This window comes from Phaseolus vulgaris, chromosome 4 (genome assembly GCF_051622355.1).
Source record: "Phaseolus vulgaris cultivar YP4 chromosome 4, ASM5162235v1, whole genome shotgun sequence".
Classification (NCBI taxonomy): Eukaryota; Viridiplantae; Streptophyta; class Magnoliopsida; order Fabales; family Fabaceae; genus Phaseolus; species Phaseolus vulgaris.
In genome coordinates this window covers 39,698,268-39,770,356 of record NC_143501.1, presented here as the reverse complement: position 1 = coordinate 39,770,356, position 72,089 = coordinate 39,698,268, and the positions used below count along the sequence as shown (strand labels likewise).

Sequence of the window (72,089 nt, the reverse complement as noted above, 5' to 3'; positions counted from 1 at the left end):
CCCACCGACTCTGTCCCTGCCGCCTCCGATCACTGCCGAAACACCGCTGGGCTCATCTCCACCGTCCCCACATAGCCCTGAGGCACTTCAGACTTCTGACTCTCCCTTGCCCATTGCCATCGTTCCCCTAGCCGCGGCCTCATCTCCGGCTCCAACACCCCTTGACAAAGGGAAACGGGTCTTGGAAATTTTATCGGATGATGAGGACTCGGAAGGCGTGGCACCCTTCAAGAGGAGAAAATCTGCGCGGGTTCCTCTTCTGGTAGAGGCGTCGCCCCAGGGAGGGAACTCCTTCATGGACAACCCCCCAAGTGCGACCTCACTTCCCCCCACGACACTCCAAGAGGAAGGGGGCAAAGGCGCCGAATCTGCCCCGCCTCCGCCGCCGGCAGAAGTCACTGCTTCCCCTGCTCCCGTCGCTGCCGCCCCCGATTTCATCGCCATCCCTCCTCCAATCATGCATCTGATGAGGGGCTTCAGTGGCGGAACTATGCTAGAGGGTACCGACAGGAAGGAAGGCATGCCTTTCTACTTGGGGGCCTTCTTGGCGGTGGCCCTCGAATGGCGCGCCCAGGCCAAAAACGCGGTCCTGCAAGCTCAAACTCTCCAGGCCTTGGAAACAAAGGTGACTACTCTGGAGGAGGAGAAGAGAACCCTGGGACGCCAGAACGGAGCTTACCAAACTTCCTTGAAGCAGGCGCAAGAGTCCAAAGCAGAAGCTGAGAGGCAACTGGCAGAGGCATTGAAGCTCCAGGCTGACTTTTATACTCGGGAAGTCGCCCTCCAAGTTCAGTTAACGGGCCTTCAAGAATTGGTCAAAGCTGATGCAGAAGTCCAAAAGGACTTGAAAGACCGTTGCTGTGAGCAGGCTGACAAGCTGGAGCGGATGGAGAGGGAAATAGCCACCCAGGCTAAGGCTATGGGCCTTCTCCAGGCTGACCACGACAAACTACAGGTCGAGGTCAGTCGGCTTCGCGTGGAGAAGGAGGCTTTGGAGAAGCAGGTAGCCTCTGGGGACGCCGCCATTGAGGAGCTGGAGAAGGACAAAAAGGCCCTCATCCAAGACATGGCGGGCACTTTCGAGGAGGGGTTCCAAGAAGCTTTGGCTCAAGCAGTCTGCACGAATCCGGGATCGACATTTCCAGCTGCGATTCCACTCACGACATTGTTGATGGAAAGGTCGTGCCTTTGGAGATAGACGATTGAGTCGTCCCCTCGATCATCTGCCCCTTCCTTTGTACTTGTTTTAACCTCTGCCAAATTTGTAATTCTTCGAATCATCTGTACTCTGGTTACAACTCTGGGTGTTTGTATGATTACTCCTGTGCCTTCGCGATATAAAATCCTGCCTGTGCGCTTTTACTCTCATTCTTTGCCTTCGCGCGCTTCGGTTATTTTGTTTGTGTTTTACCCGTTTCTTTCACCTCGTTGGACGACCTTGTATGCCCGGGAAAGGTCACGTGCCAACCCTCACGCCCGTGGAGAGGCTCACCTAGTGACGTCGTATCGTCCACGGGGTGTCTCTAACACCGAAACGGTTCTTTCCTTGATCCTTAGCACCCAGCGCCCACGCCTAAGGAGAGGCCTGCTACAACAGCGCCGTATCGTCCCCGGGTGTCTAAAACGTCGAGTGCTCTGGGGAGGGGTCGTTCCCTCTATGGTCTTTCCTTCCCATAGGTATCGGGGAACACCCTGCCAGCGATTCGCTGGCGTTTGGTGGTCTTATCTCCCTCCACAGTCTTTCCTACACGTGGGTATCGGGGAGGTGACGCCAGTAACTAACTCCGCCCTCTTCAATTTCGTCTCCCTCCACAGTCTTTCCTACCTGTGGGTATCGGGGAGGCGACCCTGCTGATATTTGGGTTGGCGACGCCCGCGAGGTCTCACGCTGGCGTCGCCCTTCACGTCCTTCCGGGCGACGCCTCGGGCATTATCTTTACTTTGACATTGACTTTGATCTTTGCCTTGGTCGACGCTTGATGACAGCGAAGAGCTCAAGGTTTTGTCCGTGCCATCCACGTGGCGCTTCTTGTATGGCTGATGGGACGTCCAGTCATTCGACTCGATCCACGTGGCGCTTCTTGTATGGCTGATGGGACATTCAGTCATTCCACTGAGTCCTGACTCCTACTGTGCCCCTGACCCACTTTCGACGGCGCATCGTACCACTGGATATTCTGTTGATACGACGTTCTCTGAGTTTAACCAGCGGTGCCAGGGTCACCCTTTCATCTTCTGCCACGTGGCTTGATCGTGCGGTGCATCCATTCGCGTTGTTTAATGCCCTAACTGCAATACTTCCACTTGCATCGTTTGGCGCTCTAACCGCTTTATTTAACTCTTCAAACTCTGAAACCATTCTCATCATTTCTGCATTCTTCGTAACCTACTTGCACTCTCTCTTCTTGCACCCTTTCTCTTCTCACGAAGGGTTCTTCCAACGTTTGCTCCCCTCGCTCGACTCTTGCACTTCCGGCGGGCCATACACCCTCGACACTCCCTGATCTTGTTAAAGAATGTCTTCTCATGCTGCTTCCCCCAGGGTCAATCCCAAGGACTTGTACCCTTGGGCTTCGAATGAACTTCTTGACGAATGCTCATGCTTGCTCGCTACCCGGGCCATAAGGGAACACAAAGGGGATTCATGCTCCTATGATCACCGGGCCTTCGCGAGGAGGCATGACGACGACATCGCTGTGCTCCCTTGCACTCTAGGGGAGCCAGTATGTGGAGACGAACGTGCCAACGAAGGGGTCCCTTTCTTTTACCTTTACCAGGTGGTTTTCAAGACCATCGGAGTGCGCCTACCCTTCTCCTGGTTCGAGAAGGAACTGCTGACGGAGATCAATGACGCTCCGGCCCAGTTATACCCCAACAGCTGGGCCTTTGTCAAAGCCTTCGATATCCTCTTCGGGTTTCTGGGTTGTGCACCTTCGGTTGACCTCTTTCTTCACTTCTTTGAGGTGAAGAGGCAAAGACACAACCTCTGGGTAACTCTCAGTAATGTTCCCGGGAGAGTTCTCCTCACACCCTTCCAGAACTCGTTCACCGGGTGGAAAGGCCGGTTCTTCAAGATCTGCTGCACTGACCTTGTTCCTGACGCTCTGGATGTGTTTCCGCTGTACTGGGTGAGAGAGGCAAGGACCCTCAAAACCAAACCCTTCAAGAAGCTGGCTCCAAGTGATCAAATAGCTTGCCGGATTCTTGCTGAGGCAGGAGGTTTTGACTCTGCCACTTTGATCAGCTTGGAGTTCAACGCTGGAACTCCCGAAAAGTACATATGTAAGAGTCGCTGCCCTAGAAACTTCGGCCTTTGTTGCTTTCTAACCGTGTCTGTCTTGCTTCATGGTGTCTCTGACACATTTATCTCCCTTGGTGCAGGCTCGAAAATAAACCAAGAGAGGAGGACACGACTTACTCGAGCTCTGCGGGCTAGGAATGGGGTTTCGCCTTCCTCCAGTGTTGATTCCGATGGCCACTGAGAAATGGCTTGTTCGTGTTTTTGCATGATCTGTAGTATTTGCTCCATTTGTGCAACTCCCATTGTATCGAACATTGCTTGTAACAACAACTTTTCTATATCATACTTGATTTTTTGCAACGCCACTTTACTTTGCATATGTTTCGCATACCACGCGGTTTTCTTTCGTCCTGTTCTTCCAACGGCGCTTGCCTTCATCCAGGCGACGCCTTTATCCAGGCGACGCCCTTTCCCTAGGCGACGCCTTCTTTCCTGGCGCCGCCTTCACCTAGGCGACATCTTCTTTTTTGGCGACGCCTCACATTACTTCAAACGGAGAAAGATAAAGGATAAAAACCAAGGCACTTCTTTTTCTCAAACTGGTTTCCCTTTTATTTGGGTGACCTCATTAAAAAACCCCGAGAGGAAAAAAAGAGTGTCCCCTTCAACTAAACTGTTACATGGCTGCTTACATAAATGAACTAAAATAAAATTTTAAGTTGGCTGCATTCCAGCTGCGCGGGATGGGACCCCCATCCAAGGTCTCTAGGTTATACGACCCGTTACCCTTAGCCTCGGTGATCCTGAAGGGTCCGGTCCACTTGGGAGACAGCTTATTCTCCAGCTCGTATGGATGAGCCTTCCTCATAACTAGGTCGCCAACATGGAACTGCCGCGAATTTACCTTAGAGCTGTAGTGTCGCTCTACTCTTCTCTTCATTGCTTCAGCCTTTATTCTGGCTTCCTCCCTGGCTTCGTCCAGTACGTCCAGGTTCACCCACCTTTCTTCGTTGGATTCTTCTGCCACGAAGTTTTGGAAACGTGGTGAACTTTCGTGAATCTCAACTGGGATCATCGCGTCCGACCCATACACCAGGCTAAAAGGTGTCTCCATGGTGGAAGATTGGGGCGGGTGTCGCCTCAATCATCGTCGTGTCCGCGCATGGCGGACGTTCATATACCATGAAAACGCTTCTCTTCGTTTTCAGGCTGTTCTCATAGCATTTCCTCGCCTCCTCTTGGTCTGACCTGATGACTATCACCTTACCACTGAGGTCCAGCAGCTTCATCTTCATGCGGCGTGTGGAGGACACCGCGTTTAAACGGTTTATCGCCGGCCTGCCCAACAAAATATTGTAGGCGGAGTTGGCGTTCACGACCAGGTACCGGATGTGTTCGGTACGCGAGGCCTCTCCATCCGTGAACGTAGTCCTCAGTTCCAGGTAACCTCGGACTTCCACCTGGTTATCACCAAACCCATACAGGCACCCCGTGTAGGGCCTCAACAGGTCGGGGGACAACCGTAACTTGTTAAATGTCGACAGGAACATGACGTCCGCCGAGCTTCCCTGGTCGACAAGAACTCGATGCACCTTTCTTCCCGCTGTGACTACCGAAATGACAACGGGGTCATTGTCGTGCGGCACCACGTCTCGGAGGTCCCCTCTTGTGAATACGAGGTCCGACTCCCACGGCTCACCCGAGAGTCTCTCTTCGATTGAGTTAACCCCCCTCGCGTATTTATTCCGCTGGGAGGCTGTGGGACCACCGCCGGAAAAACCTCCAGCTATGGTATGAACCTCGCCGAGAACCGGCGTCTCGTGTGCTGGCTCTTCCGCCGGTGGCGACAAGGCGGCGGTCGTTGTAGGCTCCGTGACATAATCTTTCAAAAATCCAGTTCTCACCAGCTCATCTAGCTGGTAACCCAACGACAGGCAGTTATCAATGTGGTGCCCGAAAGCCTCGTGGAATTCGCACCAAGAGTCTTTGCGAGGCCCTAACACCTTGTCAGTCTTCGCCGGTCGCCTCAGCCTCTCAGCTATGATAGGCACGGCGATCAAATCCTTCAGCTCCACCACAAAGTTATACCTTGCTGGTCTCGCTCTTTCTCTGGCCGGGCGATCGCCCCCCGCTGGACCCCGGGGCTGGGGCTTTCTGGCCTCGTAGGGGCGTCTCGCATCGGGCTTCTTTCTTCCCGTCGTGGTCTCATTGACTCTGACGGGCTGAGTTCGTGCCGGTCCTCTCGGGCGTGAGGGTACGACGCTGGTGCGTTTCACGCACACCTCCCCTTCAGAAGCAATATGTTCTACCGCCCGACGCCGTAACTCAGCGAAAGTCCTGGGGCGGTTGCGAATGATAGACTCTCCAAAAGGACCGGGGCATACGCCTTTCATGAATGCGTACACGATCATAGGCTCCTCTGTCGTGCCAACCTTCACAACCTGGGCCCCGAAGCGAGTAATGTACTCCTTCAGGGTCTCCCCCTGATACTGCTTCACATCGAACAAATCGTAGGAGACCGGCGGCGGGGCTTTGTTTGCCAAGTATTGTTCCCTGAACAATCGCGACAATTGGCGGAAAGATGTGATATGGCCATCCGGGAGGCTGATGAACCAGTCCATAGCCATCCCAGTCAGGGTGCTCATAAAGAGCTTGCACTTGACAGCGTCAGAACCGCCTACCAGGACCATCTGTGTGTGAAATGCAGCAAGGTGCGTCTCTGGATCCTCCATCCCGGTGAAGATCACCTTGGGCCCCGCGAATGTGTTCGGGATCACTGCATCTAGAATCTCCTGCGAGAAGGGAGTAGAAAATTCCCCTGGTTACCCGAATGTGTTCGGGATCACTGCCAAATGTTCCGTCCGGTTGACCGGGGCGTCTTCGTGCGCGACCTCAACCGTCAGCTAGGGACTCCTTCCCACGGGTTACCTGTGGATTCCTGCAAAAAGAGGACAAAAGGGCGCCCTAGCGGCCGTTTGCACTCCGACGCTCAAGTCAGCTAGCAAGAAACACCAAAACTGGGCACCTCCGTATTTGAGCACCGCGTATGGCACTCTGAAGGTGGTATAAAGAACTGTGTGTTGTGTGTATGTTTCCTCCCTCAGGCAAAGATCTTTCCCCAGTCCCTTGTACGTAACCTCAAGGGACGAGCAAGCAACTAGAGAGTTCTCTGGTAAATTTGCCAAAAGTTCGAACCCCGTTCCCAACATTCTCCGCGCTATTTAAACTACCCAAGCATTTAAAGCGCCTTAAAGCGCTTTTAATCACAAACGTAACGCACTCATTAAAGCGTTTAATTAGAAAACGTAGCGCATTTAAGACGTTGAAACGCTTGGGAGCCATCATAGTACTTGAACGCTCGAAACGGAAACTGTATTGAATGACTTGATTACCTGGCACCTGACTAAAGGTGTTTCTATTCTGACCTGGCTGTCGTACACGTGGAGGGCCTCACGAAGCCATGACCCCATCTGGGGGCGTTTCTGTCCATCTGGGGACGTTTCTACGTGTGAGTCCTCCTACCTGGGAGTGCTACTGCGCTAGGGGTGACTTTTTGGGTGCCAACTCATGCCCCCAATCATCTAGTCACTCACTTTGAGAGCGTATCTGCCTTCCTCTTGTACCCTGCACCCGGCTGCCCTGGGCGTGACCTTCCTCTTGAGTCGTATCTGTCCCAAAGGCGTCTCTGGGGCGGCAGGGGTACTTCTCGAGTCAGGCTGCCCTACACTGGTGTTGTTGCTATGGCCTTGAAGCCACCTTTCTCACCTCTTTATTGTTGTTCCCTGGTTATCCAGGGTTTGGGGCCTTCCCACGGCGTCGCCCCTCCATGGTTTTTCCTACCCATGGGTATCGGGGAGCAACGCTGTGGTCACCTTGTCCTTGTGCGATTCCATCTGGCAACGCCCTGGTTGGGCGACGCCTTCATCTAGGCGACGCCTTGTGTTGACTTTGGCTCCAGGTGTTGACTTTGACCTTGACTTAGTCAACGCCCGGATACGGGACGGTACAAAAGGAAAGATAACACCTGAAAGAAGATGCAAGAACTCAAAACCAGTAGTTCAGTTGCTGCAAAACCGCACCAACACCTTCACCAAGTTAAAGGTTCTCCAAGAACAAGAACACTTGAAGATCACTTTGGAAAACCTTTCAAAAACTCTTTTCAATCCTTCCTCTCACACAGAAAGTGTTTAATCTCTGTTCAAACCGTGATTGCTCAACCCTTTCATGTGAGAAATACCTTCCAATTTATAGAAAACAGTTTCTAACAACTTTTCAAAAAAAAGTTAAAAAGTGGTTATGAAAACAACAGGTTGATTTTAAAAAAGAACAGATTGTTTCACAGGAAAACTGCCAACTCAGCTTTAACTGTAATAACTAACTAAACTGCATTTTTGGTGCCCTAACCAACTTTCGAATACCTTTCGGCAGAACAAAATCAAACCTATTATTTTACAAAGAAACAAATTTATTTTTGTGCAGTATCCTGAATTTTTAGAAAACTCTAAAAGGCTTTTTGAAAAACCTTCAATCACTTCATGTGCTTGATCTTTCCACCTTGATAAGACATCTAGGATAGGTCATGTAGCAAAAGGAAACCATAAACACATACTAGCCTACATACAAGATCAACTAAATATATTACAATCTTCAAAGCAAACTATCTATTTTCTACATCAAACACACATAAGACTAGGTAGGGAAGAAGCTTCATCCATCTTCAACAAATGGAATTGCTTATTTTCTGCCATCGAATATGTTTATTTTGAACCATCGATTTTCTTTCGGTCGCTAAATATAATTGCTTATTTTCTGTCACCAAATTAGTCACCGAATATGTTTATTTTTTAGTCACCGATTTTATTTTGGTCACTAAATGCAATTGTTTATTTCTGCCACTGAATCAGCCACTAAATACGTTTATTTTTTAGCTATCGATTTTCTTTTGGTCGGTAAATGTAATTGTTTATTTCTGCCACCAAATCAACCACCAAATATGTTTATTTTTTAGCCACCGATTTTCTTTTGGTCGCTAAATATAATTGTTTATTTTACTAATAATAATAGTAATAATAATAATAATAACAACAATAACAACAACAAAAACAACAATAATAATAATAATAACAACAACAAAAACAACAACAATAATAATAATAACAACAACAACAATAACAATCCATTATGTTCCGTTCCAATTACGGAAACCTCTGCTCTATGCTTTTTCACATTCAGATTTTCTTTCGTTCTGCTCTCCTTCCAAGACCTTTAACTACTCCTTCCTTTTCTCTCTTCCTTCTGCTCCTCATCCTTGCCTTCTCCATTTCGCTCCCAAAGCCTGCCCCGCCAATAACTTCTCCGGCGACGATTCCTTTGCTTTTTTTTCCAGGTTCGATTTCGTTACGACAGGCTCATCCTTTAACATCGCTAATTCTGAATTTCAAAATTTGAGGTTCCTTTTTTATGTTTTCAAATTAAGCATGTCAATTGGAATTGATTATGTCTTCAAAAAGTCAAAGAAAAAAGATTTATCCTTTTATAAATCTTTATAATTGAAGATTTTTGTAAGTGTGGATTCATTTCACTTGTGATTTTATCACAATGTTTGCATTTTAAAGCAATTAGTTGAGGTGATGAATTCCAGATTCAAGAATTATTCAATCCTTCCTCCTGTGACTTATATATGTATTAATTAATTGATAAGTTGTTTTCCTTTATGTTTGCGACTTCTCATAAATTCAATGGGCTCCAGAGGAGAGAATTACGTTGTTCACTACTGATGGATTGATCCAGATTGGTGATTACATGGTTCCTTGCTGTGTCCACTCTTCTTATGTATGAATTTGTCATCGCCTAGGCAGAATTTGCCAAACACCTCTTTAATGATGACAAGGTTTCAATCACCTTTTGTAGAAGTTAATCCGCCTTCAAATGTTACTACAAATGTTATTGATCAGGCTATTGCTTCCAAATCTATTGATGATGTTGTTGCCAACTGATGAAAACCCATCCAGCCTGGAAACATCTGGCAAAGAAGATTGGAAGCAGAAAAAGGAGCTCAAAAAACTCTCATCACAAGGAGAATTAATTATTGTCTGCTCCTCAATTTTTCTCTGGTTTTATAAACATTATATAGAGTAATATAGGTTTTGTTTTGGGCTTGTATTTGGACCATTTCATTGGGCTATGTTTTGGGCTAATTTTCATGGGCCATGTATTGAGCCAATTAGAGTAGGGTGTAAATAGGAAAAAAAAGAGTCTAGTTAGAGTTACAATTAGGCCCTTGAACCCAATGCAACTCTAAACCATCTAGGGTGAACAAATAAATTCCTAGAGTGCAAATAGAAAGCATGGAGTGGCAAGGAAGGCATGAAGGTCTACATGTCATCTCCTTAATGCAGAGGATTCCCACTAATGCCAAAAGGACATTTGTCTTCATAGAAATGGAGAGGATTCTCTCCAATTAGAGGAGGACACTTGTCAACCTCTAATTTGAGAGGATTTGCTCCAATTGGAAAGAGTCACTTGTCTTTCTATGAGTGGATAGTTTTTAGAGTTAAAGCTTGCACCATGGCTGTCCATAGCACTATAAATACAAGTGTTAGCCCCCTTGAAAATTAGCTTTGAATGGACTATTGAATTGCTGCCAAAATTTCAGCCTCAACTAGTCTTTTAGCTCACTCTTTTCTAGCCTTATTTCTAAGTGTTTTAGTAAGGAACCTCTTAGGAGTTGACCTAACCTCTCTTAAGCTTCATTATCATTCTCCATAAACCAATACTTCATAATTTCTTTCGCTCATTTTAGCCACCCAATCCCACCAAAATCTGCACCCAAAAATACAAAACAAAAGACTCATATAAATGCAAGTTGTAGGATTGCATCAACTGGTATCTATAGCATTAGGTTCACGATTCTTCAAGAGATAAGTTCTCAAAAAATTTGATCTTCAGTTTTCCATATTTTTTACATGTTGTTTTCTGTTTTCGTTTTAGTTCTACCATTCTATTTGTTGTTTGTTTGGTTTAATCATTTCAAATAACTTGTTCTTTCTTGAACCATTTGTATTGGTGTTTAAAATTTCTTTTTGAGTTTATCTTGCGTACTTTTGAATTTTGTTGAGTCTTCTTTCATTTTCTTTTGGTAAAACCAGTTTATGTTGGTTTCATTTTTATTTTATGATCCACTTCTAGTTGTCTAAAGTCATGTTCTTTCCATATATGTCATAAAATCAAGTAGTCTTTTGTTTAATTTTTTGTTTCTTGTTTTTATAATGAATATCCATGTGGTTTGAGTCATTTTATGCCTTTTCTGTGCTCTTATTTTTATGTTTTTGAGTCTCTTATCTTGTTATTAGATCATTAACAAGTTCATTAGAATTAGGTTTCTATTATGTCCCGAGTTTCAATTCTTTATTTCAAATCCCTTAGGTTTCTTATTTTCCAGTTTTTGTAAAAATTTGTCTCTATTTTGAGAATTTATTGTGAGTTTTTATTTCGGTAAAAAAATCTGAAAAAATTCACAGAACTATATTGAGATGTTCTTGGTATCAATTTAAAAAATAACGTCCAAAAAAATAGAAAAAATGTTATAAACCGTAAAATTCAGGACTTTTTCAATAAAAAAAAACATTTTCAGTGTGGTGCTCCACTCAGTATAAAATTTACTGCACCTTATTCCATGGGCCTTTAGACCTGAAATTTTTACAACACCTTACTTTATGTGTTGTGGAGTTGGGATAAAATTTTGGGATTTGAATTCATTATAATATTTCCCCAATAAAGTTTTGAATCATCTTTGTCAGTGCTGAAAAACAATTTTAATTTCTTAATTTTGGTGCTGCAATGTTTGATTTATTTCTCTCGTAATACACATTATTTGACCTAAATTTTTTTTCTGTTTGATCAAATATTGAATTTAGATTTTCACATAAAATATCATACACAAAATGTTTCTGGATGAAGTTCTAGAATTATTATTTTTTTGTTTGAAATCTATTCTAGTGCTATTCTTAGGTTTCCTATTTGAGTGCTCACTGTTTTTGTTAGCTTTAATTGTTTATTTGTGTCTTAAAATACTCATTGCAGTTGTCATAATAACTCCATTTGAGTTTAGCAATTTTAATTGAGCTTTTCTTGATTTTTTACTTCAGTACAAGAAAATCATTAAATAGAAACCAATTTTATAGACCAAAAGTAATTAGTTGCTATATTGACTAAATTAGAGACCATTTTAGAGACTAAAATTGTTCCTGTCGGTTGACCAGAAAGTGCTTCATGCGTTGCTATGACTCGCGTAACAAGGACTCCTTCGTCTTGGTTCCAGATCTTCACCCTACACCGCCGTGAGTACCTGAAACGGAGAGAACAAAGGGTGCCCTCGCGGCCGTTTGCACTCCGACGATAAAGTCAGTAGGCAGAAAACACCAAACACCTCCGTATCGGAGCACCGTAACTGGGATGCTCTGAAGGCGTGTAACTGAATTGTAACTAACTTCTCTCTGGTGCTCAAATCACTCGTGCGTGCAGTGTGTAAGCGTGCAAATGATTAGAACGTACCTTGCTAAGCTTTCAGAAAAGATTATATACCTTGGGTTTCAGTGCTTACTGCCACGTGACTTCTCTGACTTAAGCGCAATTCCACGTGGAAGGCCTTACGATGCTGTAACCCAACTTAGGGAAATCCCAGCGTGTAAGTCTTCTCTCATCGAAGTGCATCCGACGCAAGGGGTGACTACCTGGGTGCCAACTCATGCGCCCCAGCCTCTAGTCACTCGCCTTGGGAGTGTATCAGCCTTCCTCTCGTACCATGCACATGGTTTACCCCTGGGCGTGGCCCTCTCCTGGGTCATATCTGTTCCAGGGATTCTCTAGAGGTGGCGTGGGTACTTCACGAGTCAGGTTACTCCCTACTGGTACTGGGGATATAGCCTTGAAGCCACCTTTCTCTTCTCTTTATTACTGTTCTGAGGTACCGGGGCCCAAGGCCTCTCGCGGTGGCACCCCCTCCACGGTCTTCCCTACCCGTGGGTATCGGAGGGTGTCACCATCTGGGCCGAAGCACGCCCTTAGGACAACGAGCCGCGCCTCTAAGGTTGGAGACGCCTAAACCTGGCGACGCCCACACCTGGCGACGCCCATGCCTGGCGACGCCCAAAGCGGTCAACCCATTGACTTTCTTCCTTGGGGCCCCTTGGTGGGTCCCATCATATGTTTGACTTTGGTCAACGCCCGAGGACAGGTAGGTACAAAAATAATTTTTGGTTTCTAAATTAGTTTCTATTATTGTTAAATAGTTTCTAAATTGGTATCTAATTAGTACTGATGGCAATGCGGGCTGGCCCGCCCCACACTAGGAGTGTGGGCTCATTTTATTGGCTCGCCCCGCATAAGAAGTAACCCGCGGATCTGCGGGCTAGCCCGTATAAGATTTTTAATTTTTTTTTTTTAAGTTTCATTAATTATAAAAAAACTTATTCCTACTACTGAAAACTTATAATTTTATTCATTTTTCAATTCATTTAATTAAGATAAAATATAAATTCAAGTATGAGGGTTGTTAGAAGGCTTGATTAAAAGTAATTGAAGTTTTATTTTGCATATATTTTTTCCTATATGTGTATGTTAATGTATAAAAGTATCTTATCAAAGTTTTGCTACAAAATATTTTAATCAAGATAACTAATTTTTTAACTATTGTATTGAAATCTCTTCTTTATATTACTTTTTTATTAACAAAATTTAAATATAAGACTTTACTTAAAGCTAAATCCACTCTCACTCTTAGTACTAAATCCTTTAGATGATTAAAATAAAACATTTATATTTTAGTGAATTCAACATTTATATTAAATTCAACTTTTTTAAAATAAAATAAAATAAAGGCCACACTGCAATAATGGGTGAATGGGATATGATATTTTTACAAAATAAAACAATTAAATAATTATTTTTTTATTTACGCGTGGAGTGGGCCCACCCCACACTTTTTGGTAACGGGTCACGGGTCGGCTCGTATGGCCCATCCCATATTGTCACTCCTACTAATTAGCTACCAAGGTTTTAACTACAAATTATTTAGATTCTAACTTTGGTAGCAAAAATCTTGGTAGCTAATTAGATATCAATTTAGAAACTATTTAACAATAATATAAACTAATTTACAAACCAAAAAAAAAATAGTCTCTAAAATGGTCTCTAATTTACTCAATATAGAAACTAATTATTTTTAGTCTCTAAAATTAGTTTCTATTTAATGATTTTCTTGTAATGTTTGTTGACCTCTTAAGATGAAATTCATATTGAGTGGAAGTTTGGTTTGAAATAGTGAAGCTAATTTCTACTTGATGATTCATAACTAAAGGCTAAAGTAGTGATATTTGGAGAGGGAAGCAATTGAAGACAAGAATCAAGTTCATATAAAGAGAAGGAAGAATTGACAACTAAAAGAAAAGAAATTCATAAAAAAAAATTGTCGTATTTTTTTAGCTTTGTATCACGGAACCTTTGTGTACAAGTTTAAATTTTTATTTTATTTTCTTGTTTATATTAGTTGGTGGGGAAATGCTTTCAAAGCAATCCCATTAAAAACATTGTAATAATCAAATTCGTTTGTTAGTAGGTGAAAGTGTGTCAAGGGGCTCAAAGTGTTAGTTCCATTTTCACATAGGACACGTCTAGTTTACTTTCTTCATCCTTTTTTTTTCATTAATTCCTTCTTGTTTAATTTCTTGCTTTCCTTTATTTTTTTTCTAAGTCTCCATGATACCTAGGTGATTGCTCACCGTTTGTAGTTGATCTTCTTTTGATCTTTAGGAAGTCTTGCACACACATAAAGGGAAAATTGTTTTGAAGTTCTTTGAGAGAACTTGTTTTAAAGAACTATCTTACATAAGATTTGGCTAGGAAAGTCTGGGTACTTAAGCAGTCCATTATGACTCACCTCACTTTCTTGGAGTGAACTTGGAGAAATTTCATAGTTGAACTCTTGATTTACTTCACCAAAAAAATATAAAAATATTTTCGAATTTTTTTAACCACTCCTTGTTAAATCAAAACTCTTGTTAATTTATTTATTTATTGCATTTTTTTCAAAATGAGTGATCATTTACATGCATCAAGTGTACAATGAAGTAATAGGGAACAAGAAGATGCCTATGGATGGAGAAAGGAGAAAAGAATTTTGAGAAAAGATAAAGATAGAAAATGGGATTATATAAAAGAAATGTTTGGCAAAATGGTTCTCAACCAAAATAAAGACAAAAGGTTTGAAGAAGAAAGACCTATTCATAAAAGAAAGATTTATAACTCCCATAATCAAAGAAAGGAAGAAGTGTGTTTTGAGCCTAGAAGTTTATATTATTCTACAGGGCCTGAAGTATACATTCCCTACTTTGATGGAAACAAAAATGTTGAAGAATATTTAGAATGGGAGAGAAAGCTTGATTAAACTTTTAAAAAATACAAAGTGGACGAATATACTACATTTTTCTTAGTTTCCCTATGTCTTCAAGAATATGCTAGTTCTTGGTGGCAACAAAGGCAACTTGATGTTAGAATTGGTAGAACTTCAAAAGTAGAGTATTGGAGTGATTTAAAGGCATGTATGAGAAGAAATTTTTTTCCACCTTCATATGATAGGAAAAGAAAGCTTAGAGAAGAAATGAAAAATCTTGTTAGAATGCGAAGAAAATTTGTAGGCGAAGAAAAAGAATATGCTAGAAGAGAAAAAGAGTTTAAAGAAAAAAATGCAAGCTCTTGTCAGAAAGAAAAAAGAGAAAGAGAGGAGAACGAAAGGAAAGATAAAGAAGAGAAAGAAAAGAGAGAAAAAGTGATGATAGAAAAAGAAAGTACAAAAACTATTTTTCTGAAGTTGAATCAGATATCGATAACCTTTTATCTTCTCTAGAAAACCCTTGTGAGAATGTGCTTGAAGAAAAATCTATGTCTGAAGCTGAACCAAATATAGATATAAATGTTTCCTCCACAGAAAAGATAAATGAAGGTTTGATTGAAAAAGAAGAGGAAATCTGTTAGAATGTATGGCTTTAAACTAGAGGGGGGGTGAATGGTTTAAAGAGGGTTTTCACAAACTTTTAAGTCAAGAATGAAATTACTTTGAGAAACAGTTGATAAGGAAATCAGTTTGCCAAAATACAAAGCAAAAAGCACAGCACCAGAAAAACAATCGGTTGTTTCGCATAAACAATCGGTTGTTTATACCAGTTCACAAATATCAAAACTAAATTTAAAGAGATTAAAGATAGAGAGAATGCACACAGAGGTTTATACTGGTTCACTCTAAACCCAGAGCTACATCCTGGATGCCTTCGCATGGTCCGCCTCGGACATGCCTGGCGTAGACCCAAACTTCCTGTGCCACCGCCTTACCATGGACCCCAAGGTTCGACCTGTCCGCCAGAGATGAAGGAATGTGCGTCGACTCCACGGACCTCAACAAGGCATCCCCGAAGGACTCTCATGCTCTGCCAAGCATCGACGCGTTGGTAGACAGCATGATGGAAGAGGCCCCGACACCAATCCATTGAAAGGCCACCAAAATGTCAAATTGAGACAACCACTAGAGTTATGGTCAAAGAGGGGTCAAGAGGACGCATTCTACATGTCATAAACTCTAGTGTACAATAGTTTTTACATTTTTGTCAAAAGTATCATAGTTTAATTCTTTTGTATTTTTGTTGAAACATGCAAAGTGGTACCTAAAATGCTAACCTAAGTTTAATTAGAGTTTCCTACTCCTAATTAAACTTAGGTCCAGCCAACATTTAGCCTAAGTGGAGCGTAAGGTTCTAGAACTCCTAGCACATGGAACAATTCTAGAACCTACCTCACATATGCTGAATTTAGGAGCCACCTTCCCATGTGCCAACATTTGAATTTCCCTCCAATTCTCTTTTCATATTCAGCTCAATCTTGTCATATATAGAGTTTCTTGGGTCATGTAAATTCAAGATTAATACATGAGTGAATTGCTGCCAAAATTGTGTCAATTTCACTCCTTGCCCAAAACCTCCTAGGTTAGGCTCTTAATCTTCATAAACTTTCCCTTTCCAAGTAGAGTTGGCCTCACCACTCTCAAATCCTACCTATCATGCACCTTCAAGGTCACCACTACTCTTAGGAGGACCTTGTTCCATCTTCAAACCGTGAAGCTTTCGCAACTCATCAACAAATATGAAAATATGAAAGCACAAATCCATCATTTGGTATCATGAGCTATGGTTCTTCAAGAGCTAAGTGTGCCTTCTTCTTTTCATTTTAATTTTTGTGTTTGATTCTGGATTCCTTGTTGTTCATCACCTCCATATTGTCTTCCTTTTTTTGAATTTTCGTTTTGAGTTGGTGTGTTGTTTGGAAATTCCAATCGGTGCATCTTGTTCAATTGTTCTTGAGTAATCCTTGTGCAATTTTGTGTAGGATTCCATATAGTTTGTGTTGTTGTTCTGTTTTTGGTTTATTTGAGTCTTTATTGCAATTTTAATTGGTTCATATTGTGTTCATTTGATTCATTTTGATTTTTCAATCCAATTGTGTTTTGTCTAGTCATGTTTCTCCTAAATTGTCTTCAATTCCATGTAGTGCTGTTTTTTTATAATTTTAGTTTCTTGATTTGATTTGAACCCAGATTTATAATTCTGTGTTTGATCCTTTGGTGCATTTTTCTTTTTAGATTTGAGTTCATATTTGTGTGTTTGATCCATACAAATTCATATACATCCACTCCATTGTGTTTTTGAAGTTTCTTCAATCTGTTTTTAATTCCAAAATTAGGAATACTCTGTTTTTTCAAATTTTGTGTTGCCTGTTTTTGTGATGAAATTAAAAGAAGTTGAAGAAAAATTATGAAAATCTGGATCTATACAGATTGATGTATTAGAAAAGGATGAAAAAAAGAATCAGATCAAAAGAAAAAACAGAGAAAAAATGATAAATCAAACAAAACAAGTGTGCATCCTGGCACCAAAAGAAACGGTAATTGGACAAGAATTTTTAAAATTTTATCACAATTATTTGGTACATAATTTTGGTGTGATTCCAGCGCCAAAAGTTTTGTAAGACCTTTAATTGTTTGTGGTTAAAGTTTCAGAATCAAATTTCAAATAGCCAGCTCAGCATAAATTTTATAAGTCACGCTTTTTGGACCTAAAATTTCCAGTAGTACTGTTTTGGTTTTTCTAATCAATTCTAGTGTCATTCTATAGGTTCAATTTGTGTACCACCTTTTGTTGAGTGCCTATTTCTATTGCTTGTCCAATATTATTCAATACTCCTTCTAGTTGTGTCCTATAAATCAAATCCATTTGCTGTTGTCCTATTTTTAAATTTGAATTGTTCTTTGCTTTCATTTCTTGACTTCTAAATTGTTGGTGAACAAAATTCAAATTGGTGCCTGTTAAGTGGAAATTAACCTTGTGGTGAGTCCATCCCTACTTAGTAGGTACTGTTTTGAAGATTTTAATTGGCTAACCATAAGAGTTTAAGGCAAGAAGCTACAACAAATACAAATACAAATACATACACTTTGTAGAACACATCAAGGAAGACCAACCACAAGCCAAGGAGTGCATAGTTTAGGAAATCTGAATTTTATTTTGTGTAATTCAATTTCTTTGTATTTCTTTGAGTTGTAATTACATTCAACCTTGATTAATTAGTGGATTAATTACGTGTAGACGGTGAGTGTGTCTTCCATGGCTCCAAGTGTCTAGAAGCCTCACCTTATGAATCGTCTAGTTTAAAGCTTTCTAAGCAATCTTTAATTTATGCTTAGTAAATGTTTTTGCTTTAAATATTTGCCTTGTATTTTTAATTGCTTTGCATTTTTTTCTTTGCATAAAATTGTGTTTTCATTCTACTTGTGACTCACGTAGTTTACTTAAAAAAAGGTGTGAGACAAGTTTTGAGGGATAGTTTTTGGCAAGGAAAGACTTGGTACTTAAGAAGTCCTAGTGACTCACCTCTCTTTCCTGGAAAGCTACCTTCACTACTATCTTTATCTTTTTTTAGGTAAAATACTTAAGACACAAGTCTTTAACCATGTCTTTTCCATCTCGCAATTCTAGTGAAAGTGAATTAACACTTCTTAAAACCCTTTTGGAAAAAGTTGCCCAAGATGTTCAAACACTTTCATATAGACAATTGCAATATGAGACCCAACTCAAAGAAGGGGATGCTCAATTTGCTTTGATACAAGATGAGTGGAAAATGGTTAAAGAAAGAGATGAATCCAACAAATCAAAAAGAATTGATGGAGAGTTGTTTAGACACGGGTTCACCCACCCAATCTTGGTATGTGTAAGAGAAGACCAATGCGCACGTATAATGGCGGAGCTCTACAAAGGGACATGTGGGAGTCACATCGGTGGACGATCTCTAGCATCAAAGGCCATTCGTGCGGGATACTATTGGCCAACTGTAAGGGAAGATTGCACGAGCTACGCACAACAATGCAAACAGTGTCGGCAACATGCTGACTGGCATAAGGCGCCGCCAGCGGAGCTCAGGTCGATCTACAGCCCTTGGTCATTCCATACATGGGGGATCGATATCCTAGGACCCTTCCCTTTGGCGGTGTTTTCGCCGGTTGACTTCAACGGCTTCTTTGGCCTTCCTATCCTTGCCTGAAAACTGTGCCTTCTCCGTTAAGAAACTTCACACCTGCAAAGACAAAGGGGCGCACTAGCAGCCGTTTGCACTCCGACACTCAAGTCAGTACTAGGGCAAAGAACACCAAGTGTATAAAATAGCTTTAGACTCAAAAGTTGCGTACCTTACTAGGGCTCTTAACACCCTTTATATAGGTTGAAACTAGGGTTTACCTTTGTTCTGTTACCATTGTCTAGGGTTCCTTGGGAAGTGTCCCTGTGCCGCTATTGTGAAATCTTAGCGTATCTGGCACATGAACTTCCTTTAACTGGAGTGCAACGAATAATCAGAGTGGCCGCCTAGGTCCCAACTTGGTGCACCTAATATCCAGTGCCATTTGTTTCGTGGGTGCACTAAGTATCCACGTTCCATGCATGCAGCTTCGTTGGAAACCCTAATTCTACTGAACCCTTGCGCCCCTTAAGGTTGTCCATGACGTTGCGCCTTCATGTGTCATGCACCCCACATGCATGGGTCTCTCGTGCCTTAGGCTTCCCATTTATCTTTTATCTTTGATAGTTATCTTAACGAGATTCTAGGGCCCACCTTACGGGCTTTCACTTCATCCTGACGACCGATGTCCGATCTTATCCCTCTACTGGTAAGGTGCGATATCGGTCTCTGACATCAGGCCTAGGGTAACAATCTAATAGACTGACCGACTTCCGGGTATGCGTCTGGGTCCCACTTCGCATGGCCCCCTTCTATTGCCAAGTACCGGAGCGCGATGTCTGAGGTCAGCCTCGGAGTCAATGACCGAGGACTGGTCGGGACAGGCGGTAAGGCAGATGAAGTACCTCGCGGTCGCCCTAGAGTACATCACGAAGTGGATAAAGGCTGAGCCAGTGGCGCAGATCACGACTCACAAGATCACACACTTCGTGTGGAAGAACATAGTGTGCCGCTTCGGGGTGCCGAAGCGCTTGGTGTTTGACAATGGCACACAGTTTGCAAGCCATCAGTTAGGTAAGCTATGCTCAGAGGTTGGAGTAAAGTCGGTGTTCGCATCATTCGAGCACCCCAGACGAATGGGCAGGTCAAGTTTGCCAATAGAGTCCAGCTCAGAGGCCTGAAGAGGAGGCTCGAGAAAGCCAAAGGAACCTGGGCAGAGGAGGTCTCTAGAATTGTGTGGGCTTACCATACCACTCCCCAGTCCACCACCAGAGAGACACCCTTCAGCTTGGTGTATGGGTCGAACGTGATGATTCCAGTGGAGATCTAGGAGAGCTCGCCGCGTTTCCTAAACTTCGTGGCTGAAGAGTCCAACGAAGAAAGAAAGGTGAACCTGGACCTACTGGATGAAGTCAGGGAGGAAACAAGAATCAAAGCTGAAGCATTGAAGAGAAGGGTGGAGTATAAGCACAACTCGAAGTTGAAGCCTCGCCACTTCCAGGTCGTCGACCTGGTAATGCGGAAGGCCCACCCATATCAGATAGAGAACAAGCTCTCCCCCAAGTGGACTGGTCCTTTCAGAGTGACAGAGGCCCTTGGGAATGGAGCATACAGGCTTGAGACATTGAAGGGAGGCGCGATTCCTCGCACATGGAATGCGGCCAACCTCAAGTTTTATTTCAGTTAAACAATAACATTGTACATTGTCTTAGGGGACGCTCTTTTTCCCTTATAACGGTTTTCTAATGAGGTCATCCAATAAATTTCGATAGAAATATTTTCTCGAATTTTGTACAATGTAGTTACGAACTTGTTTCCCTTGCGTTAGAGGTCTCGAGAGGGGAAAGGTAGGTTCGTAGAAAACACCTACCCCCTCGAGTGAGAACGCCAAGGTTGAACAAAGTAGTTCACCAGTTAAATCCTCCTCACCCTTGAGCGAAGATGAGGTCAGTTAAAAACTTGTTCCCCTTGCGTTAGAGGTCTCTAGAATGGAAAGGTAGGTTCGTAGAGAACACCTCCCCCCTCGAGTGAGAACGCCAAAGTTGAACAAAATAGTTCACCAGATAAATCCTTCTCGCCTTTGAGCGAGAATGAGGTCAATTGCGGACCGTTCGCTTGGGTTAAAAGTCTCGGGTGTGGGAAGGTAGGCTCGTAGAGAACACCCCCCCCCCTCGAGTGAGAACACAAAGAACAAACAAAACATTACACCAGATAAATCCTCCTCGCCCTTGGGCGAGAATGAGGTCAATTGTAAGCTATCCCTTGGGTTAGAAGTCTCGATAGTGGGAAGGTAGGTTCGCAGAGAACACCTCCCTCCCTCAAGTGACAACGCCAAGGCTGAACAGCCCAGTTCACAGTTAAACCCCCTCCTTAGCTTTATACAGCAAGGGCAGGGTCAGTTCAGGTTAGTAGTTGAACCCCCCTACTTAATGGAGTATACGGTAGGATGGGGCGGGGAAGCGCGCTACCTAAGGCTCTAGCATTGTCGAAAGTGCTGTTAGAAGCATCATGGCGCGAGGTACAACAATTAATAATTGAGCAAAATAGAAAAGCAATTTCAGACAAATCAAGATCAAGGAGATTAAAGCAGCTAAGGGTCTAAGGCATCCGAACAAGTAAGTTACAAGCGAATAATAAGAAGAAACTGTTCGTTTGGTAACCAAGTACAAGCTAAGAGGGAGGAGCCCTTGGCACGATCTGCTCATCTACAACGCAGTTCGATGTTGCAAAGGGCAAGGCGTCCATCTCAGGGTGTGTGCAGGCAACCTGAGGAAGGGCATCCTTGAACCCCACGACGTAAGCATCAACAGCGTCCTTGGTCAGCTTAGCCTCAACTCTCTTGAATTTTCCAGCCTGTTGAAGGAGTTCGGCCTCCGCAGACCCAGCTGCACTTCTTGATTGGTGGATCTTTCTTCATGCCTCGCCATCTTGGCCTTAGTTGCTTCAGCCGCCTCTTCCAACTCGATGGCGCGGGTTCGCAGGGGCACGATTTTGGCCTCCAGCTCGACAGCCTCTTGACTCTTGTCATGAAGCCGTTTGGAGAGGTCCTTTTCAGCTTGGTGGAGGCTGGCCAACTCTTGCTTTAGCGCAGTCTCACGGGTGGTGAACGCACGAGCCAACAGGGTCATTTCCTCTTTAGCTTTGGCCTCTACCACTGCCACATGTTCCTTATGTTGAACCAAGTGGTGTTCAAGCTTTGAAGAATCCAAACCCTTTGAAGGATGTTGAAGGCTTGGCTGTGCTTGCTGTTGCTGAGTTGTCTTAGTTAGGATCTGGGGTAGATTGTGTATGTAATCCACTCTTTGATTGAATCCAAAGCATAGGCATTCTCAATCTTTTTAAAAGAAAAGTGTTTTTCAAACTAAGTGAAAAACAACCGATTGTTTTGTCGAAACAACCGATTGTTTTATACTTAGGTGTTTTTAGAAAAGATTGAAAACTGTTTTTCAAATGGTTGAGCTGTTAAAACCAAAACAACCGATTGATTCGAGGAAACAACCGATTGTTTGTTTTGGTACCATAACAGAAAAACTGTTTTGTGCTTTGACTGAGCATTAAATGTTTTAACTGATTACACGCTTCAGTCTTTAATGCTTTGACCAATCTTTAAATGCAATGAATAAGTTTGTTAAGATTTGATAACAAACAAAATCTTTGAATATATTCAGAAAAACAGATTTGAGTTTTAAGAATATACAGATTTTGAGATTTTGAAAAGAGTTGAGATTGCTTAGAGATTGAGATTGATCAAAGTGTGTGAGATAGGATTTCTGCTTGTATTGATTTCAGATTTACTTCTGTAACAAGTGTAATCCTTGTATTCTGTTGAACAAGAATCTTTGTGTGGTTGCTGAGAAGTGTTGTGTGTTCTTGAGGGGATCAAGATCGGCATTCTTAGTGTTGGTGTGTTGGCCAAGAGAAGTGTGTGTCTTGAGGGGATCAAGGTCACTTTCTTGGTTGTGTTGTAAGTGATCTAGGTTTGATTGCTTAGTGGAATTCCTCAGTGGTTTCTGAGAAGACTGGATGTAGCTCTGGGTTTAGAGTGAACCAGTATAAAAATCTGTGTGCATTCTCTCTATCCTTAATCTCTTTAAATTCAGTTTTGATATTTGTTTACTGGTATAAACAACCGATTGTTTCTGCGAAACAACCGATTGTTTTTCTGGTGTTGTTGTTTTTGCTTATTGTTTTGGCAAACTGGATTCCTTATCATTTGTTTCTTGAAGAAATTTCATTTTTGGCTTAAAAGTTTGCGAAAACCCTCTTTAAACAATTCACCCCCCCTCTAGTTTAAAGCCATACATTCTAACACCTTAACCCTCACCTCAGTCCTACTTATCTGGGCATCAGATTGGGTAAGAAGAGCGCCAAAGTTGAGGCCCAGCCTTTCCCTTGTCGTGGCCTCATCCGAGTCCCTCATCACCCCTGTTTAGAAGCCTTTGAGGGCATGTTGGAGGACAACGGACAGTTCGGGGGCGGGTGGGGCTGCAAGGGGGCTCTCACCGCCACCTTCAAGCGCGAGGAGGCAGGGGGCGAGGAAGCGCTTGGCGGTTAGCCTCGAAGCAATGCAGGGTGGCCAGCAGTGGAGGAGTGGGAGATCGTCGCCTACGCCTCTTGAAGACGGACCCCTCTGCGGAGTCCTCGTCAGGTGCAATCTCCACTACCCCTTTGTCTTCCACAAGGGGAGGCGGAGCGAGTGATGCTCGGACGACGGCAAGAGGGACCGCGACAATAGGAGTGGAAGGAGTGGGGGAAGGCGCAGCAGCAGAGGTGCCCGCAGCCCCGGATGCCCCTTGGCGGTGAGCAAGGGCGCCAGCTACCTTGGCCTGTTTCTCCTCATTCAGCACCATACCTATACCAAAATTCAGAATACAAGTGGTTAGAAAGCAATCCAAAACACAAGGGTAAACATACTAGTATGAAGAGGCAGAATGTACAAGCATAATAGTATGGTAACAGGCATAACAAAGAAAGACAGGGTGATACCGATGTAGCCCTTGAGGGCCTCCGCATCATACTCGTGCTTGATCAGTTGAACAGTGTTGAACACTGCTCCCAAGCTAGCAAGGACCTGGCAGAACTCGCGATCATGAGGAGTTAGTTCCTCAAGAGTCCTCGGTTTCTTGAACTCTAGTTTCATCACCCAATAGAGTGGGAAGCCATGCATAAGGGTGCGGTTGTGGTCAGTGCAACACACTCTAAAGAACTTCCCTTTGAAGCCCTTATATGATTGTTGGAACAACGTGAGGAGAACTCTCCCTGCCACGCCATTGAAACTCACCCAAAGATTCTTCCCAGGGCTCTTAGCCTCGAAGAAGTGGAGGCAGACATCCACTGAGGGAGGATGTCCAAAGTGGTTGCACAGAATTGAGAAGGCCCTCATGAAGGCCCAGCTATTGGGATGCAGCTGGGCGGGGGCCACGTTGATTTCTTTCAACAATGCCCTCTCGAAGCCGGTCAAAGGAAGACGCAGCTTAATCCGTTTGAAGACGGTTTGGTATAGGAAAAAGTAGGGCTCTCCGTCGTTGGTCCATTCGTCAGAGCACATGGGTTTGCCCTTAGCGCAGGGCCGGACGGAAACGTAAGCATCACTCTCACGCCCAAAGACACGCCCCACACAATCAGGCTCGTCGTCCCTGTTTTTCCTCACATCCTCGCTAGAGGTGAGGGTAGAGGTCTCGACGAGAAGCTCCGCAGAGGCCCAGGGGTACAAGGCTTTGTAACACTTGGGGTGGAGGTTTAATGTCATTTTCGTTCGAGCCATGTATAAGAAAGCTAGAAAAACAAGAAAAAAAGAAGGAAACGAAGGTTCAAAAAGGGGCTATGGCGTAACTCAGCAAAAACCCAGAAAAACCCCACACTCGAAGAAAACCCAGAAAAATAGAGGAACGAAGAAAAAATAGAGAAAGCTTAAAATGCAAGTATTTAAACAGTCCCAGACAGTTATCAAGCATCGAAGTCGATAAATGAGGACGATCAACAGGTAAAGTTTGTACCTTTTGATCAAAATAGGGTGAAAGTCCTAGACTTTGTAAAGGGAAATGCGAGAGCGCTCAAGGAAGAAGACGAAGCAATCAAAGGTGTTTCTGAGAATGAGGGAACAGTGTTTGGGAGCGCGCGTTTTCGAATACTTAATGTAAACTAGGAAGCGTAAACGACATTAAGCCCTAGCCGTTGATCAAGACACGTGTGCACAGATTAAAACGGGCACAGAGAGGCGTCGCTTCGACGCACTATTCACGTCCTGTCACACAAAGCCACGTAGGTCGCCAGGGGTGAGGACTTAGTCTCTTCGCTGAATAAGTTACAGCTCGAGATTGGGGGGCTTGTGTACCGACCAGTCCTCGGGTGTCGTTGACCACTAGTAATGATGGGGCCACATAAGTTGGGTCCCACGAGCGGCGTGGTCCAGTGTCTCGTGATGTGTCGATCACAAGGATATCTTGATGTGTCAAACCAAATCACAAGGTTGAAAGTTGTTTGACTTGGTTGACTTAACTGTCAAACCAAATCAATCGGTTGTTTCGTGGTTTCAACTGATTATTTCTTTGAAAATCCTAATAGAATTCAGTTTTGATTGGTGAATTTGTTTTAAATGTTTTCTAACTGAATACGCTCCTTCATTAAATGTTTTGACCAATCTTTGGAAAATATAAATAGTTTGTTTATGTTTTCAAAAGTAAAAAACGGTTTTGAGAAATTCAGTTTTGACATATTTGATCTCAAGTTTTCAAGATTCACATCAAGCTTTGGATTTTCAATAGAGAGTGGAATAGGATTGCAATTGTATTCTTTTCATATTGTCTTTGATCAGGTGTAATCCTTTCTCAATCTTTTGTATTTCTGTTGTTGTATTTCCAAGGAGTGTTATGTGTTCTTGAAGTGTTCAAGATCAATACTCTTGGTGTGGTTTGCCAAAGGTAGTGTGTTTCTTGAGGGGTTCAAGGTCATTACTTTGGTGTGTGGTGTTTTGTAATCTCATTTGATTGCTTAGTGGATTACCCAGTGGTTTCTGGGAACTAGATGTAGCTCTTGTTGTAAGAGTGAACCAGTATAAACTGTTTGTGTGCATTTCTCTTTCTATTAAACTCCTTTAAATTCTGTTTTTAAGCTGTTTAAGTTTTAACTGGTATAAACAATCGATTGATTAGAAGAAACAACCGATTGTTTTTCTGTGTTTTTGCTTTGAAACTGATCCTGCCTGTTGACCGAAACGCTGGAGCTTTGCCTCGTCAAACTTGGATCGACTTCTGCGTCGTGTTAGCCTCCGTCCTTCACCGCGATCCACCTCAAGAACCTGCAAAAGACGAAATGGCGCCGCTGCGGCCGATCACGCTCCGACGCCCAAGTCAGCGACCGAACCACCAATTACTTAAGAGTAAAACTCAAGAACTCTAAGGAACCTTGACAAGTTCTCTCTCAGTGTACCCTCGTTCTCGCAGTTGTAAAGAAGTAATCTAAACGCGTGCGTACCTCAGAAGTTCGTTGGAAACTCTTATATACCTGGGCACTTTCTCTCTCCTAGCAGTTACACATCTGGACACGTGGCTCGCATCCAGCTGTACACGTGCCATCATCTGGAGCATCCTTGACTTGGGCGCTACTTCTGACTCTTCTTTGGCTAAGTTACTTATGCATGGTATACTCAGTGCATAGTTGCCTTGGAGCGTGATCTCTTCTGGGTGGCGAGTTCGGGTGCCTTCGTACACACCTTCCCTGTGGTCTCGCCGGCCACCTTCATGATCTGCCCTACCTGTCTCACCGTGTATGCTCAGGTGTGCTATCTCCCGAGCTCGTTCTCTGGCCAGCTGGGAAATGACCATCTGCCTTTATCTTCGGCGATGTCCTTGTTTCAGCGATCTCTAACCACTTGGTCGCCTGGGTTCGCATCTGGCGACTTCATCTTCAACCCGGTGACCGCCGGTTCAGGTATGCTGGAGATCGGAGCACGCCAACTTAATAACTGGCGACTACGCGAACCCCCCGACTTCCTCCCCTTCTTCTATCCAAGTGTCCCATCCAACACGCCTATATAATAGCTCGACGCCACGTCATTACTCCCGACTACCAGGGCGGTACAGAAACAGTTTGTGTTCTTGGCTAACTTGATTCCTCTTCAGGATTTCTACATAGAATTTCATTGAAACTTCAAAAGTTTTTGAAAATCTCTTATAAACAATGCACCCCCCCCCCCCCCTCCCCTCTTATTTAAGGTCATATATTCTAACAATTGGCTTCAAGAGCTAAGTTCTTGTAGTTACTCAATTTTTCGATCCGAAATCTTTTTTCTATGGTTGAAAAACTACCTTTTGCGGAGGGTGCCTCAATTAACAGGCCACCTTTGTTTTATGGTTTGAACTATCAGTTTTGGAAGGTGCTTCTATTGAAAAACCATGGTCCCAATGGACTGATGCTAAAAATAAAAAGGCCAAGTTTGATTGCATTGCCAAGAATATCATAACCTCTGCTTTGAACTCTGATGAGTTTGTTAGGATCTCACAATGTGCATCGGCTAAGGAAATGTGGGATACTCTAGAGGTCACCCATGAAGGGACAAATGATGTGAAACGGGCAAGAAACCATACTCTAATACAAGAGTATGAGATGTTCAGAATGCTCAAAGGAGAATCAATTGTTGAGTTACAAAAATAGATTCACCCACATAGTCAATCATCTAATGAGTCTTGGAAAAATCTTTGACAAGGAGGAGTTAAACATCAAGATTCTAAAGTGTCTTGATAGATCTTGGCAACCAAAAGTTATTGCCATATCCGAATCTAAGGATTTGACATCATTAACTACAACCTTCTTGTTTGGAAAGCTTAGAGAACACGAGTTGGAGATGAATAAATTCAATGTTCAAGAAAGTGAAGACAAGCATGTAAGAAACATAGCCTTGAAAGTTGCCAAGAACAAAAACAAGCAAGACTCAAGTGATGAAAGTGAGGTAGAAAATATAAGTTTGCTATCCAAAAAGTTCAGCAAATTTTTGAAGAGAAACTACAACAAAGAATCCAACAAAGAAAGGTATGCAAACAAGAAAACTAGTGATTTTAATCCTTACAATTATACTTATTTTGGTTGTGGAGAATAACGGCATATGAAAGCTTAATGCCCAAATAAAGAAGGCAAGCAAGAAAGGGAAATCAAAGAAGCCTATATTGCTTAGGATGAAAATGAAATCTCCTCATCAAGTGAAGAAGAAAAAGCCAATCTGTGTTTGATGGAAGAGAAATAATTCTCTTTGTGTGCATTTCTCTTTCTCTTAAACTCCTTTAAATTTTGTTTTTAAGTTGTTTAAGTTTTAACTGGTATAAACAACCGATTGATTAGAAGAAACAACCGATTGTTTTCCTGTGTTTTGCTTTGAAACAGTTTGTGTTCTTGGCTAACTTGATTCCTCTTCTGGATTTCTACATAGAATTTCATTGAACCTTCAAAAGTTTTCAAAAATCTATTATAAACAATTCACCCCCCCCCCCCCCCCCATCTTATTTAAGGCCATATATTTTAACAAAAAAGACATTTGTCTTCATGGGAATGGAGAGGATTCTCTCCAATTATAGGAGGACACTTGTCAACCTCTAATTTGAGAGTATTTGCTCCAATTAGAGAGAGTCACTTGTCCTTCTATGAGCGAAGTGTTTTTAGGGTTAAAGCTTGAACCTTGGATGCCCATAGCACTATAAATACAAGATGCTAACCCCCTTGTAAATTAGCTTTGAATAGACTCTTGAACTGCTACAAAAATTTCGGCCTGAACTAGTCTCTTAGCTCACTGTTTGCTAGCCTTATTTCTAAGTTTTTTAGCAAGGAACCTCTTAGGAGTTGGCCTAACCTCTCTTAAGCTTCATTATCATTCTCCATGCACCAATACTTTACAATTTCTTTCACTCATTTTTGCCACCCAATCCCACCTAATTCTGCACCTCAAAATACAAAACAAAAGACTCATAGCAATGCAAGTTAGGATTGCATCACCAACCATGTGATGCAGTGTTCTGATATTGTTGTTGTTCCATCTTTTCCAAGGAAGAATTCTCGTATGAAGCAATAGTCACTTGTTGCTGCCAAAACTCTAGTTCCTGATAACAGTATGTTGGCTCTACAAAATTCATCTCTTGCAGGTTTAGAAAAAGAAGATGTTACAGGTGACATTAATATTGGAAGCCAACTATCCCAACTTCAATTGTTGATTTACATCATAATGCGCATACAACTGCAGAAAATTAGGTGGCATCAAAATTTTGAGTTGATCATAGTGAGGTTTAGAAGAATGCTAGTGGTAATGAGGATGATATTGTACACACCACTAGAAATTTCGGTAGACCGCCTAAAGGGGATGGTAAATCCAAAAAAACTATTGAGGCAGTTCAATCCAAAAAGTTGCAATCAAGGTTTCTTGTGTTTTTTTTTTTTTTTGTAATGCTATAGGCCTGACAAATCAAAAAACAGTGGAGATGTTGTTTAATTTACTTAAACAACATAAACGTCTTATTGTTTTAATTGTTGAACCCATGATGCCTTACGCTTGTGCTTTGGATGTTCTTTTCAAAATTTTAATTCTCCTTTCATTAATAAAGTTGCTAAGCTTTGGTGTTTGATTGTCCCAAATCTTGTCCAAAATTCCTTGGTTAATTCTCAGTTTATTTCTGTAAATTTTCTTTTGCGTGATAAATCCTTTAGCTTTGCAGGGGTATATGGAGCTAACACATACTCAGTTATAAGACATTTATGGAGGGATCTTAGCTTTTTCATTGGCCCTTGATGCATTTTGGAGATTTTAATGTTGTTCTCTCGGCTGATGATATTGTTGTTGGTTGTCTTATGTATATTTTGCAACATGAATTGAAAAGGTTGAAAATTGAGCTTAGAAATTGGAATAAAAATTATTTTGGTAATGTTTAGAATAAAGTGATTCTTAAGCAAACTTCCCTACTTGCTATCCAGAAAAGTTTGAAGACTGCTAGTTCACCAGTCCTTGAAACGCTTATTAGTCAAGAAAAGAATGCTAAAGAGAATCTTGATCATGCCCTTCATTATCAATAATTATTTTGGAAAGAGAAGGCAGGGATGCTCTGGTTTAAAGATGGGGAAAAAAATAATGTTTTTTTCATGATGTAGTAAAAATCATAATAATAATAATTCTAGTAGGATTCATAGATTAAAAACCGATAATGGTGTTATTGAGGATCCTAGGCTCATTAAGGATCATATTTTGGATTTTGATATAAACCTCTATGTTGATTTTAATCCTAATACTCACATTACTGGTAATATGGAAGATTTTATTGGTACTTGTATTAATGGAATGGTTTCCTTTGAGGAGAATATTATGTTGATTAAATGCCCTTATTATTTGGAAATCAAGAATGTTGTTTTTAATCTTATTGGTAATAGTGCTCCTAGTCCAGATAGTTTTGGGGGTGTTTTCTATCATTCTTGTAGGGTGATTATTGGGACAAGTGTTTGCAAAGTTGTTCAACAGTTTTTTTAAACAAAATTGGATTCTTCCTAGGATGAATAGCAATGTGGTCTCCCTCATTCCTAATATTCAAGGTGTTAATTCCATTAAAGATGTCAGACCCATTACTAATGCCAATTTCAAATTTAAGATCATTTCCAAAATATTGGCAGATAGGTATGCTGTGGTGGCTTCTAGAATCATTTCTGTTAGGTTTGATGGCTATAACAAGAGGGGAGTGAATTGTTTTTAAAATATTTTCACAAATACTTTGCTTAGAATGAAACTTTAACAATCAACTCCAAAAAGAAATTTAGAAAGCTAATCATGTTAAAATAGCAAACAGAAACAAATAGCATAAATTTAATCGGTTAAAATAGCAATTCAACCAGTTGTTTATGATAGCGGAAAATACAAACAGTTTAATGAGATAAAAGATAGAGAGAATCACACACATAGATTATACTGGTTCACTCTATCACAGAGCTACATCTAGTCCTCAGTCAAAACACTGAGTATTCACTATGCAACCAATCACAGATTACACAAACACCACACACAAAGAGGTGACTTTGAATCCCACAAAGCCTACTCACCCTCCTTGCACACAACACACACCTTAAGCCAAAATCACACTGACTTTACACGATTTTACAGCAGTTTATACACAAAGTAATATGAACATTTACAAGAACTTGAACAGGGTTAGAAAACACATGGAATCACAATACACCAACACCCTATTGATCAGTTCTTTGAAACACAACAAAGCTCAATGGCAATCTTGCTAAAACTTTTTTCACAAACAGTTTCTAATCTCTTCAAAACATTCACAATAAGAGTATCAATCTTTTCTGTTTCATCAATCTTTTTCGTTCAAAAGAGAACTCATTTTATAATCCTTGAAAAGCTACCGTTGATGACAGTTTTGAACATTCAAATCAATTAAAACAGGTTTTCAAAAATCTGTTATGAACACATACATTTAACCGATTGAATGGTTTTGTCAGTTATACAACTGATTCAAAAAAAAAAATTCAAAACTCCTTTGCCAGCTAAGTGACAAACAACCGATTATCTCGGAACTTTAATCGGTTGTTTTTCCCTTTGAATGGAAAAACACTTTAATCTTTAAAACAGGTTGAAATGAGCTTTGTCTGAGATTCAATACTGATCTTACAAATATTCTAAACCCCACAACAAACCCTAAACCTAAAACATCACACAGCTTCAGGATTCATGAGGATTTGCCACATCAAAGCTTTCTATCTTCTACAATCTCCCCCTATTTGATGGAGAGAAATCTCTGGGATGATTTTAGGAATGTTCTTTGTTTAGAATCTGTTGAATCTTGCAAACACTGAACAAACACATAATAGTCTAGCCCAAACAGATATGCACTATATATCAGATTTCAAAATTAGCAGAACCTGCATGAGAACAGTCGGTTATAATACAGAGATAACCGGTTGAAAAACTGTAAACCAGAAAATAGCAAAACAGAAGTTTAACATAATTAAGAACATTACAGCTCCCAACAACCCTTCTCCCCCTATTTGTCTCATCAAATAGACAAATTAAAAGAAGACATAACTAAGATAAAGCATGCATATCAAGAATTCCCAATTCATTTCGTAGAGAATAGAACCTATCCTTGGATAAAGGTTTGGTGAAGATATCATCAAGTTGTCTTTCTGTGGAAACGAACTTGATTTCACAATCTCCATTGGTTATATGATCATGAATGAAGTGGTGTCTTATTTCAATGTGCTTTGTCCTTGAGTGTTGGATATGATTCTTCGTCAAGTTAATGGCACTTGCGTTGTCACATAGAAGAGGAACTTTGCTAATCTTTAATCCAAAATCTTCAAGTTGTTGTTTGATCCATAGAATATGTGCACAACAGCTACCAGCGGCTATATATTCAGCTTCAGCAGTGGATAAAGCTACACAGGCTTGCTTCTTACTATGCCATGAAATGAGGCTTGATCCAAGCAAGTGGCATGTTCCACTTGTACTCTTCCTATCTAATTTGTAACCTGCAAAGTCCGAATCAGAATAACCTACCAAATGTATAGGAGAGAGAGAGGGATACCATAAGCCCATGGATATTGTGGCTTTTACGTATTTCAAGATCCTTTTTGCAGCTTTGAGATGTGATTCCTTAGGGTAGGAATGAAATCTAGCACAAAGACACACAACAAATGTAATGTCTGGTCTACTTGCAGTTAGATAAAGGAGAACCTATTAAACCCATGTACATGGTTTGATTAACCTCTGGTCCAGCTTCATCAGGTTCTAAATAGCAGTTTGTTGACATTGGAGTTGTTGTTGCTTTACATGCTTCCATCTCGAACTTCTTAAGGATGTCTTTGCAATACTTTGATTGGCATATGAGGATCCCTTCTTTGGATTGTTTAACTTGTAGACCGAGAAAGAATGAGAGTTCTCCCATCATTGACATTTCGAACTCCCCCTGCATCACTATCACATTCATTTGATTGGTTTTTGGAACAAGAGTCCAAACTTCATTCCTTACAAACTGATTAAGCTCTTCCTGCATTGTTGCTGTCCAGAATTCATCCTTGAGAGCTTCACACACTGATTGAGGTTCAATCTTTGAAACGAATGCAGTATGATTGCATAACTCTGCCATGTGCCTTCTGGTGGAAACTCCTTTGTGGATTTGACCAATGATGTTGTCAATAGATAGATCCTTAGGAACCTTCCAGTCTTTTGGCAGATCCTCCTGCTGCAGATTTTCAATCGGTTGAATCGAGGATTCAATCGTTTGAATTTCTGTGTTGCTGTCAAGATTCTTTAAAAAGATGTTTTGATCATCCTCATATGTATTAATCTTAGCTGCAGCTTATGCACAATTGTTAGTCTGATAAAAAATAACATGAATAGACTCCTCAACAGTCATAAGCTTTTTATTGAAGACTCTATAAGCATGGCTATTAAGAGAGTAACCAAGAAAGATACCTTTATCGGACTTAGCATCAAACTTACCTAAGTTGTCTTTGCCATTGTTAAGAATATAACACTTACCACCAAATACTTTTAGGTGGCTCACGTTTGGCTTTCTCCCATTCAGCAGCTCATAAGGAGTTTTCTTCAGAATAGACCGAATCAGCACACAATTCATCACGTAGCAAGCAATGCTCACAACATCAGCCCATAAGCATTTTGGTAGAGCATAGTCATTTAGAATAGTCCTTGCAAGCTCTTGTAGAGACCTGTTCTTTCTCTCCACCACACCATTCTGTTGGGGTGTTCTTGGTGCATAAAAGTTATGAGAGATCCCTAACTTGTTGCAGAAGCTAATGATCTTTTCATTTTTTAAACTCCCCTCCATGATCACTTGTTATTGCTCCTATGTTGTTGCAGCATGTATTCTGAAGTTTCCTTGCAAGCTTCTTAAATTCTGAATATGCTTCCTTCTTTATGTGTAGAAAAAGTGTCCAAGTGTACTTGGAAAAGTCATCTACAACAACAAGACCATATAGATTTCCTCCAAGCTCATAGTCCTAGAAGGACCGAAAAGATCCATGTGCAAAAGTTCAAGGGGTTTTGAAGTTGAAACAGTTTTTCAAAGAAAAAGATTTTCTAGTTTGTTTTCCCCTTTGACATGCTTCACACACATGTTCTTTTTCAAATTTGAGTTTCGGTAAGCCATAGACAAGTTCATTTGATACAAGCTTATTTAAATGATTCATATGAATATTTGCAAACCTTCTGTTCCAAATCCATGATTCCTCATGCTTTGATAGAAGATAACCTAATGAAGAATGACAAGATATATCAAGCAGATAAATGTTGTTAGATCTCTTACCAATGAATAGAACATCCTTTGAATTAGGTAAGCGAATCTCACATGAATTGGTCCAAAAGGTCACTTGATAACCTCTATCACAAAGCTGACTAATGTTGAGCAAGTTGTGCTTCAAACCTTCAACATACAGCACATCATGAATAAGCAAACTACTTTCGTTACCTATTGTACCTTTGCCAAGAATTGTTCCCTTGTTATTGTCACCGTAGGTTACATGGCCATCTGGTTTGAGAGAAATGCTGATGAACCTGGATGCATCACCTGTCATATGTTTTGAACAGCCACTATCTAGATACCATAGGTGTTGTTTTCTCTCCAAACAACCCTACAAAAGAAACAAAATCAAGTTGCTAGATCTGGTCCCCTTGTGAATTTGGATCCATAGGTGTTAATGTATTTCCAAGAATCATTAGGCTCCTTAGGAACCCATTTCAGAATACCATTAGGGACAGAAAACTTTTTGATTCTGCAGAACCTAACAGAGTGTCCCTTTTTCATGCAATAGAAACAACAAATAACCGTTTGTTTCGATTTTTTAACCGATTGTTTTTTAGTGAAAGTTGAAAAAAGGTTTTGTGCTCCCAGTTTGTTTGCTTTGGGGATTAAAACCCAAGCCAAATTTTCCAAATACACATGTTTGGGATGCCAACACATTTTCAAAATTTGATTTTCCTTTTGAAGTTATATCAATTGTTTTCACAAGATATAAGACCCTCTCTTAAAGAGACTCACAGTTTTTGCAAAAATTTGAATCACATTTGCAAGAGGATTTTTCAAGCATCAATTCAGAATTTTCTAAATCAATTTTTGATTGATTCAAGCCTTTTTCCAAAACTGTGATTTTCATTTTCAACTTATTGTTTCACATTTCAATCGGTTATTTGAAAAAGTTAATCTTTTAACTTCTTCATGAATTTCTTTGAAAGCATCAAGCAATTGAAAATAACTTTCACACTTATTAGAAGAGGTTGTACTTACTTGACTTTATTTTTATTCTCCCTTGGTCATTAAGCAGACTTCCACTTTGTTTTTAGAAAAGATTGAGCCAACAGATGACTCTTCATTATCCACCAAGTCACTCCTTGGATTTTTGTGCAATTCCTCAAGTGTGTCCCACATTCCCTTAGCTGAAGTGCATTTTGAAATCTTGAGCAAAACATCAGAGTCTAGAGCAGACACAATAATATGTTATGCCATACAATGAATATGTTCTTTAGAGGATTCATTAATTTCAGGCATATGCACATAGGTATTATTTGAAATAACATTCCAAATGTTCTTATCTAAGGATTGAATAAAGAACTTCATTCTGTTGAACCAAGTGGTGTTCAAGCTTTGAAGAATCCAAACCCCTTTGAAGGATTTTGAAGGCTAGGTTGTGCTTGTTGTTGCTGAGATATCTTAGATAGGATCTGGGTAGATTTTATATGTAATCCACTTTTGATTGAATCCAAAGCATAGGCATTCTCAATCCTTTTTAAAAGAAAAGTGCTTTTCAAGCTAAGTGAAAAACAAACTGTTGTTTTGTCGAAACAACCGATTGTTTTATACTTAGGTGTTTTTAGAAAAGGTTGAAATTTTTTTTTCAAATGGTTGAGCTGTCAAAACCAAAACAACCGATTGATTCAACGAAACAACCGATTGTTTGTTTTGGTTCCATAACAGAAAAATGGTTTGTGCTTTGACTGAGCATTAAATGATTTTCTAACTATTTACGCTCCAGTTTTTAATCCTTTGCCCAATCTTTAAATGCAATGAAAAGTTTGTTAAGATTTGATAACAAACAACATCTTTGATATATTCAGAAAAACATATTTGACTTTTTCACTTACAGATTTTGAGTTTTTAAAAAGTTGAGATTGCTTAGAGATTGAGATTGATCAAAGAGTGTGAGTTAGGATTTTCTCTTGTATTGATTTCAGATGTGTTCTGTAACAAGTGTAATCCTTGTATGTGTTGAAAGAAACCTTGTGTGTTTGCTGAGAAGTATTGTGTGTTCTTGAGGGATCAAGATCAGCATTCTTAGTGTTGGTGTGTTGACCAAGAGAAGTGTGTGTCTTGAGGGGATCAAGGTCACTTTCTTGGTTGTGTTGTAAGTGATCTAGGTTTGATTGCTTAGTGGTATTCCTCAGTGGTTTCTGAGAAGACTGGATGTAGCTCTGGGTTTAGAGTGAACCAGTATAAATCTCTGTGTGCATTTTCTCTATCCCTTAGCTCTTTAAATTCAGCTTTTATATTTGTAAATTGGTATAAACAACCGATACCGATTGTTTTTCTGGTGTTGTGCTTTTAGCTTTGTGTTCTGAAAAACTCATTTCTTAATCAAGATATTCTCGAAGTAATTTCATTCAAGGCTTAAAAGTTTTTGAAATCCCTCTTTAAACCATTCACCCCCCTCTAGTTTAAAGCCATACATTCTTACAATTGGCATCAAGAGTTTGGTTCTTGAAAGTTATTCAAGTGGATCCAAAAATCCTTTTTCTATGGCTGGAAAACAATCTTTTGAGGAAGGTGTTTCAATCTACAAACCACCTTTATTATGTGGATTGAATTACAAGTATTGGGAAGCCAGAATGAAAATCTTTGTGGAATCTATTGATCAAGGAATTTGGGATTCAATTGAGAATGGTCCTTTCATTCCAAAGTTTAAAAAGAATGGTTCTTTAATTGCAAAACCTTGGTCTCAATGGACCAATGATGAATGTAAAATGGCCAAGCTTGATTGTACTGCTCAAAACATAATAGCTTCTGCACTAGATACTAATGAATTTTTCAGGGTATCAAAATTCAAGACTGCTAAAGAGATGTGGGACACACTCAAGGCTGCTCATGGAAACAATGAACCAAATGAGGCAAGGTCAAAGAGTCAAGCAAGAAGGAAAAGAAGGCAAAACAAGAAAAGCCTCAACCTCTGCTTCATGGCCAGAAAGGAGGATAACTCAAGTAGTGTAAGTTCATCTAACTCCTCAAGCTCTGAAAATTATAGTGAATTGCTTCAAGCCTTTCAAGAAACGCATGAAGAAGCCAACCGATTGGCCCTCTTGAGCAATCAGTTAAAGGGAATGAATAGTTGGCTTGAAAACAGAGTAAAATCACTGGAAGAGGAATTAGAAAATTCAAAAACAGATTTTGAAAACCTTGAAATTGTTTACAAAAACTCCTCTTGCAAGTGTGATACTCTTGTTTGTGAAAATTGCGAAAATCTTGAAAAGAAGGTCCACTATCTTGTTAAAACTATGGATAAGATTTCTAAAGGTCAACCCAACTTTGAGAATGTCTTGGCATCTCAAAATTGTGTTTTTGGAAAAGCTGGATTGGGTTTTAACCCACAAAACAAACAAGATAGATTTTCAAAATCATTTTTGAAAATTCCAGAAAAACAACCAATTGGACCATCGAAACAACCGATTGTTACCTGCTTCTATTGCATGAAAAGAGGCCATTTTGTGAGGTTCTGTAAAATCAGAAAAATATGTTGTTCCTAGGGGTTTTATGAAGTGGATTCCCAAGTGTAGTAAAGGTTCAAATGATGAATGTAAACCAAATGGACCCACATTCATAAGGGGACCAAATCTTTGTACTTGAAAATCTTCTTTGTAGGAAATCTTGGAGGAGAGCAAGCAACAATGGTACTTGGATAGTGGATGCTCCAAGCACATGACTAGGGACAAATCAAAGTTCCTGAGCATCTCCTTTAAGCAAGAAGGGCATGTCACCTATGGGGACAACAACAAGGGAAGGATTCTTGGGAGAGGATCCATAGGAGACAAAGACATCTTGGTCATCCATGATGTGCTCTATCTAGAAGGTCTAAAGCACAATCTATTGAGCATTAGCCAACTATGTGACAAGGGATATCAAGTGATGTTCAAGTCAAACACATTTGAAATTTGTCTACCCAACACCAAAGAGGTAATGTTGGTAGGTAAGAGAGTCAATAATGTGTATCTTCTAGATATCTCTTCACCATGTTCAATTGGTTGTCTTCTATCCAAGCAAGATGAATCTTGGCTTTGGCATAGAAGAATTGCTCATATTCACATGAATCACTTGAACAAGTTAATTTCAAGGGATCTTGTGATTGGGCTACCAAAGCTCAAGTTTTAGAGGGACCATATTTGTGAAGCTTTCCAAAAAGGGAAACAAGTGAAAAGTTCTTTTAAAATAAAAAATGTTGTTTCTTCTTTAGAACCCCTTGAGCTTCTTCACATGGATCTTTTTGGGCCATCAAGAACTATGAGCCTTGGTGGAAATTACTGTGCTCTTGTTATTGTTGATGACTTTTCTAGGTTCACTTGGACTCTTTTCTTGGAATCAAAGAGTGATGCCTTTTCTGCATTCAAGAAGCTAGCAAGAAGGTTGCAAAATACAAAGAACAACAACATAGGCTCTATTAGAAGTGATCATGGAGCAGAATTCCAAAATGAGAAGTTCAGCAAGTTCTATGAAAAGATGGGGATTCTGCATAATTTCTCTGCTACAAGAACTTCACAACAGAATGGTGTGGTAGAGAGGAATAACAGGTCTCTTGAAGAGCTAGCAAGAACAATGCTTAGTGAATCATCTCTTCCTAAGTACTTTTGGGCTGATGCAGTGAGCACTTCTTGTTATGTGATGAATAGAGTGCTTATTAGGAATATTCTGAAGAAGACTCCATATGAACTCTTCAATGGAAGGAAGCCTAACATCAACCATCTCAGAGTTTTTGGTTGTAGCTGTTTTGTTCTCAACAATGGAAAGGAAAACTTGGGGAAGTTTGATGAGAAAGCGGATCTTGGCATCTTCATATGGTATTCTCTCACAAGTCATGCATATAGAATCTACAACAAAAGGTTGATGACTGTAGAAGAATCAGTTCACGTTGTCTTTGATGAGGTAGATCGCAGAAACATCCAAATCCCGAAGACCAGCGCTGAAGAGGATGAACAGAGCATCAGTTTGGAGAATCTAAAAATTTGTGTAGAAAAGCAACCGGTTGATTCGCAGAAACAACCGATTGAAATTCTGCAACAGAGTGAGTTGCACAAAGAGTGGAGGATTCCTAGAGATCTGTCAGTGGAAAACATCATAGGGCAAATAAAGAAAGGTGTCTCCACACGTAGCTCCATCTCAAACTTCTGCAGGCACTCAGCTTTCGTCTCACAAATTGAACCAAAGTCAATTGGTGAAGCTCTCAAGGATGAGAAGTGGGTTGAAGCTATGCATGAAGAGTTGAATCAGTTTGCAAAGAATGAGGTATGGTTTCTTGTCCCTAGAACAGATGAGATGAACATTATAGGTTCGAAGTGGGTGTTCAGGAACAAGTTGGATGAAGATGGTGTGATCACAAGGAACAAAGCAAGGCTAGTTGCCAAAGGCTACAATCAAGAGGAGGGCATAGATTATGCTGAAACCTTTGCCCTTGTTGCAAGGTTGGAGGCTTTGAGGCTGCTGCTGGCTTTTGCTTCTATGAGTGGTTTAAAACTCTTCCAAATGGATGTCAAGAATGCCTTCTTGAATGGCTACATCAATGAGGAAGTGTATGTAGATCAACCACCGGGCTTTGAAGATCATAAACATCCCAACCATGTTTTCAAGTTGAAGAGAGCTTTGTATGGACTGAAGCAAGCTCCAAGGCAGTGGTATGAGAGGCTTAGCAACTTTCTGCTATCTCATGGTTATGAAAGGGGAATGGTAGACAAGACTCTCTTCATCAAAAAGTCAAATTCAGAAATAATTCTTGTGCAAATCTATGTTGATGACATCATCTTTGGTGCTACACAAGATAGTTTGTGTGAAGAATTTGTGGCTGCAATGAAAGGTGAGTTTGAAATGTCTATGATGGGAGAACTGTGTTTCTTTCTTGGATTGCAGGTTAAGCAAACAAAGGATGGGATCTTTCTATGTCAATCAAAGTATTGTAAGGAGATTCTCAAGAAATTTGAAATGGAGAGTTGCAAAGAAGCAAGCACTCCAATGCCATCAAGCTGCTACATGGATGTTGATGCTGCTGGAAAGAGTGTAGATTAAACCAAATACAGAGGATTGATTGGCTCTTTGTTATATTTAATAGCTAGTAGGCCGGACATCATGTTTGCGGTGTGTCTTTATGCAAGATATCAAGCAAATCCTAAAGAGTCACACTTCAAAGCTGCAAAAAAAATTTTGAAATATCTCAAAGGAACATCATCTGTTGAGTTATGGTATCCTTCTCACTCTCCAATTCATTTAATTGGTTATTCAGATTCTGAATTTGCAGGTTGCAAGCTAGATAGAAAGAGCACAAGTGGCACTTGCCACCTTCTTGGCTCAAGCCTAATCTCATGGCATAGCAAGAAGCAAGCATGTGTTGCTCTCTCTACTGCTGAGGCTGAGTATATAGCTGTTGGAAGCTGTTGTGCACAGATTCTGTGGCTCAAACAACAACTTGCAAACTTTGGATTACAAATCACCAAAGTCCCTTTGATGTGTGATAACACAAGTGCCATCAATCTTACCAAAAATCAGATTCAGCACTCAACTGAAAATCATCGAGGTAAACACATCGCCGGGTTTGTGTTCGTTCGATAAAGAGCATTGGCGGCAGGCGATCTTGCTTGGGTATAATTTTGGGCATGTTCTTCTCACTTTAAGGTTGTTTTGCTCCAACCATAAAGGAGAGATAGGAAGTCCTTTTGTGGTTTCTGTATATGGGTTGGGATACCCCTGAAGTATCCCCTTTAATTCTATTTATTCATTGTTGATAAAAAAAAAGGACCAAACATATTGAGATAAGGCATCATTTCATCAGGGATCATGTAAGCAATGGAAACTGTGAAGTGAAGTTTGTGGAGACCAAACTGCAGTTAGCTGACATCTTCACTAAACCACTACCAAAAGAGAGGTTCTTCTTTCTAAGAAATGAGTTAGGTATTCTTGATCTTAATAATCTCTCCTAAATCTGTTTTGATACATGTTAAAGTCTATTTGTGAAGGCAAATAGGGGGATAATTAATTGGTCTTGTGTATCCTTATCTGAAACTGTTTAAATATGTTAAAATCTCTGATATAAAATTGTTTTTTGCTACTACTGATAGAAACAACCGATTGTTTCGAGTAAACAACCGATTGTTTCGAGTAAACAACTGATTGTTTATCAGGATTGTTTATCAGGATTTATGCCTTCAATATGTGAAAATCTAACCTGCTGCTGTAAGAAGCTTTGGACTGTATATATGCTAGTTTTGCAGGTACTGCTTCAAATTCAATCAGATCAAACACAAGTACCAGGGATTTGTCTTCATCAAATAGGGGGAGATTGTTGAACCAAGTGGTGTTCAAGTTTTGAAGAATCCAAACCCCTTTGAAGGATGTTGAAGGCTAGGCTGTGCTTGTTGTTGCTGAGTTGTCTTAGATAGGATCTAGGGTAGATTTTATATGTAATCCAATCTTGATTGAATCCAAAGCATAGGCATTCTCAATCCTTTTAAAAAGAAAAGTGTTTTTCAAGCTAAGTGAAAAACAACCTGTTGTTTTGTCGAAACAACCGATTGTTTTATACTTAGGTGTTTTTAGAAAAAGTTGACAACTGTTTTTCAAATGGTTGAGCTATCAAAACCAAAACAACCGATTGATTCAACGAAACAACTGATTGTTTGTTTTGGTACCATAACAGAAAAATGGTTTGTGCTTTGACTGAGCATTAAATGATTTTCTAACCGTTTACGCTCCAGTTTTTAATCCTTTGCCCAATCTTTAAATGCAATGAAAAGTTTGTTATGATTTGATAACAAACAACATCTTTGTTATATTCAGAAAAACTGATTTGACTTTTTCACTTACAGATTTTGAGTTTTTAAAAAGTTGAGATTGCTTAAAGATTGAGATTGATCAAAGAGTGTGAGCTAGGATTTTCTCTTGTATTGATTTCAAATTTGTTCTGTAACAAGTGTAATCCTTATATCTGTTGAAAGAAACCTTGTGTGTTTGCTGAGAAGTATTGTGTGTTCTTGAGGGGATCAAGATCAGCATTCTTAGTGTTGGTGTGTTGACCAAGAGAAGTGTGTGTCTTGAGGGGATCAAGGTCACTTTCTTGGTTGTGTTGTAAGTGATCTAGGTTTGATTGCTTAGTGGTATTCCTCAGTGGTTTCTGAGAAGACTGGATGTAGCTCTCGGTTTAGAGTGAACCAGTATAAATCTCTGTGTGCATTTTCTCTATCCCTTAACTCTATAAATTCAGTTTTTATATTTGTAAACTGGTATAAACAACCGATTGTTTTTCTGGTGTTGTGCTTTTACTTTGTGTTTTGAAAAACTGATTTTTTAATCAAGATATTCTCAAAGTAATTTCATTCAAGGCTTAAAATTTTCCGAAATCCCTCTTTAAACCATTCACCCCCCTCTAGTTTAAAGCCATACATTCTAACACATTCTTATGCACCAAATAGGATAGTTTTGACCACAGAACAAAGGTGGTTTGTTTAAAGAAGCACCTTCCCCAAAAATACTTTTATCAGCCATCAAAATATTTTCACAAAACAGAATTGAAAACTTGAGTAACTTTCAAGAACCTTGCTCTGATACCAATTATTAGGTTTTATGGCTATATCAAGAGCGCGGTGAATTATTTTTAAACTATTTTCACAAATACTTTGCTTAGAATAAAACTTTAACAGTCAACTCAGAAAAGCAATTTAGAAAGCTAATCAATATACCAAACAGAAACATATAGCAGAAATTTAATCGGTTAAAATAGCAATTCAACCGATTGTTTATGATAGTGGAAAATACAAACAGTTTAATGAGAGAAGAGATAGAGAGAATCACACACATAGATTATACTGGTTCACTCTATCACATAGCTACATCCAGTCTCAGTCAACCCGCTGATTATTCACTATGCAACCAATCACAGATTACACAAACACCACACACAAAGAGGTGACATTGAATCCCACAAAGCCTACTCACCCTCCTTGCACACAACACACACCTTAAGCCAGAATCACACTAACTTTACAGGATTTTACAGTAGTTTATACACAAAGTAATATGAACAATTACAAGAACTTGAATTGGGTTAGAAAACACCTGGAATCAAAATACATCAGCACCTTATTGATCAGTTCTTTGAAACACGGCAAACCACAAAGGCAATCTTGCTAAAACTTTGGTAAAAGCCTTTTCACAAACAGTTTGTAATCTCTTCAAAAAATTCACAATCAGAGTATCAATCTTTTCTGTTTCATCAATCTTTTTCGTTAAAAAAAAACTCATTTTTTAATCCTTGAAAAGCTACCGTTGATGACAGTTTTGAACATTCAAATCAGTCAAAACAGGTTTTCAAAAAACTGTTATGAACACATACATTTAATCAGTTAAAACCACGATTTAATCGGTTGAATGGTTTTGTCAGTTATACAACTGATTCAAAAAAACAGTTTCAAAACTCATTTGCCAGCTAAGTGAGAAACAACCGATTATCTTGAAACTTTAATCGGTTGTTTTTCCCTTTGAATGGAAAAGCACTTTAACTTTTAAAACATATTGAAATAAGCTTTGTCTGAGATTCAATACTGATCTTACAAAGATTCTAAACCCCACAACAAAACCTAAACATAAAATATCACACAGTTTCAGGCTTCATGAGGGTTTGCCACATCAAAGATTCCTATATTCAACAATTTCTCCTAATCAATACGGGTTTGTGCAGGACAGACAGATTCATGATTGTGTTGGTAATTCGTCTAAAAGCTCTATGAGGAATGATACGTTTGAATTCAATGTGCTTAAGTTCTTTGATTTAATACTCGTAGTGGCAAAGTTCTTCAGCAATTTCTTGTTAGATGGGAGTTTCCTTCACCAGGTTGTGTTAAAATTAATATTGATGGTGCTACTAGGGGTTCTCTTGGTCTTGTTGCTCGTGGTGATATTTTTCGTGGGAGTATGGGGGAGTTTATTGTTGGTTTCTCAACTTTCCTTGATATTCAGATGGTTTTGGTTGCTGCGTTTTATGGAGATATACATGCCATTGAAGAAACTAAAAAGATGGGTCTTACTAGTTTATGGCTTGAATGTGATTCTACCTTGGTTTGTGCTACATTTACTACTAGGACTAATGTTCCTTGGATTCTTCGTAATAGGTGGAACACTTGCCTTGATTACTATGGGAAAATCAAGTTTAGGATTTCTCATATTTTTCATGAAGTGAATGTATATGCTGACAAGTTTGCCAACTTACTAGTTTATCCATCTAGTCTTTTCTTAAAATTCTTTATCAATAGGTATAGATTACCTAAGTATCGTTTTTCTTAGTTTTTTTACATATCAGTTTTGGTCCAGTCCTCCCATTTTTTCTTGTATTTCCTTTCTTCATTTATTTTTTCATTTTTTTAATAAGACTTTTTTCATGTGGTGGCAGATGATTGTTGATACTTGAGGTGTTAGCCTAACATAAGAACTTTTATTAACAAAAAATCTCCATCTTCTAATAAAATCAAGCACACAATTTGTAAATAAGCAATAATAATAAGAATAATTAAAAAATATTATACAATAAAACAATTAAATATTCTCAAAAATAAATTAATGTAGAAAATATTTTTTTTGAAATATTAAAAGATTTCAAGCTAGACATCACTATGAAAACTAACATCTCAGTTATACTGACACTCCATATTTCAACTATCATCTACAATCACATAAGGAAGTGTTATTAAAAATAATAATAAAAGGGAATGCAAACTAGTATGAGGGACTAGACCAAGACCCATATATAAGAAAATAACACAAAATTATACCAAACAAAGCAAGCTGTTGTGTCAAACTCGATCCTACGAATGAATAATGCCTAAGCTAGCAAACTTGTCAGCATCATGATTACCTAATTTGAATAAATGAGAAAATTAAGTAATTTGCTTAAAAAACCAAAGACATTTCCTCCACATGTTTATGAGAGACAAAAACACCAACTTACAATCATAAAAAGCAGTGCAAAGCAAAATAATAATTAAAAAGTACAATATAATAAAACAATTAAATACTTTAAAAGAGTAATTGATGTAAAAATATTTAAAAATAAATTTATTATTTTTTTAAATTGAAATATTGGAACATACTTCAAAAATAAAAAGAGGGTAAACAAATATGAAATTTTGGAAACTCACGAAATTATCATTTAATTGTAGGAAAGTTTTTAGTTTCTAATAAAACCGAGCACACAATTGGTTGATGAGTAATAATAATAATTAAAAAGACATAATACAATAAAACAATTAAACACGGAAAAAAGTAATTGATGCAAAACAATTTAAAAATGAAGTTTTTTTTTTTAAATTTAAATATTGAAACAGATCTCCAAAATTGAAAGAGATTGAAAAAATTTAGTATTTTAGTAACTAAACAAATGATCAGTTTCGAACATTTTCCACATTCTAATAAAACCAAACACACAGTTAGTAAATGATAACATACTAATAGCAATTAAAAGACATGATATTGTTAAAACAATGAAATAGTGTAAAACGGTAATTGATTCGACATATTTAAAAATAATTATTGTTTTTTAAATTTAAATAACGAAACAGAACTCAAGCCTGGAAGGGAGTGAAAAAATTGGACACTTTGGTAACTCAATAAATCATCATTTAATAGTGCACAAACCTTTTAAGTTTTCAATAAAATCAAACACATAATTCATAAATGAGTAATAATTATAAATAAATAAATAAATTATATAGTAGAAAAAATTTATACTCCAAAAATGTAATTTTTACAAAATATTTCAAAACAAATATATTGTTATTTAAATTCAAATATTGGAACAAATCTTAAGTATAACCTTACGGTAACTTTATAAATTATCATTTAATATTGTATGAAATTTTTCAGTTTCTAATAAAACCAGACTCATAATTCGTATATAGGTAATAATCATAAAAATAATTAAAAAACACAATATAATAAAACAACTAAATATTGTAAAAGCATAATTATTGCAAAAATATTTAAAAATGAATTAATTATTTTCTAAATTCAAATATTGGAACATACCTCAATAGTTGAAAGAGAGTGAATAAATATTATATTTTGGTAACTCAACAAATTATCATTTACTATTCTAAAAAACTTTTCAGTTTCTAATTAAATCAAGTACACAATTCGTAAATAAGTAATAATAATAACTAAAAAAATTATGATATAATAAAATAATTCAATAATATAAAGGAATAATTGGTGCAAAATATTTAAAAACAAATTTATTGTGTTCTAAATTCAAATATTGATACAGACATCGATAACTGAGAGAGAATGTACCATCTACCATTGTAGGAAAATTTTCAGGTTTTCATAAAACCAAAACATTATTGTTGTTTAAATACTGCAAAAGAGTAACTGATGAAAAAAAAAATAAAAAATTATTGTTGTTTAAATTCAATATCATTTAATACTCTAACAAATTTTTTAGTTTCTAGTATAACCAAGTACACAATTCGTAAATGAGTAATAATAACAATAATTACAAAAATCTTGATATAATACAATTAAATACTATAATAGAGTAATCATATTAATAATAATAATTAAAAAATATGATACAATTAAATACTGTAAAAGAGTAACTGATGAAAAAAAAATTAAAAAAAATTATTGTTGTTTAAATTCAATATCATTTAATACTCTAAGAAAATTATTAGTTTCTAGTAAAACAAGTACACAATTCGTAAATGAGTAATAATAACAATAATTAAAAAAAATTAATATAATAAAAATAAATACTGTAAAAGAGTAATTGATGCAAAATTTTAAAAACTAAAATTCTTATTATTTAAATTCAATATCATTTATTATTCTAAGAAACTTTTCAGTTTCTAATAAAACATTGGTAAATGAGTAATAAAATAATAATTAAAAAATATATGATACAATGAAATAATTCAATATAGTAAAGGAGTAGTTGGTGAAAAAAATTACCATGTTTTAAACTCAAATATTAAAACAGACCTCGATAATTGAAAGAAAATGTACCAATCTTATCTTTTCATAACTCAATAAATTATCATCTAGCATTGCAGGAAATCTTTCAAGTTTTGATAAAACCAACACATGATTCGTAAATAAGTAATAATATTAATAATAATAATAAAAAATTATATAATGAAATATTGTAAAGAAGTAAGTGATACAAAATATTTCAAAATGAATGTATTGTTTTTTAAATTCAAATATCGAAAAGATCTCAATTATTGAAAAAGAGTGAAACAAATTATATTTTTATAATTTAGTTAATTATCATTTAACATGTTCAGTTTCCAATAAAATAAATGACATAATTCGTTAGTCATTAATAATAATAATAATAAACATATTAATAATTAAAAAAACACAATACAATAAAATAATTAAATACTCAAAAAGGATAATTGATGAAAAAATATTTAAAAACGAGTAATGCAAACATATTGAGATATACCTCCATAATTGAAAGGTAATAAACAGATATATGACATTTTAATAACTGAAAAAGCTATGGTATAATAATGTAAGAAACTTTTTAATTTCTAACAAAATCAATCAAGCATCCAATTCACGTATCAATAATGATAATAATAATAATAATTAAAAAAAAGATTCAATAAAATAATGAAATGTTATAAAGGAGTAATTGATGTAAAATATTTAAAAATAAAATTTATACTTTTTAAATTCAAATAAGTAAAACAAACCTTGATAACGAAAAGAGAGTGAATAAATTTAATTTTTTCAGAACTCAATAATTATTATTTAATATTGTAGGAAAATTTTCAATTTCTAATAAAACCAAACAACATTTCGTAAATAAATAATAATAATAATAATTAAAAAATATGATATTTTAAAATAATTATATATTTTAAAATAGTAATTGAAACAAATTCATTATTTTTATGTTAAAATATTGGGACAATCTCCACGCTCAAAAGAGAGTGAATAGTTAGAAATGTACAATTATTTTCTAAAAATATTTTTAGACACTATTTAAAAAAAACGATTATATAAATACATTTTATAATTAATTAACTTTTTTTAAAAAAAATGGTTATTTCTATAATTAAATAACTATTTTCGTTTTGTCTTTCATAATTAATTTCTCATAGTTATTTTTCAACGATATTGTACTATTTTAAAATAATAAAAAAATTTGATATGTTAAATTTTTAGATTTAAATATATTTAGTCATTAAAATATATTCAATTTTTACTAATAATTTCTGCAGTAATTTCTCTAATTTAATTATTCTTTGTCCTTGCTATTTTTATTTCAGTTCTTATAAATTTTTTATTTCTTTTAAGACAATAATTTCACTTTGAATTAGTATTTCATGAAAAATGTAATGATTAAAAACATATAATTTATATATTATAAGAAAAAAACATTTTTAAAGGAAATAAAAATAATTGCAAGAACCAAAACTAAACCTGAAAAATAAACTTACAAGGACGAGAAAATTTTTAAATACGAAAACAACAAAAATAACCATATTTCATAACAAAAACATCTTTATGTTTTTTTTAAATCACATATTTTTTAACAAAAGTTGTGTAGACATAATTGTGATATTGTTAATTAAGTAAAATAACTTCTAATGGTGGATTAAGATAATTAAACCTTAAATATGGAAGAAAACCACTTTAGAAAAAATTAAACAAATTATCATGTTTTAATGGAATATTAAATCCAGCATAATGTGAATTATAAAAAAAATGATTTAAAATTTAATTTACCATTAATTTGCATAATTTTCAAAATCAATTTGGGATATGATATTTATTTTACTTCTTTATGTTATACTTTCAAAGTGACAAAATCAAGTTTATGAAATTAATATGTTTAAAATGAAAAATTTTAAAAATAAAAATTTTGAGCTAGTAAATAGTATATAAAGGTGTGATTTGTTGCATGTGATTGTCCACACTTGCATCCCATTAACATTCAAATTTAAAGATGTTCAATTGCTTCGGAAAGGAGGAGAATGAGGACTGGAGAGATTACACATGTGACATATGTGGTGAAGAACTGCCAACCAAAGGAGGTTTAAAAAGACACAAGACATTTCATTCCATCAAAAGTCGTACGGTTGAGTTACCTCCTAAAAGTTTTGTTTGTGATTATCCTGAATGCGACAAAGCTTTCGATACCTTGCCATCGTTGAATGCACACAAGACCTCTCATTCAACCAAACGTCGTCGTAAAGATGCTGCTGGTAGTAGTCAATCATAATTTTTATTTTTATTATTATTATTATTATTATTAATTATTATGTCTTTTTTACTTTTATATTTTTATTATTACTATTATTAATTATTATGTCTTTTTACTTTTATTTTTTATGGACTTTGGAGTTTGTTTTACATTATTTATCATTTTTAGCTAATGAATTATGAGTTGAGTAAGATTTATTAGCCGGGTGATATCTTATTTTGTTCCTTAGAATTAGCAAAGCACAGTGAAAAATAAAATAAGAAGCAAGAGAAGAGCACAAATAAAAAAATTTAAGCCATAAAATTCAAAGAAATGTGTTGTTTCCACTCTAATAAAAAAAAATATGTTTTAACAATATTTTAATCTTAAAATTGGAGAAAATGAGAATTTCTCTAAATTACCACTAAAAAATTTCACATATTCAGGTACAAATTTTTCAGTTTATAATAAAACCAGACACATAAAATTATCATTTTGGTAACTGATCAAATTATCATTTACTATTTCTAAGAAAAATTTTCAGTTTCTAATAAAATCAAGTACACGTATTCGTATTCGTAAATAAGTAATAATAATAATTAAAAAAATTATGATACAATAAAATAATTCAATAATATAAAGGAGTAATTGGGGTAAAATATTTAAAAACAAATTTATAATGTTCTAAATTCAATTATTGATACAGACATTGATAACTGAAAGATAATGAACCCATTTGAGCTTTTGATAACTCAATAAATTATCATCTATCATTGTAGGAAAAATTTTAGATTTTCATAAAAACAAAACACATGATTCGTAAATAAGTAATCATATTAATAATAATAATAATAATAATTAAAAAAATTATATAATTAAATATTGTAAAGGAGTAATTGATGCAAAATATTTAAAATATTTAAAAACGAATGTATTGTTTTTTAAATTCAAATATTGAAAAGATCTCAATTATTGAAAAAAATTGAAAACAATTATATTATTATAACTTAATTAATTATCATTTAATATTACATATGAAACTTTTCAGTTTCCAATAAAAAAAATACATAATTCGTTAGTTATTATTATTATTAATAATAATAATAATAATAATAAAACAAATAAATACTCAAAAAGAATAATTGATAAAATATTTAAAAATAGTAATGCAATATTGAGATATACCTCAATAATTGAAAGGTAATAAACAGATATATTCACATTTCAATAACAAAAAAACTTGGTATAATAATGTAAGAAACTTTTTAATTTCTAACAAAATCAAACATTCAATTCATATAACAATAATGATAATAATAATAATAATAATAATAATTAAAAAAAAACCAATAAAATAATTAAATATTGAAAAGGAGTAATTAATGCAAAATATTTAAAAACAAAATTAATACTTTTTAAATTCAAATATTAAATCAAACTTTGATAATGAAGAAAAAGAGTGAATAGTCAGAAATGTACAATTATTTTCTAAAATTATTTTTAGACACTATTTAAAAAAAATTGACTATTTAAATACTTTTTATAATTAATTAACTTTTTAAAAATATTAGGTTATTTCTATAATTAATTAACTATTTTCGTTTGGTCTGTCATAATTAATTTCTCATAGTTATTTTTCAATGAGTACTATTTTTAAATAGTAAAAAAAATTGATATGTTAACTTTTTATATTTAAATATATTTAGTCATTAAAATATAGTCAATTTTTACTAATAATTTCTGCAGTAATTTTTATAATTTTCTTATTCTTTGTCCTTGTAATTTTTATTTCAGTTCTTATAAATTTTTTAATTCTTTGAAGACAATAATTTCACTTTGAATTAGTATTTCTTGAAAAATTAATGATTAAAAACATATAATTTATATATTATAAGAAAAAATGCATTTTTAAAGGAAATAAAAATAATTGCAAGAACCAAAACTAAAACTGAAAAATAAACTTACAAGGACGAGAAAATTTTTAAATACGAAACAACAAAAATGACCATATTTCATAACAAAAGCATCCGTAGGTTTTTTTTAAATCACATATTTTTTAACAAAAATTGTGTAGACATAATTGTGATATTGTTAATTAAGTAAAATAACTTCTAATGGTGGATTCAGATAATTAAACCTTCAACTTTATAAAAAAATTAAGCAAATTATCATGTTTTATTGAAATATTAAATTCAGCATAATGTGAATTATAAAAAAAATTATTTAAAATGTAATATAGTACTCTTTAAAGTACGAATATCGAACCCAGAGAAAACAATTCTAACAATTCTAATTAAGATGTTCTGTTATAAAACTCATCAAGTATAGAAAATAACTTTGAGAACCTTTTCATAACCAAATTAAATATTTCATAAGAAGTAACTCAAAGATTTAGGGTTTGATTCAACCAAAAACAAAACTAACTTATCAAATATAGAGAAAGATACTTGGGATTGAATTGCATCTATCTCACATTTGTATTTTGAATAATACAATGTATAATACTCAAAACTACTTATTATTGATGCTTAATTTAAAGTCATTCACCTTGATTCCTCACAGATGAAATTCATAATATAATTTCTCAAATACTTATTCCTCAGATATCTAACAAATCATCCAGCTTTATGAACAGAATTATGATGCAATTAATAACCTGGAATCTAACTTATGTATTCCTAGCATTACAATTTATCAAGTATTTTCATCTATTTCAGATCCTTAAAGGTACTTTCCAGTTAAATTTAAGGATCAAAATCAAGACTCCATTGATCAGATAGAATCAAGCAATAAGCATGAAACGAAAATACCAAAATCGAGTAGAAAAGAGAATATTATATATATATATATATATCACCAAGAATACATTTGATCAAAGTAGATTACATTCAATCCCAAGTTAGAAAGCACTTAGCCACTCATGACAGCTCCTCCAATCTTCATTCTTGATCTGGATTGCGTAAGAAGAGCTGATCTGAGCAAATTCTTCTCCTAAGAACATAGGTTTCTTCTTCTTCTCTCACTAATCTCTCTATAAAAATCCAATCTTTTTTCGCATCGCTTCCTTTTGAGTTGTGTTTCAAATTTATATAATGAACTTTAGCTCAAGCTAGCCAATTTAGCTTAAGTTAGATCTTTCAGTGCATTTTTAGCTTGAGCTAGCAATTCTAGCCTAGACTAGATCAATACTGCACCTTTAATCAACTCTGGACAATTTTAGCTTGAGCTAGCAATTCTAGCCTGGGCTAGATTAGTACTGCACCTTTAATCAACTCTGGACATATTTAGCTTGAGCTAAATCCTCTAGCTTGAGCTAAATCTTCTTGTGATCCAATTAAGTTTTTACTTTCTTTCTTTCAATGCCAGCTTGAGTACATTCTTTCAATGCTTCATATTCATCTGCAATTTACACAAAAATTGAGATTAAATTTCTTCATTTGTTTCTTGATTCAAAATATATAATCAGATTCAGTAATTCTTAGATTAGGGTAATTTTCTTACATTAAGCAACAATTAAGTTCCAAAGTGTTCAATTTTCTCAATCATAAAAACTACACATTGGCACTTATCAATTTTCCCCCAACCTAGAATCTTGCTTGTCCTCAAGCAAATTAATTGAATCCCAAAATGAATAAGAGTTCATTCCTCCCCAAAATCCTTAGAAATCAAATCTATAGTTTAATATCAGAAGAACTTCATGGAAAGAGCACAAGATAATTTATGGTTGCCCTTCATTTCCAGTTGATTACAAACACTTTCACAAACATAAATCTTGAGGGTTTTTTCAAGTTGTAATGAGGCTGGGTTACAAAGAAAATTTGGTTTTTCTAGGATAACAAAATGCACACTTAACAAAAGATTAGCATATTTGCAATTCAATTTCTAATTGTGTTATCCATTATCCCTTCCATAAGATTCATCCACATTGCTTCTTTTTCTATTCTTGTAATCCCCTTTGCTTTTCTTTTTCTTTCTTTCTTTTTTTTTTAGAAAAGAGAATGAGAATTTGGATAATTTTGTCATTCCCCTTTTTTTTCTTTTTTTTTTCTCTTTTTTTTTTCTTTCACTCTCAAAATCCCAACAGCCACACCAAACCCAATTCTTTTAATTATAGAAATTTGAATTGCACCTATGCTCTCCTTTTGTTAGCATACCACAAGGTAGGACAATATATGTATATCAGAAGGTAGGGTGCAATAAAACAAATTTAGCTCAAAAAGGGTTATTTTTCTGCACATTTCATCATATATTGCAAAGGTTAGTTGTTTGACTCTGAGTTTTCTCACCACCAACTCTATTAAACATGCCTCAATCATCTCCATATTTGATTTTGTGATGGAAATTGACTACAAAATTAGGCAACCTCAATTAACTCTTCACTAGTTAAAGTCTCTCAAACTGTTTAAAGGTTTCACACTCTCACTTGGTTTGCTAATTTCAATTCCTCATTTGTTCTCAGTCATTGCTTTCAACTGTTTACATTGTTCCAACTTTTACACATTACTATCCTTTCTCAATTTGAGTGATGGTTCCAGCCACAAATTCTTTTTTCAAATTAAGTCCCTGATCAATCCATTTGGTTGTTCTAATTTAGAACTATGGTTTGATTTCTTTTTCCAAAAAATTATACCATCATCTATCTATATACAAGATTTCACAAAATATGCAAACATGAACCACTATACTAACTTAAGCTTGCCATCAACAAAAGCTAAAGTAAGAAATATTAAACTAAACTGCTAAAGTCAACTTACTAAACTAAACTACTTAAACTAAATTAATTCCGAAATTAAAGTTAAACAAAAAAAGATAAAACCAGTATTTTGTTCATTGTGCTTTTGACTAACATCATAAAGAATCTCTTTAGCCTTATCTAACTCTTCAACATAGTCCTATATTTTTTCTTTTCCCTTCATTTATGTCTTCAATACTACCCATGATAACTTTCATTAAAGGTTCAATGGTTAAACATTTTTTCTGAGTTTCAAAACAAATATCATCAATCACATTCACTCTGAAACACTCTTTTTGATCATTTGAATACTTCATTGCTTCAAAAACATTGAAGCTTACTTCTTCATCTTGAACACAAACCTTTAATTTTCCTTTGTCTACATCAATTATAACTTTGGCAGTTTTCATAAATGGTCTTCCCAATATCAAAGCTACTTCAGCATCTTCTTCAATATCCATAACAACAAAATCTATTGGGAAAAGAAATTTATCCACCTTTACCAACAAATCTTCAACTATTCCATGTGGATATTTGATTGATCTATCAGCCAACTGCAAAGTCATTCTTATTGGTCTCACTTTTACATCTCCAATTTTATTCAACATTGATAAAGGCATCAAAATAATACTAGCTCCAAGATCCAATAATGACTTTCCAACAACGAGATTTCCTGTAGTAACTAGCAAAGTGAAACTCCCAGGATCTCTAGATTTCTGTGGTAATGATTTTTGAATTATAGCATTGCATCCAACTTCCAATTCAACTATCTCCTGGTCATTGAATTTTCTTTTCTTTGTCAATAATTCCTTCATGAATTTAGCATATGTAGGCATCTGCTCTAAAGCTTCAGTAAAAGGAATGTTAATTTGCACTCTTTTGAGAATACCCATAAATCTTGCAAATTTTCTTTCTTTGAAGGAGCATGTGGATAAGGTACATCTTTTATTGGAACACTCCTCTCTTGTTTTTCACTTTTTTGATTTTTTTTCTATTTTCTCTCTGTACTGACCCGTCCTCGGGCGTTGACCAAAGTCAAACATATGATGGGACCTACCAAGGGGCCCCAGGGAAGAAAGTCAATGGGTTGACCGCTTTGGGCGTCAGGTATGGGCGTCGCCAAGTGCGGGCGTCGCCAGGTGTGGGCGTCACCAGGTTTAGGCGTCTCCCACCATAGAGGCGCGACTCGTTGTCCTAAAGGCGTGCTTCGGCCCAGATGGTGACACCCTCTGATACCCACGGGTAGGGAAGACCGTGGAGGGGGTGCCACCGCGAGAGGCCACGGTACGGACGAGGAGGCCTCGGGCCCCGGTACCTCAGAACAGTAATAAAGAGAAGAGAAAAGTGGCTTCAAGGCCATATTCCCAGTACCAGTAGGGAGTAACCTGACTCGTGAAGTACCCACGCCACCTCTAGAGAATCCCTAGGACAGATACGACCCGGGAGAGGGCCACGCCCAGGGGTGAACCATGTGCGTGGTACGAGAGGAAGGAAGATACACTCCCAGGGCGAGTGACTAGAGGTTGGGGCGCATGAGCTGGCACCCAGGGAGTCACCCCTTGCATCGGATGCACTTCGATGAGGGAAGACTTACACGCTGAGATTTCCCTAAGTTGGGTTACAGCGTCGTAAGGCCTTCCACGTGGAGTTGTGCTTAAGTCAGAAAGGCCACGTGGCAGCAAGCACTGAAACCCAAGGTATATAAGTTTCTGAAAGCTTAGTAAGGTACGTTCTAATCATTTGCACGCTTACACACTGTACGCACGAGTGATTTGAGCACCAGAGAGAAGTTAGTTACAATTCAGTTACGCGCCTTCAGAGCATCCCAGTCACGGTGCTCCGATACAGAGGTTTTTGGTGTTTTCTGCTTGCTGACTTGATCGTCGGAGTGCAAACGGCCGCGAGGGCGCCCTTTGTTCTCTCTATTTCAGGTACTCACGATGGTGTAGGGTGAAGATATGAATCGAAGACGAAGGAGTCCTTGTTACGCGAGTCATAGCAACGCACGAAGAACTTTCCGGTCAACCGGCAGGAACATTTGGCGCCCACCGTGGGGCCGATCTAAAACATCAGTCCCACCACAAGTGTTCAGAGGTTCAGTCGCAGTTTTCGAGATAGTTTTCCAAGAATCTTGCAAGATCCACCGTTCATCGTGAAGTTTACGCAGTTTCACCGATTGCTTTCGGTCCAGTTCAAGTTTTCGTTGTTCGTTGTTGAAGTTTAGTTCAGTTCACCGTTCAGCATGGAAGTTTGCTCAGTTCCACTGTTTGTTCGTAGTTTGTTTGAAGTTTGCTCAAGATCCACCGTTGCTCGTGGTTTGTTCGTGGTTTGCTCAGTTTTCACCGATCGTTTTTTTCGGTTCAACTCAGTTTTCACCGATTTTTTCTCCAGTCCAGTTCAGTTTCCACCGTTTCTTTCGGTCTTGATCAGTTTCGACCGTTTGTTCTTTAGTTTTCTCGAGTTTCCACCGTTCGTTCGCAATTCCGTTCGTTTTCACCGGAGAGTTTTTCAAGAACTATCGTAACAGCTCGAAGATTTCTAAGAAACCGCAAGAGATGAGGACGACAAGGCAAAGTTCGACGCGCGCTGAGAGTGATGATATGACCATGCAGCAGGCCATGTAGATGATGCAGGGCCTTCAGGAGGCGATGGTCGCATCAAAAGCAGAGCAGGAGCGCATGCAGGCGAACCTCGAGGCGTCTCAGGCGAGAAATGAAGAGTTATGTCGTACGAATGAGGAGTTGTGTTGCGGGTTGTGCAACAACTCAGGGCTATGTGAAGCAGATGATCGCGAATGTTTCACACCACCAAGGAAGTTCTCCACACCGTTCTCACAGTCGATCATGGAGGCGGTGATCCCTCACACGTTTGTAGGTCCTAAGGTGACGTTCATGGGAATGGAGGATCCCGAGGCACATCTCACTGCGTTCCACACACAGATGATGCTGGTAGGCGGCTCCGACGCCGTAAGGTGCAAGCTCTTCATGAGCACGTTGACAGGCATGGTGATGGATTGGTTTATCAGCCTTCCAGATGGCCACATGATATGATTCCAATAGCAAGATATAGATGTTTCCTAGACTTTGTATGGAATCAACTTGAGCTGGAAAGTGAATAGGCACTTTTCTAGAATTGGATCAATGTTCTTTCATTCAAGAACTCACCAAAACTTGAGCCACCACACCAAAACTCATATAGAAATCCATTTCTTGTCAATTGAACCGATTAAAATGCATAAGAAATCAAATGAACCGGTTAAAATGACTAACAAATGAAATGAACCAAACAAAAGCATGAAAGAAAGGAAATGAACCGATTAAAACAGTTGTTCCGTCCGGTTGACCTGGGACGTCTTCGTGCGCGACCTCAACCGTCAGCTAGGGACTCCTTCCCACTGGTTACCTGTGGATTCCTGCAAAGAAGAACGACAAAAGGGCGCCCTAGCGGCCGTTTGCACTCCGACGCTCAAGTCAGCCAGCAAGAAACACCAAAACTATGCACCTCCGTATCGGAGCACCGCGTATGGCACTCTGAAGGTGGTAAAAAAGGAAACTGTGTCTAGTGTATATTTCTCCTTCTAGCAAAAATCTTTCCCTAGTCCCTTGTGTGTAACCTCAAGGCCCGAGCAAGCAACTAAAGAGTTTCTGGGAAATTTGCCAAAAGTTCGAACCCTGTTTCCAACATTCCCGGCGCTATTTAAACTGCCCAAGCATTTAAAGTGCCTTAAAGCGCTTTTAATCATAAACGTAACGCACTTAATTAATGCGTCTAATTAGAAAACGTAGCGCATTTAAGACGTTGAAACGCTTGGGAGCCTTTATAGTACCTTAAACGCTCGAAACAGAAACTATATTGAATGACTTTAATTACCTGGTACCTGATTAAGTGGTGTTTCTGTTCTGACCTGGCTGTTGTACACGTGGAGGGCCTCACAGCGCCATGACCCCATCTGGGGACGTTTCTGCCCATCTGGGGACGTTTCTACGTGTGAGTCCTCCTGCTTGGGAGTGCTACTACGCAAGGGGTGACTTTTTGGGTGCCAACTCATGCCCCCAATCATCTAGTCACTCACTTTGAGAGCGTATCTGCCTTCCCCTCGTACCTTGCACCTAGCTGCCCTGGGCGTGACCCTCCCCTTGAGTTGTATCTGCCCCAAAGGCGTCTCTGAGGCGGCAGGGGTACTTCACGAGTCAGGCTGCCCTTCACTGGTGCTATCACTATGGCCTTGAAGCCACCTTTTCCTTCTCTTTATCACTGCCCCGGATCATCGGGACCTGAGGCCTTCCCACGGCGTCGCTCCCTCCATGGTCTTTCCTACCCATGGGTATCGGGGAACCACACTGTGATTGCCTTGCCTTAGCGATATTTGATCTTGGCGACGCCCTGGTTGGGCGACGCCTTCACCTAGGCGACACCTTGCCTTGGCAACGCTTCCTCTTGGCGACGCTGGAACTTGGCGTCCCTTCACCTAGGCGACGCTTTGTGTTGACTTTGACTCCAGGCGTTGACTTTGACCTTGACTTTGTCAACGCCCGGATACGGGACGGTACACAAGCCCCCTTGTCTTAAGCCGAAGACTTGTCTTCAGCGCAAAGACTAAGGCCTCGCCCACGCCGTCCACGTGTCGCCCTGATGACGTGTCATTCCCTGCTGACTCAACAATTCTTGAATCATTGACGTGACACTCTCTAAACCCTAGGGGCACTCATAATGGTTGATTGGACATCCTCTGAAGCGGGGAGAAATACCTTTTGGGCCACGCTTAATCGCGCGCCACGTGGCTCATCACATGGCCAGCCTCTGGGGTCCCTTGCGCTTCCCTTGGGCGCTTAATCCTTTGACACGCGGCACGATCAAACGGCTCCTGATTAGCGCCTCTTGGGTTGCAAGTGTAACGTTTAAGTTAACCCAAACCTCGCACTCACACCCACTGTTTCATCCATTCTCTCTGCATCTCCGCACTGTTCATCACCTTCAAGCCTTTCTCTGCAACTTCTGCTCATTCTTTCGCGCTCTCCTTCCTCCCTTACCTCGAAAACAAAGGTATGATTTTTGTACATCCCGACTCCTCTCCTTCGTCGCATTGCATATTTTATCGAACTGCCTGGGACTGTTTACGTTTACGCTGTGTTCTTCCGCTTCTCCGTTCTTCTCTGTTCCCTTCTCCTTCTTTCTGGGTTTTCTCGTGTGGGTAGTATTTCCTGGGGTTTTATCCCCTTTTCTGTCTTGGCATCGCTTTGTTAAAACCTTTTTTCCTCTCTTCTTTCTCCAGCTATTTATTCACACCATGACGCGCCCGAACGCAAAGTCTGGTTCTCCTCCCAAGACCCCCAAGTCCAATTACAAAGCTTTCTATACCTGGGCCCCCGACGAGCTTTTGAACGAGTGCACCAGCCTGACATCCTTTCAGGACCTGGAGAATCACCGTGGGGACCCCCACTTGTGTAACTTTAATGCCTTCTGCCGCACTCACGACGCGCACATCTCCGTTCGTCCTGGCCGACCCGGGGAACCTGTGTGTGTGGATGACAGACCGAGAAAGGGGAGTCCCTTCTTCTTTATGTACCAGACGGTGTTTAAACGCGTTGGGGTGCGCCTCCCCTTCACACCCTTTGAGAGGGAACTCCTTACTGAAATTAACACAGCCCCTGCCCAGCTCCATCCCAACAGCTGGGCATTCGTAAGGGGTTTCTAAATTCTTTGCGGGCACCTGGGCATCCTTAGACGGCTTTCCCTTATACTGGACGGAGCACCCTAAACTGCTCAGGGCCAAAACCCTAGATGAGCTATCCCCTACTGACAGGGAGGTGTGCAAGGCCTTGGCTGGCCTGGGGATCGTCTTTGATACATTGAAGCTCATCGCGAGCGAATACAACGCTCACGCCCTAACTACATACTTTGGTATGGAGACCCTCCCCTTACCATCTTTCATTATCTGTACCTTACTACCAGATGTTTGTTCTTCTGGCCTCTTTCACCTGTCTTCCATTATACCATGCGATTCGCGTCTCTCGTTTCTACGCATTTTGTGATTTTGCATAATTGCTTTGGTTTTGACTTCTGCTGCTTGGCTTATCTGAATGTAGGATCAGTGATGGGCGCTTCCAAAAGGATGATGCTGGAGAAGGCGATAAAGGACGCTCGTGCTGCCAAAGCGGGCGCCTCTTCCGCCCCTGCTGCTGACCTGAACCCCCCATCAGCCCTGCCTCTGCCACCACCGACTACTACCGAAGCCCCACTAGGCTCATCTGCACCGTCCCCACAGAGCCCTAAGGCGCTTCAGACTCCTGGCTCTCCACTGCCCATTGCCGCCGTTCCTCTGGCCGTGGCCTCATCGCCGGCCCCAACTCCCCTCGACAAAGGGAAACGGGTCTTGGAGATCATATCCGACGATGAAGACTCGGATGGCGTGGCACCCTTCAAGAGGAGGAAATCTGCCAGGGTTCCCCTCCTACCAGAGGCGTCGCCCCAGGGAGAGGACTCTTTCAGGGACAACCCTCCAAGCGCTACCTCCCTTCCCCCCACAACTGTCCAAGAAGATGTAGGCGAAGGCGTCGAGTCTGCTCCACCTCCACCACCGGCAGAGGTCTTTGCTTCGCCTGCCCCCGTCGCTGCCGCCCCTGATTTTATCGCCATCCCTCCCCCAATCATGCATCTGATGAGGGGCTTCAGTGGCGGAACAATGCCAGAGGGCTCCGACAGGAAGGAGGGCATGCCTTTCTACTTGGGGGCCTTCTTGGCGGTGGCCCTTGAATGGCGCGCCCAGGCCAGAAACGCTGTTCTGCAGACTCAAACCCTCCAGGCCTTGGAAACAAAGGTAGCTTCCCTGGAGGAGGAAAAGAAACCCTGGAATGCCAAAACGAGGCCTACCAAAACGCTCTGAAGCAGGCTCAAGAGGCCAAGGAAAAGGCTGAAAAACAACTGGCGGAGGCGATGGGGTTCTAGGCTGACTTCTACACTCGGGAAGTCGCCCTCCAAGTTCAGATAACGAGCCTCCAAGACTTAGTCGAAGTTGACGAGGAAGTTCAAAAGGACTTGAAGGACCGTTGCTGTGAGCAGGCTGACGAAATGGAGCGGATGGAGGGGGAAATGGCTACCCAGGCCAAAGCTATGGGCCTTCTCCAGGTTGACTACGACAAACTGCAGGTCGAGGTCAGTCGACTTCGTGTGGAGAAGGAGGCTTTGGAGAAGCAGGTATCTTCTGGGACGCCACCATTGAGGAGCTAGAGAAGGACAAAAAGACCCTCATCCAAGACATGGCGGGCACTTTCGAGGAGGGATTCCAGGAGGCTCTAGCCCAAGCTGTCTGCATGAATCCGGGGATCGACATTTCCAACTGCGATTCTACTCACCACATTGTTGATGGAAAAGTCGTCCCCCTGGAAACGGACGATTGAACCGCCACCCTCGATCACCACTTTACCCCTTTACACTTGTTTTAACCTTCTTTGATAAACTTGTAATTCTTTGAATTGTCTGTACTTTCGTGACAACTTTGAGTTCTTGCATGATTACCTTCGTGTCTTTGCGATATAGAATTCCGCCTGTGTGGTTTCACTTTCGTCCTTTGACTTCACGTGCTTCAGTTGTTTTGGCTGTACTATACCCGTTACGCGTCGATGCCTACGCCCATGGAGAGGCTTGTCTAATGGGGCCGTATCGTCCATGGGGTGTCTCTAACACCAAGCGATCCGTCCCTTGATTCTTAATGCCCGGCGCCCACGCCTAAGGAGAGGCCTGCTACAGCAGCGCCGTATCGTCCCCGGGTGTCTAAAACGCCGAGTGCTCTGGGGGGGGGGGGTCGTTCCCTCCATGGTCTTTCCTTCCCATAGGTATCGGGGAACAACCGTGCCAGTGATTCGCTGGCGTTTGGCGATCTCGTCTCCCTCCACAGTCTTTCCTACCTATGGGTATCGGGGAGGTGACGCCAGTAACTAGCTTTTCCTTCTTCGATTTCGTCTCCCTCCGCAGTCTTTCCTACCTGTGGGTATCGGGGAGGCGGCACTGCTGATATTTGGGTTGGCGACGCCCGCAATGTCTCATGCTGGCGTCGCCCCTTGCGTCTTTCCTGGTGACGCCCCGGGCGTCTCGTGCTGGCGTCGCCTTGGGTGTTATCTTTACCTTGGCATTGACTTTGTCCTTGGCCCTGGTCGACGCCTGAGGGCAGCGGAGAGCTCAAGGTTTCGCCTGCACCATCCACGTTGCGCTTCTTGTATGGCTGATGGGACGTTCAGTCATTCGACTTGGTCCTGACTCCTATTATGCCCCTGACCCACTCTCGACGGCGCATCGTACTATGGGGCATTCTGTCGATACGACGTTTTCTGATTTTAACCAGTGGTGCCAGGGCCATCCATCCATCTTTTGCCACGTGGCTCGATCGTGCGGTGCATCCATTCGTGTCAATTAGCGCTATAACTGCAATACTTCCATTTGCGTCCTTTGGCGCTCTAACCGTAATATTTGATTCTTTAAAGCTTTGAAACTGTCCTCATCATTTCTGCACCTTTCGTAACCTACTTGCACCCTCTCTGCTTGCACCCTTCTTCTTCTTGCACCCTTCTTCTTCTCGCGAAGAGTTCTTCCAGTGTTCGTTCCCCCCAGCGTTTTACCCTTGCCAAGACTTCAAACCTCCTTGATTCTATTCAAGAATGTCTTCTCGTTCTACTCCTCCCAGGGTCAACCCCAAGGACCTGTATCCTTGGGCTTCGAGGGAGCTTCTTGACGAATGCTCCTGTTTACTCTCCACCAGGGCCATAAGGGAACACAAAGGGGATTCATGCTCCTATAACCATCGTGCCTCCGCGAGGAGGCACGACGACGACATTGCCGTGCTCCCTTGCACTTTAGGGGAGCCAGTGTGTGGAGACGAACGGGCCAACGACGGGGTCCCCTTCTTTTACTTCTATCAGGTGGTTTTCAAAACCATAGGCGTGCGCCTGCCCTTCTCCAGGTTTGAGAAGGAACTGCTGACGGAGATCAATGCCGCTCCGGCCCAGTTATATCCCAACAGCTGGGCTTTTGTCAAGGCCTTTGACATCCTTTTTGGGTTTCTGGGTAGGGCACCCTCGGTCGACATCTTTCTTCACTTCTTCGAGGTGAAGAGGCAAAGGCACAACCTCTGGGTAACTCTCAGTAACGTTCCTGGCAGAGTTCTCCTGACCCCCTTCCAAAACTCATTCACTGGGTGGAAAGGCCGGTTCTTCAAGATCTGCTGCTCTGACCTCGTTCCCTTCGCCCTGGATGGTTTTCCACTGTACTGGGTGAGGGAGACGAGGGCCCTCAAAACCAAACCCTTCAAGAAACTGGCCCCAAATGACCAGGTGGTCTGCCGGATTCTTGCTGAGGCGGGAGGTTTTGACTCCGCCACCTTGATCAGTTTGGAGTTCAACGCTGGAACTCTCGAAAAGTATATAGGTATGAGTCACTGCCCTAGGAACTTCCGCCTTTATTGTTCTCTATCTGGGTGTGTTTTGCTTCATGATGTCTCTGACATGTTCATCTTCCTTGTTGCAGGTTCGAAAATAAACCAAGAGCGGAGGACACGACTTACCCAAGCTCTGCAGACTGAGAGCGGGGCTTCGTCTTCTTCCCGTGCTGACGCCGAAGGCCACTGAAAAGTTGTTCGTTTGTGTTTTTGTATGAGTTGTAATGTTTGCCCTATTCGCATTACTCCCATTTGTATCGAACACTGCTTGTAACATCAACTTCACTATACCATACTTGGTTTTTATAATGCCGCTTTACTTTGCATACGTCTCATATATTGCGCGCTTTTCCTCCGTCATGTTTCTCAGCGGCGCCTGCACTCAAGCGACACCTTTCTTCTTGGCGACGCCTTTCTTCTAGGCGACGCCTTCGTTCTTGGCGATGCCTTCCTTCTTGGCGACGCCTTCTTTCTTGGCGACGCCTTCGTTCTTGGCGGCGCCTTCTTTCTTGGCGACGCCTTCGTTCTTGGCGACGCCTTCTTTCTTGGCGACGCCTTTGGCTACTTCAAACGGAGAAAGATAAAGACTGAGAACCAGGGCACGGTTTTTTCTCGAACTTGCTTTTTTTTTCCTTTTATTTGGGTGACCTCATTAAAAAACCCCGGAAAGGGAAAAAGAGCGTCCCCTTTAACAAGACTGTTACATAGCTGCTTTACATAAGTCAACTAAAATAAAACTTCAGATTGGCTGCATTCCAACTGCGCGGGATGGGACCTCCTTCCAAGGTCTCTAGGTTGTACGAACCGTTGCCCTTAGCCTCGGTAACTCTGAAGGGTCCGGTCCACTTGGGAGACAGCTTATTCTCCAGCTCGTATGGATGGGCTTTCCTTATAACTAGGTCGCCCATCTGAAACTGTCGCGGCTTTACCTTAGAGCTATATTGGCGCTCTACTCTTCTCTTCACCGCTTCAGCTTTTATTCTGGCTTCTTCCCTGGCTTCGTCTAGTAGATCCAGGTTTACCCGCCTTTCTTCGTAGGATTCCTCCACCACAAAGTTTTGAAAACGTGGTGAGCTTTCATGTATCTCTACCGGAATCATCGCGTCCGACCCATACACCAAGCTGAAAGGCGTCTCCATGGTGGAAGATTGGGGCGTGGTGTGGTATGCCCATACGATCCTTGGAACTTCCTCCGCCCACGCCCCTTTGGCCTTCTCTAACCTTCTCTTTAATCCCCTCAGCAAAACTCTGTTTGCTGACTCCACTTGCCCGTTGGTCTGGGGGTGTTCGACTGATGCGAACACTTGCTTGATACCTACCTCGGCGCACAGATTTCTCAACTGCTGACTGGCGAATTGGGTCCCATTATCGGATATCAAACGCCTAGGTACGCCAAAGCGGCACACAATGTTCTTCCACACAAAGTGCTGTACCTTGTGCGCAGTGATCTGTGCCACGGGCTCTGCCTCTATCCACTTGGTGAAGTACTCGATGGCAACGATCAAATACTTCATCTGCCTTATTGCCAGTGGGAACGGGCCCAGGATGTCGATTCCCCATGTATGAAAAGGCCACGGGCTATATATGGATTGCAGTTCTTCTAGCGGCGCCTTGTGCCAGTCAGCGTGCTTTTGGCATTGTCTGCAGCGCTGAGCGTGTCGCGCGCAGTCCTCTTTTACTGTTGGCCAGAAGAACCCTGCGCATATCACCTTGGAGGCTAAGGACCTTCCTCCTACGTGGCTCCCGCAAATGCCTTCGTGGAGCTCCGCCATTATCCTGGTACACTCGTCGCCACTTACACACGTTAGGATAGGGTGAGTGAAACCGTGCCTGAACAACACTCCATCCACCAGAGTGTATCTTGCGGCGTTTCTCTTGACCTTCTTACCCTCTTCCGGCTCCACTGGGAGAGCTCCATCCGCCAGGTACCGTTTGTACGGCGTCATCCAGGTGTCTCCCTCGGTTAGGACACATACCTGCATTTGTCTTCCTTCTTCAGGCATATCCCCGTACGTGCTGACGCGGGGTGTCTTCAGCGTATCTTGGGTCAGAGAGCGATGATTCCTTGGACTCTCTCTTGATGTACAGATCTGGAGGACATCCACCCTGTTATCTTCCACGAATTTACGCGGAGCTTTGAGTGTCTCTTGGATTCCTGTCCTCTGTCTACCCCCCTTGCCTGAGCTGGCCAGCTTGGCAAGCAGGTCAGCTCTGGCATTCTGCTCCCTTGGGACATGTACTAGCTCAAGAGAGTTAAATGCTCCCTTCAGTAGTTGGACGTATCTGAGATACGCCGCCATCTGTGGGTCCTTCGCCTGGAACTCACCCGACACCTGCCCCGTAATCAGCTGGGAATCGCTTTTCACCAGGAGGTTCTGCGCGCCCATCTCCTTGGCCAGGAGCATTCCCGCTATCAGGGCTTCGTATTCCGCCTGATTATTACTTGCCTTGAAGGCGAAGCGCAGAGCTTGCTCAATGAGTACGCCGTTGGGTCCCTCTAAGACTATTCCCGCGCCACTCCCTTGTTGGTTGGAAGAGCCATCAACCGAGAGCAGCCACTACGAGCCCACTTCCACCTCTTGCTCACCTCCGGGCAAGAGTTCCGCTATAAAATCTGCGTACACTTGCCCTTTGATGGATCCTCTAGGCTCATACTGAATGTCGAATTCTGAAGCTCCACCGCCCAGCGTACCATTCTTCCCGCCACGTCAGGCTTCTGCAGCACCTTCTGTATAGGGAGGTCTGTCATCACTACCACCGTAAAGCTGTGGAAGTAATGACGGAGCCTCCTGGCTGAAAACACCACCGCTAATGCTGCCTTCTCTAGCGCCTGGTATCTCGTCTCAGCACCTTGTAATGCCTTGCTCACAAAATAGATGGGCTTTTGACTCTGGTCCTGCTCCTGGACTAACACAGAGCTAATAGCCCGCTCTGTTACCGTAAAATATAGCCGAAGGGGCACACCTGTTACCGGTTTGCAGAGGACCGGTGGCGTTGCCAGGTATTCTTTCAACTTAATGAAGGTCGCTTCGCATTCGTCAGTCCATGCAAAACGACTGTTTCTCTTGAGGCACTGGAAATATGGGTGCCCCTTCTCTCCTCCGGCGGAAACAAACCTTGAGAGCGCCGCCATTCGCCCCGTCAACTGCTGTACTTCCTTCACCGACGTCGGGCTTCGCATGGCGATGATCGCGGCACATTTGTCGGGGTTCGCTTCTATCCCCCTCTCTGTGAGCATAAAACCCAAGAACTTACCGGCCTCTACCCCGAAGACACACTTCTCAGGGTTTAACTTGAGGCGGTACTTGGATATGGTGACGAACAACTCCTCTAGGTCTGCCATGTGCTGTGCCCTATCCGGCGATGCCACCACCATGTCATCTACATAGGCGTACACATTCCTCCCTAGCATGGGCGCCAAGACCTTGTCCATTAACCTTTGGTATGTGGCGCCCGCGTTCTTCAGCCCGAAAGGCATCACCTTATAACAATAACTGCAAGTCTCAGTCATGAATGCAGTTTTACTCTCATCTCTCGGGTGCTTCTTGATCTGGTTGTACCCTGAGAACGCGTCCAGGAAGCTCAGCACCTTGCTGCCAGATGCGCTATCCACCAACGCGTCAATGCTGGGCAGTGGGTACGAGTCCTTCGGGCACGCCTTATTTAGGTCCGTGAAGTCCACGCACATCCTCCACTTCCCATTCGCCTTTTTCACCAAAACGACATTGGCTAGCCACTCGGGGTATTGAATCTCCCTGACGTGGCCAGCACTCAACAACTTCTGCGTTTCATCCTTTACCACCTGCTGTCTCTCCTCGTTAAACTTTCTCCTTCTTTGGGGCACGGGGCGGACCGTGGCGTCCATGCTGAGGTGATGACATAGGAAATCAGGGTCGATACCGGGCATATCCGAGGCGGACCATGCGAAAGCATCCAGGTGGCGCGAAATCACTTCTGCCACCCCTTCCAGTACTTCTGGGCTCAGCAAACTTCCTAACTTGAACGTCTTGCCGCCAATCTCCCTCTCTACGGCGTTGGCCACCGGTTGTTCCCTGCTATCCTCGACGGACGCTGCCTCTTCCACGGGCACCGCGTCGTCAGGGCCCTCCTCCATGTGTGCATCTGTTTCTGGCGTCGCCCTCGCGGGCACGGCCTCGTTAGGCGTCGGCGCAGCGGACGTCGCCTCAATCATCGTCGTGTCTACGCACGACGAACGCTCATACACCATGAACACGCCTCTCTTCGTTTTTAGGCTGTTCTCATAGCATTTTCTTGCCTCCTCCTGATCTGACTTGATGACTATCACCTTGCCACTGAGGTCCAGCAGCTTCATCTTCATATGGCGTGTGGAGGCTACTGCGTTCAACCGGTTCAACGCCGGCCTGCCCAACAAGATGTTGTAAGCGGAGCTGGCGTTCACGACCAAGTACCGGATACTTTCGGTACGTGAGGCCTCTCCGTCTGTGAACGTAGTCCTCAACTCCAGATAGCCTCGGACTTCCACCTGGTTGTCCGCAAACCCATACAGGCACCCTGTGTAGGGCCTCAAAAGGTCGGGGGATAACCGCAACTTATTGAATGTCGACTAGAACATGACGTCTGCTGAACTTACCTAGTCGACAAGGACTCTGTGCACCTTTCTTCCCGCTGTGACAACTGAAATGACCACGGGGTCATTGTCGTGCGGCACCACGTCTCGGAGATCCCCTCTCGAGAATACGAGGTCCGATTCCCACGGCGCACCCGAAATTCTTTCTTCGATCGAGTTGACCCCCCTCGCGTATTTCTTTCGCTGGGAGGCGGTGGGTCCTCCACCGGAAAATCCTCCAGCTATGGTATGGACCTCGCCGAGAACCGGCGTCTCGTGTGCTTGTTCTTCCGCTGGCGGCAGCAGGGTGGCGGTTGTTGTGGGTTTTGCTACATAATCCTTCAAAAACCCGGTTCTCACCAGCTCATCCAGCTGGTAACCCAACGACAGGCAGTTATCAATGTGGTGACCGAAAGCCTCGTGGAACTCACACCAAGAGTCTTTCCGAGGCCCCAACACCTTATCGGACTTCGCCGGTCGCCTCAATCTCTCAGCTATGTTAGGTACGGCGATCAGGTCCTTCAACTCCACCACAAAATTGTATCTCGCCGGCCTCGTTCTTTCTCTGGCCGGGCGATCGCCTCCCGCTGGACCCCGGGGCTGGGGCTTTCTGGCCTCGTAGGGGCATCTCCCATCTGGTTTCTTCCTTCCTGTCGTGTTCTCATTGACCCTGGCGGGTTGAGCTCGCGTCGGTCCCCTCGGGCGCGAGGGTACGACGCTGGTGCGCTTCACACACACCTCTCCTTCGGAAGCGATATGTTCTATCGCCCGACGCCGTAGTTCAGCGAAAGTCCTAGGGCAATTGCGAATGATGGACTCCCAAAAGGACCGGGGCATACGCCCTTCACGAACGCGTACACAATCATAGGTTCCTCTGTCGTACCAACCTTTACCACCTGGGCCCCGAAGCGATTGAAGTATTCCTTTAGGGTCTCCCCTTGATACTGTTTCACATCAAACAAATCGTAGGAGACCGGCGGCGGGGCCTTGTTTGCTAGGTATTGTTCCCTGAAGAATTGTGACAGTTGTCGGAAAGAGGTGATATGACCGTCTGGTAGGCTGATAAACCAGTCCATAGCCATCCCAGTCAAGGTGCTCATAAAGAGCTTGCACTTGGCGGCGTCAGAGCCGCCTACCAGGACCATTTGTGTGTGAAATGCAGCGAGGTGCGTCTCAGGGTCCTCCATCCCGGTGAAGATCACCTTGGGCCCTGCGAACGTGTTCGGGATCACTGCATCCAGAATCTCCTGCGAGAAGGGAGTGGAAAACTCCCTTGGCGGGGAGTGGTTCTCCATCTCGTCATGTTCACGTTGCCCCCGATTATTTCTCAGACCCCGGCGCAACTCCTCATTTACGCGGTGGAGCTCTTCATTCCTCTCATGCGAGGCTTTGAGATCTGCCTGCATGCGTTCCTGTTCCAGTTTCGACTCCGCCATATCTTCCTGCAGCCCTCGCATTATCTCCAGGACCTGCTGCATGGATAGTTCTGCTGGGGCTGCGCATGTTGTACCTCATCTGGTAGGGGCCATTGTCACGGTCTCTTCCAACCTCGTCCAACGTTACTATAACTTGGTAGATCTTCTCAGACTTGTGATGGGACTGATGTTTTATATCGGCCCCACGGTGGGCGCCAAATGTTCCGTCCGGTTGACCTGGGACGTCTTCGTGCGCGACCTCAACCGTCAGCTAGGGACTCCTTCCCACTGGTTACCTGTGGATTCCTGCAAAGAAGAACGACAAAAGGGCGCCCTAGCGCCCGTTTGCACTCCGACGCTCAAGTCAGCCAGCAAGAAACACCAAAACTATGCACCTCCGTATCGGAGCACCGCGTATGGCACTCTGAAGGTGGTAAAAAAGGAAACTGTGTCTAGTGTATATTTCTCCTTCTAGCAAAAATCTTTCCCTAGTCCCTTGTGCGTAACCTCAAGGCCCGAGCAAGCAACTAGAGAGTTTCTGGGAAATTTGCCAAAAGTTCGAACCCTGTTTCCAACATTCCCGGCGCTATTTAAACTGCCCAAGCATTTAAAGTGCCTTAAAGCGCTTTTAATCATAAACGTAACGCACTTAATTAACGCGTCTAATTAGAAAACGTAGCGCATTTAAGACGTTGAAACGCTTGGGAGCCTTTATAGTACCTTAAACGCTCGAAACAGAAACTATATTGAATGACTTTAATTACCTGGTACCTGACTAAGTGGTGTTTCTGTTCTGACCTGGCTGTCGTACACGTGGAGGGCCTCACAGTGCCATGACCCCATCTGGGGACGTTTCTGCCCATCTGGGGACGTTTCTGCGTGTGAGTCCTCCTGCTTGGGAGTGCTACTGCGCAAGGGGTGACTTTTTGGGTGCCAACTCATGCCCCCAATCATCTAGTCACTCACTTTGAGAGCGTATCTGCCTTCCCCTCGTACCTTGCACCTAGCTGCCCTGGGCGTGACCCTCCCCTTGAGTCGTATCTGCCCCAAAGGCGTCTCTGAGCCGGCAGGGGTACTTCACGAGTCAGGCTGCCCTTCACTGGTGCTATCACTATGGCCTTGAAGCCACCTTTTCCTTCTCTTTATCATTGCCCCGGATCATCAGGACCTGAGGCCTTCCCACGGCGTCGCTCCCTCCATGGTCTTTCCTACCCATGGGTATCGGGGAACCACACTGTGATTGCCTTGCCTTAGCGATATTTGATCTTGGCGACGCCCTAGTTGGGCGACGCCTTCACCTAGGCGACACCTTGCCTTGGCGACGCTTCCTTTTGGCGACACCTTCACCTAGGCGACGCTTTGTGTTGACTTTGACTCCAGGCGTTGACTTTGACCTTGACTTTGTCAATGCCCGGATACGGGACGGTACAACAGTAAAGAAAGAAGATGAACCGAACAAAACAAGAAAGGAAGCCAAAAGAACCGAACAAAAGTGCAAGAAAAGGCCTAAGACATGTTTAAGAGTTTATATGGACATGGAAATGAATGAAATAGATGGAAAAGAGAAGAAGACTTATGTGGTTGGAGTTCTTGGAGAGGAACACGCCACTTGGAGGATGCAAAGCTCCAAGATGAGTGAGATGCCGCCACTTGAGGCTCAAAGATTGCTCTCAAGATAAGACTAGGTAAGAGAAGACACAAGTCTCTCAAATGCTCACCAATTTTGGGAGAGTTTCGGTACTATCAATATCAAATCTGTATATAGAAGAACCCAAGCCCTCCTTATATAGGAGAAGGACCATTCATGGAGTACACAAATCTTACACAAGAAGCTAACCAAAGGTCCCTCCTACATTACCCACTTCTAGCGCCTATAGTGAGGTATGAAGGGTCACCTACTAGAATGTTCTAAACTAATATCTAAAGATGCTTCTACATAAGAGGTATCTTTAGGTTTCCCTCTTAGCACCTTTCCTAAACTATATATTTAAACATTCTACATTCTATACAAAAGATATTACAAAAAGAGAAAACATTTGTCCACTATTTCCTAATTCTTTAAATTTGCTCCTTGTAATCCTTTGAGGTAAAAAGGATGATGAGCTAATATCTTCTTGAACACCTTCATCTTTGGCTTCTTTATCTTCTTGATCTTGTTCTCCATCATACTCCCCGAGTTGGAGAGAATTCGACCACGAATTCTGGAGACCTACAGAAAAAGGAGTTAGATCACTAATATTAAATGTATGACTACCTAAAAATGTATCAGGCATATCTAACTCATAAGCATTATCATTAATCCTCTTTAGAACTTGAAAAGGTCCATCTCCACGAGGCATAAGTTTGGACTTCCTTTGAGTAGGAAAACGATCTCTTCTCAAATGAAGCCAAACCCAATCACCTACATCAAACAATAATGCTTTTCTCCTTTTGTTGGCAATTTCAGCATACTTGCCAACCTTCTTCTCAATTCTCAACTTGATGTCTTGATGCAAATTTTTCATAAAAGAAGCTTTTTCATCCCCATCTTTGCATAAGACATCATCAAGTATGGGAATAGGAAGAAGATCAAGAGGTGTTAAGGGATTAAACCCATAGACAACCTCAAAAGGAGAATGTGATGTGGTAGAATTTACTACACGATTATAAGCAAATTC

At 40.6% G+C, this 72,089-nt stretch overlaps 1 protein-coding gene across 1 annotated transcript; it reads right to left on the bottom strand.

The window, feature by feature from the left end:
* Positions 1 to 54,151: 54,151 nt before the first annotated feature.
* LOC137838744 (uncharacterized) lies at positions 54,152 to 54,895 on the bottom strand. The gene has a single exon (XM_068647970.2). It carries the CDS (start codon positions 54,893 to 54,895, stop codon positions 54,152 to 54,154), a length of 744 nt encoding a protein of 247 aa, XP_068504071.2.
* Positions 54,896 to 72,089: the final 17,194 nt, after the last annotated feature.

What these genes read in the sequence shown, in the direction of transcription:
- LOC137838744 (XM_068647970.2), bottom strand. Translation starts at nt 54,895, where the DNA reads ATGGGTATTCTCAAAAGAGTGCAAATTAACATTCCTTTTACTGAAGCT.